The sequence below is a fragment of the Gossypium hirsutum genome, chromosome A11 (genome assembly GCF_007990345.1).
Source record: "Gossypium hirsutum isolate 1008001.06 chromosome A11, Gossypium_hirsutum_v2.1, whole genome shotgun sequence".
In the NCBI taxonomy this organism is placed as follows: domain Eukaryota; kingdom Viridiplantae; phylum Streptophyta; class Magnoliopsida; order Malvales; family Malvaceae; genus Gossypium; species Gossypium hirsutum.
The window spans coordinates 19500864-19572952 of record NC_053434.1 but is presented as its reverse complement, the minus strand read 5'-3'; the positions used below and the strand labels follow the sequence as shown (position 1 = coordinate 19572952).

At 37.0% G+C, this 72089-nt stretch overlaps 3 protein-coding genes and 1 non-coding gene across 5 annotated transcripts; all 4 read left to right on the top strand.

The window, feature by feature from the left end:
• Positions 1 to 20617: 20617 nt before the first annotated feature.
• On the top strand, positions 20618 to 20724 carry LOC121210603 (small nucleolar RNA R71). Its single transcript, XR_005905717.1, has one exon. It is a non-coding gene; the product is annotated as a small nucleolar RNA R71 (small nucleolar RNA).
• A 5132-nt stretch (positions 20725 to 25856) lies between these two features.
• LOC107924555 (protein disulfide-isomerase like 2-2) lies at positions 25857 to 30192 on the top strand. The gene is made up of 9 exons (XM_016855063.2): positions 25857 to 26250; positions 26799 to 26957; positions 27180 to 27293; positions 27953 to 28110; positions 28773 to 28872; positions 29135 to 29311; positions 29401 to 29546; positions 29629 to 29775; positions 29871 to 30192. The coding sequence occupies exons 1-9, from the start codon at positions 26122 to 26124 to the stop codon at positions 30043 to 30045; spliced, it is 1305 nt and encodes a 434-aa protein (XP_016710552.2). The 5' UTR covers positions 25857 to 26121; the 3' UTR covers positions 30046 to 30192.
• Positions 30193 to 43928: 13736 nt separating this feature from the next.
• On the top strand, positions 43929 to 44618 carry LOC107923376 (uncharacterized). The gene is made up of 2 exons (XM_016853572.1): positions 43929 to 44309; positions 44568 to 44618. Exons 1-2 carry the CDS (start codon positions 43929 to 43931, stop codon positions 44616 to 44618), a joined length of 432 nt encoding a protein of 143 aa, XP_016709061.1.
• Positions 44619 to 59393: 14775 nt separating this feature from the next.
• On the top strand, positions 59394 to 61925 carry LOC107923090 (pentatricopeptide repeat-containing protein At4g02750). Of its 2 annotated transcripts, XM_016853302.2 has the most exons (2): positions 59394 to 61182; positions 61339 to 61925. In XM_016853302.2, exons 1-2 carry the CDS (start codon positions 59535 to 59537, stop codon positions 61764 to 61766), a joined length of 2076 nt encoding a protein of 691 aa, XP_016708791.1. In that variant the 5' UTR covers positions 59394 to 59534; the 3' UTR covers positions 61767 to 61925. The 2 variants fall into 2 exon arrangements, with proteins under 2 accessions (XP_016708791.1, XP_040937239.1); XM_041081305.1 differs by having other exon boundaries at positions 59427 to 61925.
• The last annotated feature ends 10164 nt before the right edge of the window (positions 61926 to 72089 follow it).

Sequence of the window (72089 nt, the reverse complement as noted above, 5' to 3'; positions counted from 1 at the left end):
CGGCAGAAGTAGAGATAAAGGAAAGAAACAATGGGTGACTGGAGGGAATAGTGGGTTGCTTTGAAAGAACGAGAAGGAAGAAAAGATGGAAGAAGAGATGGTAGATTCGGCTACAAAAGAAAAAGAGAGAAAAAGACTAATCCTCCAGGGAGAAAACGGCACAAAAATACCTAAGTGCCGAAAATCCCTAACTAAACCTCTCTGCCGAAATTCCCCCCTCCAATCTCCTTTATTTGGCCAAATCTATCTTCATATCATATCCCTAAAATCTCTCCCCTTATCCCTCCTTAATCCAAACTCTCCTCTTACAAAATCCACTTGGATTCCAACACTTACCCTTCTTGCACATAAAAAGAAATACTCTTACTCGCTAACACAGGGAATCGATCCCCTGTCTTCCCTTATGCTCCACACGCCACCTTTTTAGAAGCTTAGTGGCGTCACCCTTTCCACTTTACAAAAACTCTTTTTATGATACATTTTACCCACAACTTTATATAAGGGCACCTAGCCAGAACCCCTAACTCGTAAGTCCAAAATTTAAAAATTCCCCCGGGTTTTAGCCATCTCATGGGCCTTCCATAAGCCCATTTACATACCCAAATTATGAATTCCATAATCACATACCAAATTTTAGAAACTTACTTAAAATATCAAGAATCGCGAAAAACCCGAAAATCAGGATGTTACAACTCTACCCTCCTTAAAGAAATTTCGGCCTCGAAATTTACCTGATCCAAACAGTTGAGGGTATTGTTGACGGATTGCCTCTTCGATCTCCCAAGTAGCTTCTTCCTTGCCATGGTTCCTCCAAAGTACCTTCACTAATTGAACTGACCTCCTTCTCAACACCTTGACATCGCAATCAAGTATTTGCACAAGTTCCTCTTCAAAGGTCAAATCCGACCGTACCTCAATTTCTGCAACTGGCACGATATGAGTTGGGTCAGAACGATATCGCCTTAGCATGGACACATGGAAAACGTCGTGAATATGATCCAGTTCTGGAGGTAACTCTAGCTGATAAGCCACCGGCCCTATCCGCTTAATGATTCGGTAAGGCCCAATAAACCGTGGGCTCTACTTACCCTTCTTCCCAAATCTCAATATCTTCTTCCAAGGCGAAACTTTCAAAAAGACCATGTCCCCAACCGCATATTCAATATCCTTACGCTTCAGATCGGCATAAGACTTTTGTCGATCCGCCGCCTCTTTTAACCGATTCCTGATCACTTTCATCTTGTCTTCAGTATCTGCTACCAACTCTGGCCCAAGTATTTGCCTTTCCCCCAATTCTGCCCAGCAAGTAGGCGAACGACACCTTCGCCCATATAATGCCTCATATGGAGCCATCTGAATACTTGCTTGGTAACTGTTGTTATACGCGAACTCCGCCAATGGAAAATGGTCCTCCCAGCTGCCTCTAAACTCAATAGCATAACCCCTCAACATATCCTCTAAAATCTGAATAACCCTCTCTCACTGCCCATCCGATTGAGGGTGAAAAGCCGTACTGAAATCCAATCGAATTCCCAATGCCTCATGCAACTTCTGCCAAAATCGAGATGTAAACCTTGGGTCTCGGTCCGAAATTATCGATGCTGGCATACCATGCAACCGTACTATCTTCGCCACATACAATTTGGCCAACTTCTGAAGTGAGTAATCGGTTTGGACAGGTATGAAATGAGCAGATTTCGTGAGTCTATCCACAATCACCCAAACCGAATCCTTCTTAGAAGGTGTCAACGGCAACCCACTTACAAAGTCTATAGTTACCCTTTCCCACTTCCAAAGTGGTATCTTTACCGGCTGTAACAATCCCGAAGGTAGTTGATGCTCGGCCTTCACTTGTTGACATGTCAAACATTTCCTTACAAATTCGGTCACTTCTTGCTTAAGCCCAGGCCACCAATATAGCTCTCGTAAGTCTCGATACAACTTACTCCCTCCTGGATGCATAGCACAAGGTCCATTATGTGCCTCTTTCAAAATCATCAATCTCAAATCGGAGTTCTTCGGCATACAAATTCTCCCTCGAAAACATAGAACTCCCTCACTATTTAACCCAAAGTCTCGATTCTCCCCCTTCTCAACTTGCTGAAATCGAGAAACCAACGACTTGTCTTCCAACTGTTGCTTCCTAATCTGTTCTACCCAAGTCGGTCTTACTTGCAACTCCGCCAATAAACTTTCGTCGTCATACAAACTTAGACGAGCAAACATCGCCTTTAATTCCGCCACAGCCCTTCGACTTAGCGCATCAGCCACGACATTCGCCTTACCTGGATGGTACTCAATCGAACAGTCATAGTCTTTTAACAACTCTATCCACCTTCGCTGCCTCAGATTTAGCTCCTTTTGAGTCAGTAAGTACTTAAGACTCTTATGATCCGTATAAATGATGCATTTCTCCCCATACAGGTAATGCCTCCATATCTTAAGTACAAAGATTGCCGCTGCCAATTCCAAGTCATGCGTAGGGTAGTTCACCTCGTGCGGCTTAAGCTGTCGTGAAACATAAGCGACCACTTTACCCTCTTTGCATCAACACGCAGCCCAAACCTACATGTGACGCATCGCTGTACACAGTGAAATCCTTACCAGACTCTGGCTGAATCAACACTGGAGATTCCGTCAAAACCTTCTTCAACCTCTCAAAAGCCTCTTGCTGCTTATTTGTCCAAACAAAAGGTGCTCCCTTCCTTATAAGTTTCGTTAACGGTGCTGCCAACACAGAAAATCCTTCCACGAATCTCCGATAATAACCTGCCAACCCCAGAAAACTTCGGATCTCTGTTACCGACCTCAGTGGCTTCCATTCCAAAATTGCTTCAATCTTTCGAGGGTCCACCTTGATCCCCTCGGCAGACACAACATGCCCCAAGAAGGTAACTTCTTTCAGCCAAAACTCACACTTACTAAACTTTGCATAAAGTTGCTTCTCCCTTAACACTTGCAGCACTACACGAAGATGCTCATCATGCTTTTCTTCCATTTCTGAATACACCAAGATATCGTCAATAAAAACGACTACGAACCGATCCAAGTATGGCTGGAATACCCGATTCATCAAATCCATGAATGCTGCCGGTGCATTAGTCAACCCAAAAGGCATTACCAGAAACTCGTAATGACCGTATCAAGTCCTGAACGCCGTCTTATAAATATCCACTTCTTTAACTCTTAATTGATGATATCCTGACCGAAGGTCGATTTTAAAAAATATCGAGGCTCTTTTTAATTGGTCGAACTGATCATCGATTCTTGGTAACGGATATTTATTCTTGATCGTCAGTTTATTCAACTGCCGATAGTCAATACACATTCGCATAGTCCCATCTTTCTTCTTTACGAACAGTACCGGTGCGCCCCACGGGGAAACACTTGGTCTTATAAACCCTCTATCCAACAGTTCCTGAATCTTAGCCTTCAATTCCACCAATTCCTTTGGTGCCATCCTATAAGGCGCAATGGACACAGGAGCTGTTCCAGGTAGTAAGTCGATTCCAAACTCGACTTCTCTGTTCGGGGGTAATCCAGGAAGTTCATCTGGGAATACATCCTGAAATTCCTTAATAGTCCTAACCGACTCTACCGTTATCTCTTCAAGTCCCGTTTGACTTACAAGGGCCAAGTACGCCTCACAACCTTTTCGAATCAACTTCTCGGCTCTTAAAGCCGAAAAAAACATTGGACAAATAATCCCTTCGTTCTCCTATGACCATTATCTCCTCATCTTCAGCAGTTCGTAGTACCATCCTCTTTGCAGCACAATCCAACGTCGCCTTGTGCTTAGCTAACCAGTCCATTCCCAAGATAAGATCAAAATCCCCAAATGCCAGCTCCATCAAGTCTCTTTCAAAAATTTTATCTTGTGTCACTGACGGTACTGCCTTAAAAAGTTTATCTACCTTAACCGAATGTCCCAATGGGCTTATCACCGATACCCCACTCAGAGTCTCCTCAGGAAGCACATCCAAAGCCCCAGATACATCACAAGTAACATATGAGTGAGTCGAACCCACATCAATCAAAGCAGTTTAAGGCATGCTATGAATGAAGAACGTACCAGTTATAACATCAGGAGCGTCACCCTCCTCACGACGTCGTGTAGCATAAACCAACGCCGGCTGTCGGGCTTCGGCATGTCCAGCACCTCTGCCAGGTGCCCCACATCCTCGTCCATTACCATTGCCACCTCTACCTTGCCCACGACCCCCTGTGGTGGTGGTCCTCCTCGCCGTGGTTGGACATCCCTTTGCTCTGCAGCTAGCTCCTGAGCTGTCCTCCGAGGACACTCTCTGAGCTTATGCTCCTTAGACCCACATCGAAAACATGCTCCAGTTCGTTTCCAGCACTCCCCCAAATGCACCTTACCACAGTCCCTGCAAGCTTGCGGTCTATAAGTATTTACTGGAACTGCTCAAACTGGTTCCTCCATCCTTGCTCTTTTAACATCTCGATTCGTGGCACTTGAGGGTCTAAAATCCCTCTTGAATCTGGGTCGATCCTTCTCACGATTCTGTCGCTCAGTCAGCTTCACCTCCTCGGCTATCTTAGCCTTCTCTACCAATGCAGCAAAACCACGCTCCCTCTATGGAGCTATCAATATCCTAAGCTCATCGCGGAGACCATCCTCAAATCAGACACTGCGCTTACATTCAGTTGCCACTATCCCACTAGCATATCGACTTAGCCTAAAAAATTCTGCCTCATACTCTGCTACAGTCTTATCACCCTGAGTCAGATTCAAGAATTCCTTCCGAGAGCATCCACATAGCTTGCTCCAACATACCTCCCTTTAAAAGCTGTTTTGAACAATTCCCAGGTTACTTGCTCAATTGGGGTACTCTCCCTTACGGTGATCCACCATCGGTATGCCTCGTCACGTAGCAGCGACACAGCTCCTTTTAGTTTTTGCTCCACTTAGCAGTCTAGATCGTCCATGATTCGTTCTGTTGCCTCTAGCTAATATTCTGCCACATTTGGGGCTACTCCAGATACACCCCTAAATACTTCTGCTCCGTTGGCCCGGAGTCGCTCCGATATAGACCCCCTTAACATGGCTTGGGACAAAGCGTCATCCCCCGCAGCCCGATCATAAGACCCAGTCTCCGTTGCTTGTGGCACAGATGCCTCCTCAGCTGGCCTATGCCCTGAGGATAAAGATTCAGCTTGCACCCTTCCGCGACCACGTCCGCGGCCTCGTCCACGAACTCCTCTTGTACTCATATCGACTTATCTGATTTACGAATTTTATGAAATTAGTATAATGTCCCATTGTTTATTAAGAAAATGTCTTATGGAAATATAGCAGTTCAAGAATTGTTTTCGTATCGTCGTAGTCTATCTACAGTCTCATTTCTACCGTTTCACAGTTTTCCCCTATCTACAGTATCAGAGTAGAGTCTCAGTACTATTTATAATATCATATCATTATCATATATCGTAAAGAAAATGTACTTACAGACTTGGTGCCGGAGATTCAGTGCGCCACTTCTTCCTTCAATCCATTTAAAACTTGAAAACCATGTTTTTGATCACTGAAAATAGAAATTTGAAACCTTTGATTTGAAAACACCCTTTATTTTGAACTCTTGATTTAAACGAAAAAACTTGGACCATTTTAACATGTATATTCTGTAAAACACCTTTGAAAAGAATTTTCAAAAATTATTTCCAAAAATACCCTTCTTAAGCCTAAGTTTTCGAAAAATTTTTGAACCCGATCCACAGCCGAGTTGTTGCAACCTAAGCTCTGATACCACTAAATGTAACACCCAAAACTCGGCCCAGACGTTCTGGCCGAATCTGAAGTAACACATTGGAATTGAAAACCCACGTTCCGTTTTAGTGTTTTAAAAACCATATATTTTGTTGAGTTAACAAAGTGTATGGAAGCTGGGCACCAGGTAAGTATCCGAGATAGAGGAGGTGAGCCATGAAGGCTGCTTAAGTACCAAGCTCTTTGATTGGATCCAATCCTAGACATGCCCACAACCATAGCCACACTTTGTTATATCGAGTTTTAAATTTGTTCAAGTGGACATCTTTGATAAATCGATTAATCGTGGCGTTGAGCTATTTTGAAAACAAGTATCGTTTTGAAAACACGTCCTAAGTCTAGCCCATTTGAATAATTATCAACCAGGTTTAAAGTTATTAAAATTAAAATAATCCCGAAAAGAAATAAAAGGAAAGTTAAAATGGCCTTACTACAACCCTAAAATAAATAATAATTAAAGGAAATTTAATGAAAACCAACGCTTATTTAAAAGTCCAAAGGCGATCACCGTGGCTACTCTGAATCCCCTCCGGCCCAAGTCCCCACATCAAGGCTCACCTGCAAGGTTAAGAAAAGGGGGTGAGTTTGGAAACTCAGTGTGCAACAAGCCCCTTTCAAAGCCCAAAACAATAACAGCCTGTTGGGCCTAAGCCCAAATCCAATCTCAACATGTACTGGGCCATAGCCCTTTTCACACTTATATTTCATAACACTGGGCCGAAGCCTTTACTGTAAAGGTTATGGCCCATAGCCCATTTCAATATCACATGTAATGTCAATGAGAGAATGCAAGCCCATTTGGGGAGACTACTCAACCCACCATCTGCTACTCTCCACCCGTACCAACCAACACACCATGTGAGGATTAACTCGACCTACCCCGCTATAACTCTCCACTGGCAGCATAGCTGCTTTATCATATAACTGGAGGCCTAACCTCTTTTAATAACTGGGGCAAAGCCCTTTTAATAACTTGGGCATAAGCCCTTTTAATAACTGGGGCATAAGCCCTTTATCATAACTGGGGCATAAGCCTTTTATCATAACTGGGGCATAAGCCCTTTTACACTTCCTCCATCCACATAAAAACCCTACCCAATGCATTTATGAATACATCATGTGCATATCATACATATCATGTGCATATCATACGTGTCATGTGCATATCATACATACCATGTTTATCAAAATCCCATGTATTAAAATTTACGTTTAAACCTTAGGGGTATAATGGTCATTTTTACTTAGGGGTAATACAGTCATTTTCATATTATAAGGGTAATATCATAATTTTACCAAAAATTAGGGATTTTTCCATGTTCATCATCAGTTACTAACTATTCATTTGTTTAAACAGCGCTTCTGGCCCACTTTTAGCGAAACCGAGTTATTGGACCTAAAACCCCTAATGGGCCCTACTTAGCCGATTTTGTCATCTAGGCCCATTTAGCCTATATCCATAACAGTATTAACAGTCTTGACATGCAATTTAACAGATTTCCATTTTCTACCAATTTTACCCAAATGGGCCCAAAAGCCTATTGGGCCCTATTGCAGCCCCTCAAGGCCCAACTTACCGTGAATGCCAAAAATCACGTTCTTACAGTTTCCAATGTTCCTGATCATCATCTCAACGAATATAACTAACTAATAAGCATTTTCTTTCTCACGATTCCTCGAAATGCAAGAATTTCGGCATTTCGGCTTTTCGGCATTTATCGCTTTAAGCTCATGAAAGAGGGTTCGTTACACACTTGTTTGGCGATATTCCTCGACGAGATCTCCTACACGATTTCTCTTATAATCCATCATTAATAATCAGCTTCTCATAATTGAACCAAACCAAAAATCATCTAATATTAATACTTACACATTCGGCCACCATCTATAGTGGCTTTAGGAATCTTACCTTGCCGCGATTGATGACTAGGTCTAGCCACTCCAGTGATCCAAGCTACTCCAAGTCGACGCTACACCATTCTGCCCCTTCACTAAATAAACCACAAAAATATTAAAAGAAGACCCCATAAGGCCTATACCCATATTCGGCCACCTCCCTAAACTAGAGGGGTTTCGACTATTGGCCAAAAGTTACTCTAGAAATCGTTTAGAGTTCGAGCACTTACCACAGTCTTTCTTCTCTTGAATCCGTATGCCTAAAAGGTAAAGGAATTGAATGCCAACAATTGAAAAGGAAAGAAAAGGTTGCTGGTCACAAAGAATCGGCACCGCCCTATCTTCACTGATTTCGGCTTTTTGCGGTATTTAGGCAGAAGTAGAGATAAAGGAAAGAAACAATGGGTGAATGGAAGGAATAGTGTGCTGGTTTGAAAGAAGGAGAAGGAAGAAAAGATGGAAGAAGAGATGGTAGATTCGGCTGCAAAAGAAAAAGAGAGAAAAAGACTAATCCTCCAGGGAGAAAACAGCACAAAAATACCTAAGTGCCGAAAATCCCTAACTAAACCTCTCTGCCGAAATTCCCCCCTCCAATCTCCCTTATTCGGCCAACTCTATCTTCATATCAAATCCCTAAAATCTCTCCCCTTATCCCTCCTTAATCCATGCATTTGACTTGATCCAAACTCTCCTCTTACAGAATCCACTTGGATTCCAACACTTACCCTTCTTGCACATAAAAATAAATACTCTTACTTGCCAACACAGGGAATCGATCCCCTGTCTTCCCTTATGCTCCACACGCCACCTTTTTAGGAGCTTAGTGGCGTCACCCTTTCCACTTTACTAAAGCTCTTTTTGTGATACATTTTACCCACAACTTTATATAAGGGCACCTAGCCAGAACCCCTAACTCCTAAGTCCAAAATTTAAAAATTCCCCCGGGTTTTGGCCATCTCATGGGCCTTCCATAAGCCCATTTACATACCCAAATTATGAATTCCATAATCACATACCAAATTTTAGAGACTTACTTAAAATATCAAGAATCACGAAAAACCCGAAAATCAGGATGTTACAACTCTACCCTCCTTAAAGAAATTTCGGCCTCAAAAATTACCTGATCAAAACAGTTGAGGGTATTGTTGACGCATTGCCTCTTCGATCTCCCAAGTAGCTTCTTCCTTGCCATGGTTCCTCCAAAGTACCTTCACTAATGGAACTGACCTCCTTCTAAACACCTTGACATCGCAATCAAGTATTTGCACAGGTTCCTCTTCAAAGGTCAAATCCGACCGTACCTCGATTTCTGCAACTGGCACGATATGAGTTGGGTCAGAACGATATCGCCTTAGCATGGACACATGGAAAACATCATGAATACGATCCAGTTCTGGAGGTAACTCTAGCTGATAAGCCACCGGCCCTATCCGCTTAATGATTCGGTAAGGCCCAATAAACCGTAAGCTCAACTTACCCTTCTTACCAAATCTCAATATCTTCTTCCAAGGCGAAACTTTCAAAAAGACCATGTCCCCTACCGCATATTCAATATCCTTACGCTTCAAATCGGCATAAGACTTTTGTCGATTCGCCGCCTCTTTTAATCGATTCCTGATCACTTTAATCTTGTCTTCAGTATCTGCTACCAACTCTGGCCCACGTATTTGCCTTTCCCCCAATTCTGCCCAACAAGTAGGCGAACGACACCTTCGCCCATATAGTGCCTCATATGGAGCCATCTGAATACTTACTTGGTAACTGTTGTTATACGCGAACTCCGTCAATGGCAAATGGTCCTCCCAGCTGCTTCTAAACTCAATAGCACAACCCCTCAACATATCCTCTAAAATCTGAATAACCCTCTCTGACTGCCCATCCGACTGAGGGTGAAAAGCCGTACTGAAATCCAATCGCGTTCCCAATGCCTCATGCAACTTCTGCCAAAATTGAGATGTAAACTTTGGGTCTCGGTCTGAAATTATCGATGCTGGCACACCATGCAACCGTACTATCCCCGCCACATACAATTTGGCCAACTTCTGAAGTGAGTAATCGGTTCGGACAGGTATGAAATGAGCAGATTTCGTGAGTCTATCCACAATCACCCAAACCGAATCCTTCTTAGAAGGTGTCAACGGCAACCCACTTACAAAGTCCATAGTTACCCTTTCCAACTTCCAAAGTGGTATCTTTACCGGCTGTAACAATCCCGAAGGTAGTTGATGCTTGGCCTTCACTTGTTGACATGTCAAACATCTCCCTACAAATTCGGTCACTTCTCGCTTAAGCCCTATATCTCTCGTAAGTCTCGATACAACTTACTCCCTCCTGGATGCATAGCACAAGGTCCATTATGTGCCTCTTTCAAAATCATCAATCTCAAATCGGAGTTCTTCGGCATACAAATTCTCCCTTGAAAACATAGAACTCCCTCACTATTTAACCTAAAGTCTGGATTCTCCCCCTTCTCAACTTGCTGAAACTGAGAAACCAACGACTCGTCTTCCAATTGTTTCTTCTTAATCTGTTCTACCCAAGTCGGTCTTACTTGCAACTCCGCTAATAAACTTCCGTCGTCATACAAACTTAGACGAGCAAACATCGCCTTTAATTCCGCCACAGCCCTTCGACTTAGCGCATCAGCCACGACATTCGCCTTACCTGGATGGTACTCAATCGAACAGTCATAGTCTTTTAACAACTCTATCCACCTTCGCTGCCTCAGATTTAGCTCCTTTTGAGTCAGTAAGTACTTAAGACTCTTGTGATCCGTATAAATGATGCATTTCTCCCCATACAGGTAATGCCTCCATATTTTAAGTACAATGATTGCCACTGCCAATTCCAAGTCATGCGTAGGGTAGTTCACCTCATGCGGCTTAAGCTGTCGTGAAGCATAAGCGACCACTTTACCCTCTTGCATCAACACGCAGCCCAAACCTACATGTGACACATCGCTGTACACAGTGAAATCCTTACCAGACTCTAGCTGAATCAACACTAGCGCTTCCGTCAAAACCTTTTTCAACCTCTCAAAAGCGTCTTGCTGCTTATTTGTCCAAACAAAAGGTGCTCCCTTCCTTATAAGTTTCGTTAACGGTGCTGCCAACACAGAAAATCCTTCCACGAATCTCCGATAATAACCTGCTAACCCCAGAAAACTTCGGATCTCTGTTACCGACCTCGGTGGCTTCCATTCCAAAATTGCTTCAATCTTTCGAGGGTCCACATTGATCCCCTCGGCAGACACAACATGCCCCAAGAAGGTAACTTCTTTCAGCCAAAACTCGCACTTACTAAACTTTGCATAAAGTTGCTTCTCCCTTAACACTTGCAGCACTACACGAAGATACTCATCATGCTTTTCTTCCATTTCCGAATACACCAAGATATCTTCAATAAAAATGACTACGAACCGTTCCAAGTATGGCTGGAATACCCGATTCATCAAATCCATGAATGCTGTCAGTGCATTAGTCAACCCAAAAGGCATTACTAGAAACTCGTAATGACCGTATTGAATCCTGAACGCCGTCTTATAAATATCCACTTCTTTAACTCTTAATTGATGATATCCTGACCGAAAGTCAATTTTAGAAAATATCGAGGCTCTTTTTAATTGGTCTAACAGATCATCGATTCTTGGTAACGGATATTTATTCTTGATCGTCAGTTTATTCAACTGCCGATAGTCAATACACATTCGCATAGTCCCATATTTCTTCTTTACGAACAGTACCGGTGTGCCCCACGGGGAAACACTTGGTCTTATAAACCCTCTATCCAACAGTTCCTGAATCTGAGCCTTCAATTCCACCAATTCCTTTGGTGCCATCCTATAAGGCGCAATGGACACAGGAGCTGTTCCAGGTAGTAAGTCGATTCCAAACTCGACTTCTCTGTTCGGGGGTAATCCAGGAAGTTCATCTGGGAATACATCCTGAAATTCCTTAATAGTCCTAACCGACTCTACCATTATCTCTTCAAGTCCCATTTGACTTATAAGGGCCAAGTACACCCCACAACCTTTCCGAATAAACTTCTCGGCTCTTAAAGCCGAAACAATATTGGACAAATAATCCCTTCATTCTCATATGACCATTATCTCCTCATCTTCAGCAGTTCGTAGTACCATCCTCTTTGCAGCACAATCCAATGTCGCCTTGTGCTTAGCTAACCAGTCTATTCCCAAGATAAGATCAAAATCCCCAAATGGCAGCTTCAACAAGTCTCCATCAAAAATTTTATCTTGTGTCACTAACGGTACTGGCCTAAAAAGTTTATCTACCTTAACCGAATGTCCCAATGGGCTTATCACCGATACCCCACTCAGAGTCTCCTCAAGAAGCACATCCAAAGCCCCAGATACATCATAAGCAACATATGAGTGAGTGGAACCCACATCAATCAAAGCAGTGTAAGGCATGCTATGAATGAAGAACGTACCAGTTATAACATCAGGAGCATCACCCTCCTCACGACGTCGTGCAGCATAAACCAACGCCGGCTGTCGAGCTTCGGCATGTCCAGCACCTCTGCCAGGTGCCCCACATCCTCGTCCATTACCATTGCCACCTCTACCTTGCCCACGACCCCCTGTGGTGGTGGTCCTCCTCGCCGTGGTTGGACATCCCTTTGCTCTGCAACTAGCTCCTGAGCTGTCCTCCGAGGACACTCTCTGAACTTATGCTCCTTAGATCCACATCGAAAACATTCTCCAGTTCGTTTCCAGCACTCCCTCATATGCACCTTACCACAGTCCCTACAAGCTTGCGGTCTATAAGTATTTACTGGAACTGCTCGAACTGGTTCCTCCATCGTTGCTCTTTTAACATTTCGATTCGTGGCACTTGAGGGTCTAAAATCCCTCTTGAATCTGGGTCGATCCTTCTCACGATTTTGTCGCTCAGTCAGCTTCACCTCCTCGGCTATCTTGGCCTTCTCTACCAATGCAGCAAAACCACGCTCCCTCTGTGGAGCTATCAATAACCTAAGCTCATCGCGGAGAGCATCTTGAAATCGGACACTGCGCTCATATTCAGTTGCCACTATCCCACTAGCATATCGACTTAGCCTAAAAAATTCTGCCTCATACTCTGCTACAGTCTTATCACCCTAAGTCAGATTCAAGAATTCCTTCCGACGAGCATCCACATAGCTTGCTCCAACATACCTCCCTTTAAAAGCTGTTTTGAACAATTCCCAGGTTACTTGCTCAATTGGGGTACTCTCCCTTACGGTGATCCACCATCGGTATGCCTCATCACGTAGCAGCGACACAGCTCCTTTCAGCTTTTGCTCCACTGAGCAGTCTAGATCGTCCATGATCCGTTCTGTTGCCTCTAGCTAATATTCTGCCACATTTGGGGCTACTCCAGATACACCCCTAAATACTTCTGCTCCATTGGCCCGGAGTTGCTACGATATAGACCCCCTTAACATGGCTTGGGACAAAGCGTCATCCCCCGCAGCCCGATCATAAGACCCAGTCTCCGTTGCTTGTGGCACAGATGCCTCCTCAGCTGGCCTATGCCCTGAGGATGAAGATTCAGCTTGCACCCTTTCGCTACCACATCCGCGGCCTCGTCCACGAACTCCGCTTGTACTCATATCGACTTATCTGATTTACGAATTTTATGAAATTAGTATAATGTTCCACTGTTTATTAAGAAAATGTCTTATGGAAATATAGCAGTTCAAGAATTGTTTTCGTATCGTCGTAGTCTATCTACAGTCTCATTTCTACCGTTTCACAGTTTTCCCCTATCTACAGTATCATAGTAGACTCTCAGTACTATTCATAATATCATATCATTATCATATATCGTAAAGAAAATATACTTACAAACGTGGTGCCGGAGATTCAGTGCGCCACTTCTTCCTCCAATCCATTTAAAACTTGAAAATCATGTTTTTGATCACCGAAAATAGAAATTTGAAACCTTTGATTTGAAAACACCCTTTATTTTGAAATCTTGATTTAAATGGAAAAACTTGGACCATTTTAACATGTATATTCTATAAAACACCTTTGAAAAGAATTTTCAAAAATCATTTCCAAAAATACCTTTCTTAAGCCTAAGTTTTCGAAAAAATTTTAAACCTGATCCACAGCCGAGTTGTTGCAACCTAAGCTCTGATACCACTAAATGTAACACCCAAAACTCGGCCGAGACGTTCTGGCCGAATCTGAAGTGCCACATTGGAGTTGAAAACCCACGTTCCGTTTTAGTGTTTTAAAAACCATATATTTTGTTGAGTTAACAAAGTGTATGGAAGCTGGGCACCAGGTAGGTATCCGAGATAGAGGAGGTGAGCCATGAAGGCTGCTTAAGTACCAAGCTCTTTGATTGGATCCAATCCTAGACATGCCCACAACCATAGCTACACTTTGTTATATCGAGTTTTAAATTTGTTCAAGTGGACATCTTTGATAAATCGATTAATCGTGGCGTTGAGCTATTTTGAAAATAAGTATCGTTTTGAAAACACGTCCTAAGTCTAGCCCATTTGAATAATTATCAACCAGGTTTAAAGTTATTAAAATTAAAATAATCCCGAAAAGAATTAAAAGGAAAGTTAAAATGGCCTTATTACAACCCCAAAATAAATAATAATTAAAGGAAATTTAATGAAAACCAACGCTTATTTAAATGTCCAAAGGCGATCACCATGGCTACTCTGAATCCCCTCCGGCCCAAGTCCCCACATCAAGGCTCACCTGCAAGGTTAAGGAAATGGGGTGAGTTTGGAAACTCAGTGTGCAACAAGCCCCTTTCAGAGCCCAAAACAATAACAGCCTGTTGGGCCTAAGCCCAAATCCAATCTCAACATGTACTGGGCCATAGCCCTTTTCACACTTCATATTTCATAACACTGGGCTAAAGCCTTTTCATATTTCATATTACTGGGCCGAAGCCTTTACTGTAAACGGTATGGCCCATAGGCCCATTTCAATATCACATGTAATGTCAATGAGAGAATGCAAGCCCATTTGGAGAGACTACTCAACCCACCATCTGCTACTCTCCACCCGTACCAACCAACACACCATGTGAGGATTAACTCGACCCACCCCGCCATAATTCTCTACTGGCGGCATAGCTGCTTTATCATATAACTGGAGGCCTAGCCTCTTTTAATAACTGGGGCAAAGCCCTTTTAATAACTGGGGCATAAGCCCTTTTAATAACTGGGGCATAAGCCCTTTATCATAACTGGGGCATAAGCCTTTTATCATAACTGGGGCATAAGTCCTTTTACACTTCCTCCATCCATATAAAAACCCAACACAATGCATTTATAAATACATCATGTGCATATCATACATATCATGTGCATATCATACGTGTCATGTGTATATCATACATACCATGTTTATCAAAATCCCATGTATTAAAATTTACGTTTAAACCCTAGGGGCATAATGGTCATTTTTACTTAGGGGTAAAACGGTCATTTTTATATTATAAGGGTAATATCATAATTTTACCAAAAATTAGGGATTTTTCCATGTTCATCATCAGTTACTAACTATTCATTTGTTTAAACAGTGCTTCTGGCCTACTTTTAGCGAAATCGAGTTATTGGACCTAAAACACCTAATGGGCCCTACTTAGCCGATTTTGTCATCTAGGCCCATTTAGCCTATATCCATAACAGTATTAACAGTCTTGACATGCAATTTAATAAATTTCCATTTTCTACCAATTTTACCCAAATGGGCCCAAAAGCCTATTGGGCCCTATTGCAGCCCCTCGAGGCCCAACTTACCGTGAATGCCAAAAATCACGTTCTTACCGTTTCCAATGTTCCTGATCATCATCTCAACGAATATAACTAACTAATGAGCATTCGCTTTCTCACGAGCCCTCGAAATGCCAGAATTTCGGCATTCCGGCTTTTCGGCATTTATCGCTTTAAGCTCATGAAAGAGGGTTCGTTACACACCTGTTTGGCGATATTCCTCGACAAGATCTCCTACTCGATTTCTCCTATAATCCATCATTAATAATCAGCTTCCCATAATTGAACCAAACCAAAAATCATCTAATATTAATACTTACACATTCAGCCACCATCTATAGTGGCCTTAGGAATCTTACCTTGCCGCGATTGATGACTAGGTCTAGCCACTCCGGTGATCCAAGCTACTCCAAGTCGACACTACACCTTTCTGCCCCTTCACTAAATAAACCACAAAAATATTAAAAGAAGACCCCATAAGGCCTATACCCATATTCGGCCACCTCCCTAAACTAGAGGGGTTTCGGCTTTTGGCCAAAAGTTACTCTAGGAATCGTTTAAAGTTCGAGCACTTACCACAGTCTTTCTTCTCTTGAATCGTACGCCTAAAAGGTAAAGGAATTGAATGCCAACAATTGAAAAGGAAAGAAAAGGTTGCTGGTCATAAAGAATCGGCACCCCCTATCTTCACTAATTTCGGCTTTTTGCAGTATTTCGGCAGAAGTAGAGATAAAGGAAAGAAACAATGGGTGAATGGAGGGAATAGTGGGCTGGTTTGAAAGAAGAAGAAGGAAGAAAATATGGAAGAAGAGATGGTAGATTCGGCTGCAAAAGAAAAAGAGAGAAAAAGACTAATCCTCCAGGGAGAAAATGGCACAAAAATACCTAAGTGCCGAAAATCCCTAACTAAACCTCTCTGCCGAAATTCCCCCCTCCAATCTCCCTTATTCGGCCAACTCTATCTTCATATCAAATCCTTAAAATCTCTCCCCTTATCCCTCCTTAATCCATGCATTTGACTTGATCCAAACTCTCCTCTTACAGAATCCACTTGGATTCCAACACTTACCCTTCCTGCACATAAAAATAAATACTCTTACTTGCCAACACAGGGAATCGATCCCCTGTCTTCCCTTATGCTCTACACGCCACCTTTTTAAGAGCTTAGTGGCGTCACCCTTGCCACTTTACTAAAGCTCTTTTTGTGATACATTTTACCCATAACTTTATATAAGGGTCCCTAGCCAGAACCCCTAACTCCTAAGTCCAAAATTTAAAAATTCCCCCGGATTTTGGCCATCTCATGGGCCTTCCATAAGCCCATTTACATACCCAAATTATGAATTCCATAATCACATACCAAATTTTAGAAACTTACTTAAAATATCAAGAATCGCGAAAAACCCAAAAATCAGGATGTTATAGGAGACACCTATATTTTCATGATAAAGTGCTCAACTTGAAATAATTGAAACTTTGATGTTCTTTCAGTTGAATTTTCAATGTATGATTACCTATGGATTATTTTGAGATATTATCGATAGGAATTATAGGTTGAGAAGGATTTATTTTGATTATGAGTTGAAAATTTTGCTTGAGGATAAGCAAATGCTTAAGTGTGGGGGTATTTGATAAACCGTAATTTATACATATTTTTACCCCATTCTTAACACATTTTATGGATTATTTTCCATTACAATTGGTGAATTCGATGCTCCTAATGCTTTAATTTCATGTTTTATACTTAGGAGAGCATAGGAGAGTAAAAGGAACGAGAAACGAGCCAAAAACAGATAAAAATGGGCCAAAGTACAAATTCAACACGGCCTGGACCTCCTCACATGGGCAGACCACACGGCCGTGTCAATTTGGTAGATTCGAAGCATGACTCACACGGGCGTGTCATACAGGCGTGTCCCTGCCGAGCCCAAGTTGAGTCCAATTCAGAAAAGGCCAATTTTGAGGGGTTCTAGGAATTCTAAAGCCTATAAATACACCCTAGAGGAGGAAAGTAAGAGGACACTCAGGGAGGAAGGAAGGAATTACTAAAAATAAGCCGATTGATCCATCTCAGAAGCCGGATTCATCATAAAGACTGAAGATCTCCTTTCAATTTCCCTTTAGGAGTTTTAGGTTTTCTTTATGTTTTGTACTTATTATTCTTCTGAGGTGTTTTGCCTTTTAGTTATGAACTAAATCCCCTAAATACCTAAGGGGAATGAAACCTAAGACGAATCTTGTTATTATTTTCTAAATTGTATGATAAATATTTAACTTGTTCTTAATTATGTGTTCTTAATTCTTGTTTTGATATCCTAGGATACTGATTCAAGATAAGCTCTTATTTAGAGGGGGAATAGACCTTGTCTAAGAGTACATTTGTCATGATTAAGCGGAGTTGATTGCAAGCCTAGAGATAGGGTGACAAGATTTTACCGGATTCGGGTGAAACCTAATAAGGGGATCCATAGATCGAGTTAATTAGAGAAAAGTCTCAATTATTCAATCTTGGGATTAGACGTTATTAGTCTTGAATAGGGATAATAACATAACTTAGGGATCTCTAGGAACAAGTTAAATGAATAAATCGTCCGATTCGGAGCCAGAATAACAAGTACAGTCTAGGTGGATTTTTCCTTAGATATTGTCTTAATTCAATCGTTTTCCAAAAGTAATCCCCCAATTCCATTCTATGTGAATTATTAGATTAGTTAATTAGTTATTTAAAACAAAACCACCTTATTTTTAGGCTAGATAATAAAAAGATAGTCATTACTAGTATTTTTAGTTCCTTTGGGTTCGACAATCCGGTCTTGCTAAAACTATACTACTGTTCGACAGGTACACTTGCCTACATCGCGATAATAGTTAGTTTCATGAACGAGTAATTATAAATATATAAAACTTACCTGTCACGAAAATCGCGATCACTTGCCCTGTAACTCTTTGACTTGTTTTAAAATTGAAAATTTTAGCCCCAAGTTTCACACGGCCTATAACACGCCCATGTGTCCAGGCCGTATCACATGCCCATGTAGACTGGCTTAGTCCATGTCTTTATCGATTTTTAGAAAAATTAAGTCCCAGGATCCACAAGGCCAAGGACACACCTGTGTAACTCACTGTCGATTTTTTTGAAAATTTAAAACTAAGTCAAAAGATCCACATGGCCAAGGACACTCTCGTGTGTCTAGGTCATGTGGGTTTTTAAATACTCAATTTTTTTTTTAATTTTAAAAAAATAGCACGAGATAAAATTAAGAAATTAGCAGTGTTAGCACTCGGGTCGCCTCCTTCGAAGTGCTTATTTAAAGTCTAAGCTCGACTTACCTCGTATTCGCAGGGTCATGGTGGTTTGCAAAGTCGAAACTCCTTTTTCTCGCTGTCAATTCTTTTATTCAAATAAGGTTTAAGTCGAGTAATGTTTACCTAAAAGCGCTGAAATGAGAATGAGTTGCCTCGACTGTACTGTATGAAAAGACATTGAGTGCTGTAAAAAGAGTCACTCCGTTTGCGTTAAGCTCTGAAGTGGTTATTCGAGAGTCTATTTCATCTAACAATACCTGGTTCCCAACATTAAATTGGTTCGTTCCATCTTTAAACTCGTCATAGAGTGGCTTTAGTTTTGCATCATGTGCTCTCGGCTTCTCTTTGACATGGTTCCGCCATTCATCTAGTTCATCGATTTATAGCCTTCGTTCTTCATAAGTTGATTTGTTTTTGTCATGTAAGCTAGACCGTGGCTCAATCACATTTTTCTGAGGCATTTTCTACACATAATGTGGAGCCACAATGTTACTTATATTAACAGAACTCGTATAATCATCTCGATCACTAGATATCTTGGCAGAATCACGAGCTTAGAGGTTAATCGTGTCATCACCTACACGAAGTATCAATTCACCTGTACCAACATCAATTCATCCATGTCTGGAACAACAAAATCAACTGGGAATATGAATTTATCAATTTTAAAAGTACGTCTTCAACAATACCCCTATGAAATCTAATGGTTCTATCTGCCAATTGAATGTTCATCCTAGTTTGTTTGGGTTTCCCAAGACCTAGTTGTTTAAGCATTTTATAGGGCATGACATTAATACTAGCCCCTAAATCAGCCAAAGCATTATTAACATTTAAACTACCAATTAAACAAGGAATAGTAAAACTCCTTGGATCTTTCAACCAATTAGGTAATTTACTCGGTAAGATATCTGAGCAAACTGCATTTAGCTTCACGTGTGATGAATCATCTAACTTCCGCTTGTTTGCTAAAAACTCCTTTAAAAATTTTACAGAATTTGGCATCTACGAAAGAGCTTCAATAAATGGTAAGTTAATATGAATTTTTTTAAAAAAATTTAAGAAATTTACCAAATTGTTCATTTGTATGGTCATTCTTTATCGCATTTGGGTATGGCACACGAGGTTTATACTCCGTACTTACCGGTTTTTGATCATTGTGACTCACCTCAACCTTACCTTGACTTACCACACTTTCTTGCCTTAATTCTGGTTCAGGTTTAACTAACCCTTCTTCATCTCGAACCGTAATTGCATGAAGCTACTCCCTTAGGTTAGTTTCAGTGTTGCTCGGAAAGCTACCCTGTGGTCTTTCTGAAATCAGCATAGCAAGCTGACCTATTTGATTCTTGAGCCCTTGAATTAAAGCTTGTTGATTTTTAAGCGTTATTTCGGTGTTTTGAAAATCAGTTTCTGACGCCAAAATAAATTTCGTCAACATCTCCTCAAGGTTTGGCTTCTTCTCTTGTGAGTAAGTTTGTTGTTGGAAGCCTGGAGGGGGTTGTAGTTTCTGATTTCCTTGACCACCCTAAGAGAAATTAAGATGGTTTCTCTAACCTGCATTATAAGTGTTACTATAGGATTATTCTGAGGTCTAGAATTATTACTCATATAGTTGATTTGTTTGTTCTCTGTGCTAGGATTGTAGGATAGGCATTCTGGATTGTTCATCCTTCTATTTGTATCGCACTGTATCACTGAGTGTACCTGCGTAGAACCATATAAACCATCAATCTTTTTATTCAAAAGTTCTACTAGATTCGATAACATGGTGACTGCATCAACGTTAAAAACACCGACTGCTTTCATCGGTTTTATCCTCATGACTTGCCACTGACAATTATTCAGTGACATTTCCTCTATAAACTCATAAGCCGCTTCAGGTGTTGGTGAGGGCACCTTCTCAATAAATTCTTATACCTCTTCCATACATCATATAGAGTCTCTAAATCCATTTGTAAGAAGGAAGAGATATCACTCTTCAGCTTGGCTGTCTTAGCTGGTGGAAAATACTTTAATAAAAACTTTTCGGTAATTTACTCCCATGTAGTGATAGAACCTCGTGGTAGGGAGTTCAACCACTGTTTAGCCTTATTCCTTAATGAGAATGGAAACAACCGAAGGCGAATGGCGTTGTTAGAAACGCTATTTATCTTGAAAGTATCATAGAATTCCAAAAAGTTGGCCAAATGAGTATTTGGATCCTCATCTTGCAAGCCATCGAACTGAACAAATTGTTGAATGATGGTCGTAAAACTAACTAAAAATTAGACTTAAGGTAAGCGCACCTATCGAGCAGTAGTATAGTTATGGTGAGACCGGAAATATCGTATCCACAAGGACTAAAAGTACTAGTAATTACTATCTTTATTATCTAGCCTAAAAATTAAAAGACTGTTTTATTTAAAACTAATTATCTAATTAACTAAGATTACGATAGAGATTGAAGTTAGATAATACTTTTTGGAAAACCGAAGGAGAAGACAACACCCAAGGAAGAATCCACCTAGACTTCACTTATTACCTTTGAGTTAGACAATTTATTCACTTGAATTAATCTGTAGAAATCCCTGATTTATGTTAATATCTCTCTCGAGACTAAAAAAAACTGACTCTATGTTGATTAATAGAAATCTCTTTCTAATTAAAACCTCTATTGTCGCATTAACTTGATCTATGGATTTCCTTATTAGGTTTGACTCTAATCCGGCAGATTTATGTTGTCCTATCTCTAGGATTGCATGCAACTTCGCTTAATTATGAATGATCTACTCTTAAACAGGGACTTTTGCTCCACTGAATAAGCATATCAAAAACCTGAACTAATATCCTGGAATATTAAAGTAAAAGTTAAATTCACAATTAAGAATAAGAACAAGTATTTATCATATAACTCAAATAATAATAAGATCTGTATTAGGTTTTATCTCCCTTAGGTATTTAAGGAGTTTAGTTTATAATAATAATGGAAAACATCTCAAAGTTTGGAAAACAACAAAACTTAAAGAAACCCAAAGACTTCTAGGAAATTGGATGGAGATTTTCAGTCTTGATGTAGATCCTGCCTCCGAGGTGATTCCGATGGCTGCCCTTGAGTATTTTCTGCCTTCAACTCTCCGTCTCCTCTCTAATCCTCTTCTAGAGTGTTTATATAGACTTTTGAATGCCCAAAATAGCCTAAAATTAGCCTTTTCCAAGTAGAACTAGACTTGGGCTCGACAGGGACACAGCCATGTGCCACGTCTGTGTGCAAGTGCTCAGGCTGTGTGCATTTCTGACTTGGATTAATGTTGACACGGCCATGACACACGGGCGTTTCCCATGTGTCACACACGGGCATGTGGATCACCCGTGTAGAAGTACCCAAGCCGTGTGAAACACTAATTTAGGTCCAATTTGTCTGTTTTTGGCCCGTTTCTTGCTTTTTTCGCCATCCTAAGCTCTTCTAAGTATAAAACATGAAATTAAAGGATTGGGAGAATCAAATTCAATGAAACCAAGGAAAAATCGTCTACAAATATGCCTATATATATTATAGTTTACCATTGAATCATCTGAATGGTGTTCGGTTTCAGTTCAAAGTTATTCATAGCAATAGCAGGTCTCACAATACTCAATTCAGTCCCAGTTAAATTAGGCTTGACATAATCGTACATAGTACGAGGAGCAAGATTCAGATTTGCAAGATTCGCGGCAACCACAGGGGGTAGCTGATAATTATGATTATCAACCATCTTCTCAGTATTAACAATAACATCCTCTTACTCTTCTACCGTACTTTGTTGGCTCTGTCTTACTTCTATACAGTTTCTATGAGCTGTGCTTTTGATCTCACTATCAAATGCTAAAGGTCCTAACGGGTTTCTTCTAGTCATAAACTAAAATAACCTACCAGAAATAAACAAAAAAAATTAGAAAACAAAAATTAAACTAAAAACAAAAATAAAATGCAATAAAATAAAAATGGCTAAAGTAATAAAAATCAAGTGTTCCTAATATCTTAGTCCCCGACAACGGCGCCAAAAACTTAATGATGATTCACTTAACTAACTAAAATCATGACAAAGGCAAGCGCACCTATCGAATAGTAGTATAGCTTTGGCGAGTCGGGAATATCGTATCTATGAAAACTAAAAGTACTAGTAATTACTATCTTTTTATTATCTAGCCTATAAATTGAAAGGGTTGTTTTTAGTCTAAAATTTATCTAAACTAATTATTAAGACGCAACAAAGAATTAAGTAAGAAAATATTCGAATGAACCAATGAGAGAGACAATACTCAGGAAAGAATCCACCTAGACTTCACTTATTATTCTGAATCTGAATTAAACGATTTATTCACTTGCCTTGATCTGTAGAAATCCCTAAATTATATTAATATCTCTTTCGAGAGTAAAAATAACTGACTCTAGGTAGATTAATTGAAATATATTTTTAATTAAAACACCAATTATCGCATTAACTTGATCTATGGATTTCCCTATTAGATTTGACTCTAATCTGGTAGATTTATGTTGTCCTAAGATTGCATGCAACTCCACTCAATTATGCCAAATCTACTCTTAAACAGGGACTTTTGCTCCACTAAAATAAGTACATCAATCATGAATTAATATCCTGAAAACATTAAAACATGGAATACGTACACATAATTGAGATCAAGAAATCAAGTATTTATCATATAATTCAAAAATTAAATAACAAGATCCATCATAAGTTTCATCTTCCCTAGGTATCTAGGGAATTTAGTTCATACTTTGGGAGGAAAACATCTCAAAATCAGGAAAACAACAAAACTTAAAGAAACCCAAAAACTTCTAGATAAGTTGACTAGAGATCTTCAATCTTGAAGGAGATCTTGCTTCTGAGTTGATTTCGACGGCGTTCTTCGAGTAATTTCTTCGTTCTTCTCTGCGTGCTCCCTTTAGGTCTTCTTCTAGTATGCATTTATAGACTTTAGAATGCTCATAAACCCTAAAAATTGGTTTTTTTCGCGTGTTTGGGAAACAGGGAGCGATATCGACATGGGCTGGCACATGGGCATGTGGTCAGCTCGTGTGAAAGTGCCCAGGCCGTGTGGTTACTGAAAACAACTCTCTTTTTTTTTCCAATTTTGGCCCATTTTTCGCTCTTTTCACTTCCCTATGTTCACCTAATAAATCATCCAAAAACGCATCAAGAATGGGATTAAAACATGTTACTTTTATGGCTTATCACTTATTTTCTACCAAATTGTTTTATAATTAACTTTACAATTAACTTATACAACAGTCCCTATGGAGACAATAACTCTTTACTTACTACTTATTACTTGTACAACCGTATACACTTGCATGCAATCATACGACACATTACTCCTTATTGAAGATATCAATAACAAAAAAGCAAGAAATTTTTACACAATTTTCACTTGCACTCTAAACAATCTGGAAATCAAAGAAATGATTTTATCTTCAACAATCCCTCAACCCAATACGAGAGGTAAAAAGGCTTAATGACCTCTGCAATTCAATCTTGCATTCATTTGACAATAATACAAACCATTTTAATGCTTTAACTACAATACTTTCCATATTGTGACTCCCCCCTCGCACACTGATATGGGACATGGCAATACTTGTTGGAGACATAGTTTTCATGTATGCAAAAACAATAATGATAACAAAAAGATCTCTCCAATCTCCCTCAAATTTTAATTTGAGCAAACTAGTCCCTTTAAAAAATTTAGAGCAATTTAACCCTTGCCAATTTTGAAAGTGAATAATTAAGGACAATTAATCATGACATTAAATGTTTTTAAACAATTGTGCATAATTGTGATTGGTATAATAATAATTTTAGCTCTTGATGTTTACAAATTTTGTTAATTTGATCTTGATTCTAAAAAAAATCAACAAATTTAGCCTTAGCATTTCCACCTTTACAAAAATATTATAGGTTAAATTTATTAAATTATGACAAAATAAATAGATGTGTAAATTATGAGAGCTAAATTTGTTATTATAACAATTAAATTTATGTAAAATTAATGAAAAATATTAACGATGTAATTAAAAATCCTTAGTTGCTCATTTTTAAAATTGATAAGAACTAAATTATTTCAATTTTTTTATTGAAACTAATTTGATCAATATCAAAATTAAAAAGGATTGAAGAAATCTTTTTACCTGCCAAAACTCTCATACTTTTACTTTCTTTGATCCTGTTAAAATGGACCTAAGTATCACATCTTGTAAGTTAACCAACATCCAAAAGTAAGTTGACATTATTCTGGCAATTTGTAGGTGGGATGGAAACTCGTTTCGACACTACAAGAGTTACAATCCCTTCTCAACATGATTAAGCTAGTCCAAGATTACCGCGATCATTGACATCTCAAAAAGGAGGCAAAAATAAATAAATAAATAAATCTACACCTCTTGTTTCAATATCTCCTTCCCTCGGCCATAATCTGCTTGTCTTATCACATCTTGTAAGTTAACCAACATCCAAAAGTAAGTTGACATTATTCTGGCAATTTGTAGGAGGGATGGAAACTCGTTTCGACACTACAAGAGTTACAATCCCTTCTCAACATCATTAAGCTAGTCCAAGATTACCGCGATCATTGACATATCAAAAAGGAGGCAAAAATAAATAAATAAATAAATCTACACCTCTTGTTTCAATATCTCCTTCCCTTGGCCATAATCTGCTTGTCTTTCTTCTTGCGATTTTTACCAAAAAATTATTGTGATGTGAGGAAATCATCAAATATATACTTTGATTAAGTTAGAGGAGTTTTCTATCACTAGCAAAAATAAAAACAGTATTTTCATAATAAAATTGATGGGTTCAATAAAAGATTAAGGACTGATTGAAATGCTAGTTCGAAATAAGGGGTTAGACTAATTCATTAGCGAATTAATACAAATTTAATTTAAAATCAATAAAAATTATTTTTTCTATATCTTAATTTTTTTCTTTTTTTATAATTTTTAATAATTTATTTAATTAAACTTAATAAATCAATCCAATCAAAAAAATTTAACTACCTATACTGCAATCTCGGAGTAAAATGGAATCCATAAGAAAGAAGAATAATAAAAATGAAAGTTGATAAGTGTACACGTTTCACCAATGGGCGTTGAAAGCATTGTAATTCCATTTTCCACATCCTCCAACAAATAAGAACTTTCTTCTGGCTATTTACAACGTGGCGAGCTGACGTGCTGAAAGCTCATTGGCTAGCACACGTAGCTTCCTCTGAGACGAGGGGTTTTAGTAGTCTTCTCTAGACTGTCTCGCCATTCCAGAGGTTTCTTCTCCATCAGAGAGATTTAATCAATCTGAGCGATAGAGGAAAATCACGAATTCCTGATAAAGTGACGGAAAATATATACAATGCATAGATCGCGATCTCCATTGCTAATAGCTTTATCATTTCTCTTCACATCCTTCACCATCTCTAACGCTCTTTACGGGCCGTCGTCGCCAGTGGTTCAGCTCACTCCATCTAATTTCAAGTCCAAGGTAAACTTTTCATCATTTTCCGTTGATTAGAAAAAAAATATGTCGAAGAACAGAATCGAAAAGAATAAGGAGGATCTAAATTTCTGTTAAGTTATATGAAATGCATCTTTCTGTTGGATCACAATTGAAGAAATTAAATACGATTAGAAATGAGTTAGTTCTTTGGAATTTTGTCACTTAACTATATTTTATTATAAAAGGCCTTTATTTTGTTTTGATTTTGAAGTGTTAAGTTTACTAGTTAATTTAGAAATAGGTCATTTATCAAGCTTAGATGAACGGTTTAATGTATTTTAAGTGCATTAAACATTCAGGTTTTCTACACCTTAAAATTTTGTTTGAGTTTAAGCAATGATTTCAGTTTACATTATTCAATACTCTTGATTAAATTCCATATCGGGGATACAAATGGACCATAGCATTTTCATTGCATGATGACACATCTCTTCATTGATCTGACTTTCGCTTATTATTTTAGTAATTCAAGAAGGGTAAGAGACAAGCATATCGAGAAGAATAGCTTATTGAGTCTTTTTTAATTGTGGCAGGTTTTAAATTCTAACGGAGTTGTTTTGGTTGAGTTCTTCGCGCCTTGGTGTGGCCATTGCCAAACTTTAACACCTACATGGGAGAAAGCCTCCAATGTCTTGAAAGGTGTCGCTACAGTGGCAGCCCTCGATGCTGATGCTCATAAGTCTCTTTCCCAGGTTTGGAGAATTCAAATCTATCAGCCACACCTTTTCAAAAATCTGAGATGTAATTTAGGTTCTATTTTGTTGGTGTGCTGATTGTTGTTCAACTAGCAGGAATAGTTTCCATCCCATTATGTACAGGATTGTCATTTACGCACAATGCCTTGCAGCTGACTGGAAATTCTTTTGTTCACTGTTAATTTTATGTGCTTATAAAGCATTGTGATTGCTACACAGGAATACGGGATTAGAGGATTTCCTACAATAAAAGTGTTCGTCCCTGGAAAGCCACCTGTAGATTATATGGGAGCTAGAGATGTCAAACCTATTGCCGAATTTGCTCTCCAGCAGGTTTGTTACAGTATGTTGATTGATTGAAGTATCAAGATTTTATTAGATCATGATGTTGTTATCAAGTACTGAATCTGTTTCCATGTTAAGATGATTCATTTCTTACTTTTTAGGCCATTGTATATCGAGTAAGATAGGAGTGATCTTGTAGTGTTAATTAATATGCATTAGTTCATAGATTCACCTTAAGACAAGACTTACTGACATCTGATAATATGTTGTGAATAGGGAAGATTATTTTCATGTCATGTGCTATGCAACTGCTACAAATGCCATTTTTTTTGGGACGTGTATTTGCAATGGACATGTAATGATATTGTAGATTCTAACATTAGGAAAATTGAACAAATCCTTTCTCACTTCTCTGGCACATTCCAATTCCTACAGAATCTGATCCCAAGCAATATGAGACCATACTACATTGCTAAAGTTGTCTTTATGTAACTGAAGTAGCTGCCAAACATGGACATGGACCTGATAACTGTCAAAAATTGTCTCTCATGGCCTTATTTCTCTATCAGTTAGGATTTCTCATTATTTATGAATTTGATAAGTCATTATTAAAATTTGAAATTGAAATTAAAGTGTATCAATTTTATACTAAAACATTCTTTCTAAGACTTGAGCTGAATTATTGCAAACTTTTGTGAATTGTACAGGTAAAGGCACTTTTGAAAGACCGTCTCGCTGGGAAAGCATCTGGAGGATCAAGTGAGAAATCTGAGTCTAGTGCATCTGTAGAATTGAATTCCCACAACTTTGATGAATTGGTGCTCAAAAGTAAAGAACTTTGGATTGTGGAGTTTTTCGCTCCTTGGTAAGCTTGCTTAATTTTAGTAACACTCATCAAGAAATGGTGCTTCACCAGTATCACTGTAGATTCATGTACATGAAACTGTTAAATGCTGTTTATGTTTCTTATGATGACATGTTTTAATTTTGTGTTTCTTATGAGAATTGAACTGATAATGGATGATTTCTAGGTATAAAGGCATTTAGGAACTTTTAACGAATAAGAATAAATCAAATCTTCAAAGCTTCATGATATTATTGGGCAGCTATATTGTTACTGAAGAAGTTAAAGAATATGTTCAAAATAGCCTTATATTTTAAGTTAATTCAAGAATATGATATAGTGACCTTTTTGGAAGATATTAATTGTGTGTGTGTGTGTAACTTTTTAAATGTTCTTTAGAACATAGGATACTGAACTTACTAAAAGACCAGTGCTCCAACTGATGAAAGCAATCGGTATGCTTTTGTCCTACATGAAATCTGTATGTATCTCTAAAGAAGTAAAATTTGATATAGAAAACATGCTTCTGCAGAGTATATCATATATGAGACTAAATCGATCTCAATGCAGTCATCTATGTTACATAAAATTTTGCACATAACCTAATGCTTGCTAACATAGTAAGTTTCTAGTTCTTATCTTCTGATTTTGATGATTAATACCTTGTAAGTACTTCTGTAAAGGTGTGGACACTGTAAAAGACTTGCTCCTGAGTGGAAGAGGGCTGCTAATAACTTGAAGGGGAAGGTGAAGCTTGGTCATGTTGACTGCGATTCTGAGAAGGTAATTTGCTTGTGTTGTCAAACTTGATATTGCGAGGCATCTGCCTTCTGAGAATATTTCCATACCTAGAAATCACTCTATGAAATCTTATTAGAACGGAATAAGATGCTTTTCTATTTTGGACATCACTTTTCCACTCCTAACAAATATTTTTCAAATTAGAGAAGCGAGTTTTCCTTCTTTTTCATATATATTTATATTGGAACTTTTAGCTGTATTTGTTTTATATTGTTGGTTTAATAATGGGATGTGTGGTTTGCAGTCTCTCATGAGCAGGTTCAACGTTCAAGGGTTCCCTACCATCTTAGTATTTGGTGCTGACAAAGACAGCCCAGTTCCTTACGAGGGTGCTAGAACCGCCTCTGCTATTGAATCATTTGCTCTAGAGCAACTAGAAACTAATGTCGGACCGGCTGAAGTGACAGAGCTGACTGGCCCAGTAAGTCTCACACTCGTGCTTCAAGAATAGTTGCAGTCTTTTCTAAACTATATTGTTGTTTACTGAAAAGTATAATCTATTCAAAATAGGATGTGATGGCGGAGAAATGTAGTTCAGCTGCCATATGCTTCGTTGCTTTCTTGCCTGACATTCTAGACTCGAAGGCTGAAGGAAGGAACAAGTACTTGGACATGTTATTGTCAGTTGCAGAGAAATTTAAAAGGAGTCCTTACAGGCAAGTACATGCAAGCTAATTTTCTCTTGAGATCTCAATTTGTATGTGTGTGTTGTTCTAACGACAATTTTATCTCCTATAGCTATGTTTGGGCTGCTGCCGGTAAGCAACCAGTTCTCGAAAACCGTGTAAGTGTTGGCGGATATGGTTATCCAGCTCTTGTAGCCTTGAACGTCAAGAAAGGAGCATATGCTCCACTCATAAGTGCATTTGAGCTCGAGCATATCATGTAAGTATTTCTTTTCCGACTTCTGCACTGACTGCCGCTCTTTTACGAATGAACAAAAGGAAACTTAGAACATGCAAAAATTTTGTCCATGGCAGTGAGTTTGTGAAGGAAGCAGGGCGCGGAGGCAAGGGAAATTTACCATTGGAGGGCACACCCGAGATTGCAAAGACAGAAGCATGGGACGGTAAAGATGGAGAAATCATGGAAGAGGATGAGATCTCACTTGAAGAACTCATGGGAGATTTTACAGCAAGTAAAGATGAGTTGTAATAAAATTGGAATTACTTTAGGGTAAAAAGAAGGGTTTTGATGTTCGGTCGTGTCGTTTATTTTGGTTTTTACTGATTGAAACAATTATCCCTAGTGAAACAGATTATTAGAGATGATCCAAATATTTAAGGAGTCTTATTTCATCTACCAACAATGTTTAATAACTTGTTTTGTTAGATATACTATTAAAAATGGTTTTGAAAAATAATACATTATCAAAATAATTTCATTGATAATAATCCAAAAGAATAAAAGGTACATGCTTAAACCATCTTTACTGATTGATAAAAATTTAAATTTTTTAAAATCAAATCCCTCCACAAAAGATTTAATATTATTTTCCGTGGATATATGGTTAAATTTCAGTTTTGATATTTAATTTTTATATTTTAATTTTTTAAGGTAATTTAGTTTATATATTTTATAATTTTATTAATTAATTTAAATAATTATCATCATTAATTTTTATTAAAATATTCTATAATTATATATAATTTATATGTCTAATTTTAGAAATAGAGACATTATTGCTTCCCACAGTTAATGCTTACATCAATGTTAGTTTTTTTTAAAAAATTATATTTTATTATGACTAATTTGAATTAGTGTTTTTTTTAATTTTAATCAGTATTTTCAATATTATTTTTATTATTACTTGATTAGTAAATATATATTTAATTTTAAAATGTCACATCAAAGAATTTAATAAAAAAATTTTAATAGTTGTAATAATTGTACCTCAATTTTTAAATTAAAAAAAAGTAAAAAAACTAAATTCTTAAAAATACAAGTAGATGAGCTAAGTTTCAAATGTACAAATTGTAATCAACTCAACTTGAAAGACAAATTGTATTCTATGTATATTTTGCCGTTTACATTTGGGGTTTCTATTATCCATCCCAACAATGCTATTCACATAGTTCGAATTTTTGTCTGCCCTTTGGAATGCAATACATCATACCACTACATCATTTATCTTTTTGAATTAATCATGGCTTCCATTTCGATATTGCTAATATTGACCGAAACACTCTGTTTTAATAGTAAATTAAAACAATAAAATGTAGGTTCCATTATTATGTAAATTTTGGTCATACTAGCCATATCAATGTGTACTGATTGATTTCACTTATATTGATTGAAATATAGAGTATTGGCCAATACTATAAAAAAATAAAAATATTTTAAATTAAAATTAAAATTTTCATTATTATTTTTGAATTTGATGAATTAAGGATTATCACTTGCGAGATGAATTCATCATATTTTTTGTTTGTTTTGAATTTGTTTAATGATGAATTGTATGTGTAAAACTTGTTAATATTTTATATTATTGATTAATATTTTATATTTAAAATTTATTTAATTTTATTATTTAATATTTATAAATATTTTTATATACATTTATTAAATATTTTTTTAAAAATAATGAGAAATCAAAAAATAGTACACCGATACATATTAATACTTTATTATCGTCATCATCATCAGCTGACATGATTTATATGAAAGCATTTGAAAGTTACAACTTCAAAAAAAGATTGAAATATTTTTTTGGTATTCTCGTTACCACACCCAACCACTTCTTAAAAAAGATTGAAATATTTAAGACTATTCCACATTTTTAACTTTAGGTAGAGTACCGAATTACGAATCAAATCGTTGCTTGGAGTTCGTTAGATAAATTTATATAAATAAAAAAAACTTAACAATTCAATGATTTAAATGAAAATTTTTGAATCGTTCATTGATATAAATGAAAACTTTAAAATATTTTGATAACCATCTTGTAATTTTTTGAAGTTGAATGACCAAACCATAAACTTACTGATAGTGTAGTTTGCCATTTGTTTTAAGTGTTAAAAAAATGTGAGAAATTGAGGGGTTTTTTTTATTAAAATGGCCTTAAAATTTAAATAAATTACAAAAATGACTCATTTTCTTGATTATGTAAGTAAATGACCTAAAATGAATAGTAAAAGTTGGTGAAGCTAAAGAGATTGGCGCCACCAACATGCCACGTCAGCCATGGAATTTAAAAAATCAATTTTTTGATGGAGCCATAGTGAATGGCGCCACTTGTATAAATAATAGGGAAATACTAGTATTTCTCAATAATTGAAAGGCCAAAAAATAAATAATGATAATGGAGCTATAGAGAATGGCGCCACCACTTTATGTAGGGTTATTATTATTTTTTAGTTTTTTTAAATTTTAAAAAAATGTTACTTTATTTGTTAAAGGTATATAAAATGGTGTCACCACTTTATGTAAGGGTTTTTTTTTTAGTTTTTTTTAATTTAAAAAATGTTATTTTATTTAGTGGAGCCATATAGAATGGTGCCACCAGTGTAATCAATATTTAGTGGAGCCATATAGAATGGCGCCACCAGTGTAATCAATCACTTTTTTAAATTTTTTAATTTAAAATTAAAAATAATATTTTATTTAGGGGAGCCATTCTCTTTAGCATGATCAAATAGTTATATATAACCCCAATGGTAGATCAGTCTTAGTTAAAGAATTCTTTTAACTATATAATGTTAGAGGATGAACGGGAGAGAGATGAAGAGTGTTTTTTATGCTTTTATGTTTAATGGTTATTTTTGGTTGCCAATTATTTATTCGGTAATGGGTTCAAATTGGTTATGTAAATCTTTCAGTTGGCTGTGGTAGGATGATAACAGATTCAAATTGGTTATGTAGCCAACAAGTGGATTATTTGGGATTCTTTGGGTCAACGGGATGTTTGAAGGTTTTATGGAATCCCAAATCGAACCGCACAGGTGAGATCATCAATATCAGTAACGTCCGAGGTGCAAGATAATAGCACCAAGAAACTTGCTCATATTGTGGTTAAACATTGTTGTAGGGCCCAATTTAAGCACGGGGCCCAATAAACAACAGTCCCAAAATACAAAGTCTATTTACAGCCAATTAAAACCCAAATACCAACCCTCAAACTGAATTCAATCAAAGCCCAAATGAACCTAAAACTTAGACTGAAAATTGTATCGGCCTAAATGGCCCAAAGATCAAATGATTCTCAGGAACCCTAGGGTTCCATTGCGCCGCAGCCAAGTTAGCCTCCAGGCGTCGCACATCGGGCGCCCCTCCACGTCGTGCGCTACTCCACCACGCCACGTCCGCACCACGCCTCCGTGATCTTCGCTCTACACCTACAAGCACGCAGCAAATAGTTGTATTTAGGCTATATAAAGTCATTCTCAACAATGTAAATGAGAGGTTTTTTTTTATTTTACGAATATAGACACGAAATTAAAAGGCTAAGAATCGAAAGAGATTTTGAAAAGGTTGTTCATTTTGCTTTCATTTATTTATTTCTTTTTCCTTTACTTTTTTTTAAAAAAAAAGAAATAAACGAAAAGAGGGTAAAAATCTTACCTTTATTTGCTTTCGCGCCGTCGTGGGGAAGATCGAGGCCGGCATCTCCGATGAAAGATGTCATTTTTGGGGTCGGGGTTTAAAAGGGCCAAAAATGGCCAATTTTTTTTTCTCTGGCCATCGTGGATGGCGGCACCATTTCCGGTGACCGATGGTCGTCACGGTGGTCCGGCGCCGGAGCTTTGGACTGGAGGGGAATGGCTTGAGAGGTTTTGTGGGGAAAGGTTTTTTTTTTTAGATTGAAGAAGGGAAATGAGGTTTTTGACCAAAAATTGGCTTTTATAGTGTCCCCATACTGCGTCGTTTTGGTGCCAATGCATATAGGCCAAAACGGCGCCGTTTTGAGCCTTGCCAGTCCGATCGACCCGACCAGCTAGGAGATCCGCGTGTTTTTTAAGTAGTCTAATTGCTAGTTTGGTCCCTCCGCTTTTTTATGATTTTACAATTAAAATTATTTTTTATTTCTAAATTTACCCCACGGATCTATTGCAATTACAAATTGGTCCCCCTGGCAACGGCGCGTTTAAGGGAAAGGGATATTTGGTTTTGGGTCCCTCTCTATTCTGCGCATGTTTTAATTCGGTCCTTCACCTATCTTTTATTTCCGATTTGGCCCCAAAACTTCTATTTTCAATTCAATTTAATCCTTTTTCGATTATTTTGATTATTTTATTGTTAAATTAATTAATTTGAGTTTTATATTTATCATTATTATGTTTATTAATATTTCTAATATTATTATTTCTATTATTACTATTACTATTATTTTAAGTAGTATTGTTATTATTATTGTTAGTATTAGTATTATTACCACTATTATTATTATTATCATACTATTAAATTAGTTAGCTAAATAATTAGTATTTATTCCTTTGTTTATTTACTTATTATTTTTATATATAAATTCATTTTATTTTATTTTATTTTCAAAATTCTATTTTATTTGTTTATTTCAAGTTTTTACATAATATTTATTTCCAACTCTTATACATATTATTTATTTTAAATGTATTTATTGTTTATTTTGAACTTTTCTTCATGTGATTTGTTTTGCTTTTTTATATATGTATATACAGTACTTATTTTGGATTTTTTCATATATTATTATTTTCTTTTTTTAAATCATTTTGTATATTATTGATTTTCAGATTCTTTTCTCACATTATTATTTTGAACTCATTCATTATCATTTTCAAATTGTCTTACACTCTATTTCGATTTGCTTTATATTTTTAATTTGTTATATATGTCTTTTAATTCATTTGCCTTTGATTATCATGTTAGTTTGTAAATAATGTATATTAGGTGACCATCACAAATTGTTTTATTAGTGCATTCGATCTTGTTTACATCGCAATCGCATTCGCATATCAGAGTTTCAAAGTGAAAAATACACCTCTTTAAAGCAAAGCACTTGATGTTATTTTTCAAAAAATTTTGAAAATAAGGCAATATTTCGTGTTTAGAAATTCGAGAAATCGTGCCCTAACGTGCTGGGCTTTGATTTACCATTTGACCAAACAACTGAATATCCTTTTGAAATTTCCATGCATGAATTCTGGAAATCATGAGATGATCTTGGTTTCGAGGGTTTGAATTGTTTTATCCTAACGTACTGGATGTGATATTTTATTCATTCAGAACAAGAGAATATTAACATCCAATTCGAGTATATTCAAACATTTTTAAATGGGATCGTATTCTAAATTTTTTTTCAAATTTTCGACATTAAAACATTAATTAATCAATTAGGTACCAATTTTTGGGCATTGTGAGGGTGCTAACCCTTCCTCGTGCGTAACCGACTCCCGAACCCTTTTTTTCAAATTTCGTAAACTCAAAATTTTTGTTTTAATAAATTAAAATGTTTTATTAAAATGATCAATCTCAAGGTGATCCGATCACACCTCGAAAAAGATCGGTGGCGACTTTATATTTCATTTTAAATTCGATCTCCGTTCTTCAAACTTAAAATGGTTTCGACAGCTTGGCGACTCCCCTGAGGACTCATAAGAGAGTCAAGTCGTAAAGTTGATTTTTTTTGTCCTTTTATCGGAAATCAAAAATTTGATTTGAAAAATCTTTTTTTTTTTCGCATTCGTTTTGTGTCATGTCATAAGTTTGTTGTGATTTGAGTCTCGTAAGATATTCCTGCATCATATTGCATAACCGTTGTGGTTACCCTTTTAAGTGGGAGTGAGAAGCTATTTCCTTTGTGAAGTTTTCACCTCCGTGTAGGATAGTGGATCGCTTTCGGGATACATCTATACCTATGTCTTCGTGAGGTTTTCACCTCCGTGCAGCCATAGAGAAATGTATCCCCCTGAACTAAACTCGATCCATATGAGCCTATAATGGGTGAGGATCGAGGAATCTACTGGTTCAGGTACCCTTTCTTTAGAACCGAACCACATATAGTGAGCCATAAAGGCCGGCCCTAGATAAAGCCACGTCGAACCATTAGTGGTCATCCGAATAGATGCTCTATTACTCTTTGCTTACTATGAATTCTAGTTTTTATACTGACTTATTTTGTTTACTTTGATTGCATGACATTTTCATCATAAAAAAGAGGTGTCAATTCACGTTCAGTTACTAACTAGAGAGCTTACAATGGAGAACGATTTTCTTGATAAAGTAGAGGATGATACGGCCGTCCGTGTATGGTCAGAGAAAACGCAATTAGAAAAGGGTGATAGCTTGGCAGAGGGGTACGCATCAGAATTATGGGACTTCACCCGTATCAGCGTGACACAAAATGATCTCCGGGAATTGAAGGAGATATAGGTCAATTGGGACGATGAGGTTAAGTAGCTATTTTACAGTAATTACGGTGACATGCCCTATCTACTCAATGTCAAGGTGGATAAGTACCTGCTTCGAGCTTTGGATCAATTTTGGAATCCTGCCTACAGTTGCTTTACCTTTGGGAATGTGGATTTGGGGCCTACGGTTTTGGAGTATACAGCCTTGCTTCGTTTTCCAAATTTTCAAGTTGACAAGGTCTATTACATAGCCACTAATGTCCCGACTTTCGTGAAGAAATTAAAAAATATCACGGAAATGAGTGACCAGTGGGTTGCGGCTCGTATCAAGAAAAAAGGAGAAAGTAAATGTATTCCCTGTAAAAGTTTGCGAGATCTGATTTCGGCGCACCCAGATGTGAAGAAAAGGGTTAATATGTTTGCTTTGAGCATTTATGGGTTGATTGTTTTCCCAATAGCACTGGGGTATGTAGATGAGGCGATCTCGGATCTCTTCGACCGACTTGACAAAGAGGTCACACATGTTCCTCCGATCTTGGCCGAGACGTTTAGATCTTTGAATGCATGCAGAAGAGCCGACGAAGGAAGATTTATAGGGTGTGCGTAGTTATTGTTAGCTTGGTTCCATAGCCATTTCTAGAAAGTGGATAAAGTTTTTTATCAGGTTTTCTTCGAGAATTACTCCCCGTTAAAAGAGATAGCAGCCATGCCCAAGAGGGATGACATATCAAAGGAAAATTGGATCGCACTCCTTCGAAATCTCCAGGAGGAGGACGTTGAGTGGAAAGCTCCTTGGTTGGTTCCCGATGAGATTCTTTTTCGATGCGGGAGTTTTGACTGGGTTCTTCTGTTGGGAATTTGGGGAGCCATTGGGTATGCTTCTTTGCTCGTGTTAAGGTAGTATAGATCAAGACAATTCATACTGGCAACCCAGGGGCTAGCCTGGTGCGAATTTTTATATAAGGGGAATAACTACAAGAAAAAGGTCTAAGAAATGTCTAACACTTGGAAACAGACCCGCCGGATGAAAAGGTTTGCTGTAAGTCCAATGATGACCCCTAAATATAATAGGTGGTGGAATAAAAGGGTCATTGACAATATCCCCGGGCCAGGTCAAGAAGGAGCGCAGCCGATGGAAGAATATCTGCAAGTGGTCCCATCTGAGCTAGAGATCATAAAACAGGATTTTGAGAACTGAAATGTAGAGCTAGGAAAGAAAATAGAACAACTGGGAGAAGAAAAAATGCATTTGAGGCTAGATATCTATGTTTAGAAATTAGAGTCTGAGAAGTTGAGAAAAGGGAAAAGGAAGATCGAAGAAGACTTGGACAATTTCAAAACTGATTACAAGAAGCTGCATATGTCGATAAGAACTATCGGATTGGGAAAGACGTCAGAGCAGTGGCGATAAGAACTACAGGAAGAAAAGGCTAGAGCTGATCAGTGGGAGAAGAGGTTCCATGATGCTCGAGCTTGAGAAAACGCTTTAAAAAATAGCTTGGTTGAGAGCCAAAATGAGAAAGGGATATTAGTAGCTTGGGTAGCGGAACTAAAAAAGGCACTACATCAGCGTTGTGGCATAACTCTGACATTTAATTAAGGGCTAGCCTAAACAGGATCAAGGATTTGGAAGAAAAATTTGAAGAACTTGAAACTGCGCTATAGAACTGCGAACTTCGAATTGAATTCTGTAAGTCGAATAATGAGCAGTGGAAGGAGCAACTTCGTCCATCGCAAGACCAGGTCAGGGATAGGGATTACGTCATGGGCAAAACTGTGGCTCAGATACGAGAAGTGGTTGATCATTTACAGACCTTAGCGGTTCAGGCTGATGTACTAAGTGTGAAATATGAGTTAGAGTCAGACCGGGGTCGTGAGCTAGCTTGGCTTCTTAAGAGGGTTAAAACTTTGAGCATCAAGGCAAAACCGTATAAATGATCTATCTTATGTAAAGGATATTATTTTCTAATAAAGTTATTCTAAATGAAATTGGATCAGAATCGATGCCTTTTTAGTTTTACATTCATCTCATGTATTTGCATTTTATCGCATCATGTGCATTAAATTTCACAAAAGAACCCTAATTAATTAGAAATCGTATTATAGTTACCTTGAAACATTGCTACTACACACGGAGAAAAACCAAAGCCAAGGATCAAAGGTTGGAACTGGAACAAATGTATAAGGAAATACAGGATCAACTACAAATACAGATGCAAGAGAAACTGGCCAAAATTCAGCAGGATATGAAGGATCCGATGTAAGAATCACAAAAGAACATGGTGAATCAGTTAACCTAGTTGCTGCTTGGAGGGCCAGAAAAAAGAAAGAGCCTTATGGTCAATTCTGGGGACGGCAGTGAGGACTTTGCTTACCCTCCAAGTTTCACTCCAACGAATACCCAAGCACCACCACAAAGGGTATCTGTCAATATCAGACCCCAATGTCAGACTGGTACTTCGACCCTGATAAATTTTCAATTGGCTCGAGTTCTAACCCTGAAGACAATCAGGCAAATCCTGTAGTCCCTAACCTTGATAATGTAGCGGAAGCGGGAGGGCAAGAGCGGAATTCCCAAAGTAACTGGAAGATTGATACAAATGGCTGGAGGAGAAATTCACGGTATTGGAAAACGCTGATTATCATTGTGGAGTGGATGCTAAGGAGTTGAGCCTGGTCCTAGATTTGGTGCTCCCTCCGAAGTTTAAAATACCGAAGTTTGAAAAATATAATGGGACTAGCTGCCCTTAGGCCTACATTACAATGTTCTGTTGAAGGATGACGGGATATTTTAACAATGATCAGTTGTTAATTCACTGTTTCCAGGACAGTTTGACTGGGGCTGAGGCCAAATGTCACAATCAGCTGAATCGCACCCAAGTTAAATCATGAAAGGACTTAGCACAGGCCTTCATGAAGCAATATGGCCATGTGATGGACATAGCACCTGACAGGATCACGTTACAGAATATGGAAAAAAATTCGAGTGAAAGTTTCAGGCAATATGCTCAGAGGTGGAGAGAAGTCGCTACACAAGTCCAACCGCTACTGTTGGAAAAAAAAACAACCATGCTTTTCATTAATACCTTGAAGGCACATTTTATTAATCACATGATGGGAAGCACAACTAAGAGTTTCGTGGACATAGTGATGTCTGGTGAAATGATAGAGAATAAGATAAGGTGCGGAAAGATAGAGGCTGGGGAAAACACCAGGAGGTCAGCCCCGAAGAAGAAAGAAAATAAGGTCAGCAATGTGAGCATGGGTTATGAAAAACTAATCACGGTAAATCAACCAAGAACGGTAGCCACAAGCCAGCAAGCCTGGCCAAGATAAGAGCTCAATACAAAGCAAAGCACGGAGAAGCCCCAGTTCACTTCCATTTCAATAACGTATCAGGAACGGTACAAAAGTCTATTTGATGCACACGTTGTACCTCCTTTCTACTGAAAACCAATGCAACCCCCATACCCCAAGTGGTAGGACACAAGTGCTCAATGTGAATACTATGCGGGAATCACGGGACACTCGATAGAGAACTGTACCTCTTTCAAAAGGTTAGTCAAAAGGCTCATCAAAATGGGTGTTGTCAAATTTGATGATGCACCTGATGTAAGAAATCTGTTACCTAATCATACTGGTAATGAGGTAAACGCGATAGTCAAGAATATGAGGAGGAGAAACAAGTTGAATGCTGCAGAAGTGAAAACCCCGTTGAAAGAGGTCTAGAAGAAAATGGGGGAAAAAGGGTTAATCACGTAGGATTTGAGGAGCAAATTTCGAGATGCAAGAAACTATTGTGAATTCCACAATGAGGGAGATCACGAGATTGGAAGATGCGATGTATTCAGAGTCCTGGTACAGGGTCTAATGGATAACAAAGAGTAGGAGTTCTTTGAATTTACTGAAGGAGAATATGTATACACATCGGAGGGAGAGGCGATAGAGAAGGTCCCTAAGGTTAATCACTCGGCGGTGATCATCTCACGACCAAGAATCAATGAAGCCGGAGCCAAAATGGCACCAAAAGTTGTAATTCAGAAACCCATGGCTTTTCCTTATAAGGATAGCAAAAGGGTGCCCTGGAATTATAACTACAATGTGACAGTCCCAGGAGAGGAAAGTCTGAACATCACGACAAACGCAAAAGCCGAACCTATAAAAAGGAAATCCTTGATGATTGAACAAGGGGGAAAAAGGTCAGAACCACTGGTTAAGGAACCAATAATGGAGAATGAAGCCAAGGAGTTTTTGAAATTCCTAAAACATAGCGAGTATAGTGTTGTGGAACAATTGCATAAGTAGTCGACACGCATATCTGTACTGGCTTTGCTCTTAAACTCAGAGGTACACTGTAATACACTAATGAAGGTATTGAACGAAACTTACGTCGCTGACGACATCTTGGTAAGCAAGCTAGATCGTCTTGTCATTAACATAAGCGCCGATAACTTCATCTTCTTCAGTAACGATGAGATACCGCCAGGGGGCATGGGATCCACCAAGGCTCTACACATTACCATCCGCTACAAAGGGTATACATTACCAGGGGTACTAATTGACAATGGATCGGTACTGAACGTTTTGCCCCTGTCCATATTGAACAAGTTACCTATAGACAGCTCTCATATGAAGACATGCCAGAACATAGTGAGGGCGTTCGATGGCACCGAAAGGAAAGTAATGGGGAGGATTGAGGTACCTCTTCTGATCAGACCAAACACATACGATGTAGACTTCTTAGTGATGGACATCAGGCCTTCTTATAATTGTTTATTAGGGAGGCCTTGGATTCACTCAGCAAGGGCAGTACCATCATCATTGCACCAAAAGCTAAAGTTAGTGACGGAGGGCCGACTGATAATGCTAAATGCGGAGGAAGGCATTATTGCATCCATTACTAGTGATGCGCCATATATAGAAAATGATAGTGAGGCAATAGAGTGTTCCTTTCGGTCATTAGAAATTGTAAATGCAACTTTCATCATCGAAGGAGGCAAGGCCTCAATGCCAAAAATATCTGAAGCTACGAGGATGAGCTTGCAGCTAACAGTTGGAAAAGGGGCATTGTCTGAGAGGAGACTTGGGAAATATCTCCATGGATGGGTTGAAGTGCCAGTCTTGGCTGATAAACAGGATCACTTTGGCTTAGGGTATAGGCTGGACGGAAAGTAAAGCAGAAAGGAGGTGGAAAAGAAGCAAAAGAGACGAAGAGCACGATTGAGTGGGGCAGAAGTCAAGTGGGAATCAATGACTTTTCCCCATATATCCAATACATTCGTGTCAGGAGGAATTATCTATCCTGAACTAAAGATGACAAGAGAAGCAACGGCCAAATATTTCAATGGAAATCTGAACATCAACGTCATATCTGAGGAGAAAGTGATGGAAGTAGAACTACCAAGCATTTGCCCTTATGAGCCTAGAAGTGTTCTGAAGAACTGAACTGTAAAAGAAATTCCTACAGTTTTTAGAGCTAATGCAGAGTAATGTTCAAAACACACTTGTTGTTTTAAAGCCTAGAAACAATAAAAATCTTTTGTGAAATAGGCTCATGTTCAACACGTCTTTATTTCAATAAAAATACACTTTTATGTCTTATTCTAAGCAAATATTCTTTAATCCTGAGTAAATATTCTTTTCTTGCATTTCATTCATAATCATGCCATACAAATAAGCTATTCTTAGATTCATTTGTTTTTTGTATATCCCTTCGTGACTACAATAGGTCTCTAGATATCAATGACACGAGTGGCACTGTTACGGACCCAAAATTTCCTTTTGAGAGAGACATGTGTCTAGAGGGATCTCAGGATTTTGAAGATGATGGAGACTGTAACTTATCTCTGAATTTGTTAAGGATGGTAGAGCAGGAAGAGAAACAGATCCTACCTCACAAGGAGATGCTAGAGAATGTGACATTGGAAGAAGGAAAAGAGGTGAACATTAGAACTTGCATAACCGAAGAAACAAGATTGGACCTCATTGAATTATTGTAAGAGTTCAAGGATGTCTTCGCGTGGTCGTGTCAAGATATGCTTGGGTTGAGCATGGATATTGTGGTACACCGTGTCCCCATAAAAGAGGAATGCAATCCAGTTCAAGAGAAGCTCCGAAGGATGAGACCCGATGTTGTAGTAAAAATAAGAGAAGAGGTCAAGAAGCAATTTGATGCTGGGTTCTTACAAGTAGTTAGTTATTTAGAATGGGTAGCCAACGTTGTCCCCGTCCCTAAGAAATATGGAAAAATGCAGATGTGTGTAGATTACAGAGACTTAAACAAGGCCAGCCCAAAAGACAACTTCCCACTGCCTCACATCGACACTTTGGTAGATAACACGGCAGGTTACTCATTGTTCTCCTTCATAGATGGTTTTTTTGGATACAACCAAATAAAGATACATCCTGAAGATATGGAAAAGACCACATCCATAACCCTGTAGGGAACGTTTTACTATAAGGTGATGCTATTCGGGTTAAAAAATGCTGGAGCAACGTATCAAAGAGCAATGGTAACCTTGTTTCACAACATGATACGTAAGGAAATTGAGGTTTAAGTCGACGATATGATCATAAAATCCCGAACAGAAAAGGAGTATGTACAGGTTTTGAGGAATTGTTCTTGAGGCTAAAAAAGTTTCAGCTAGAGCTCAATCCAACAAAATGTACTTTCGGAGTTAGGTTAGGGAAATTACTGGGTTTCATAGTCAGTGAAAGGGAATTGCGGTTGACCTAGACAAAGTCAAAGCTATATAAGAATTGCCTCCGCTGCATACTCAGAAGGAAGTTTGAGGTTTCCTAGGAAGACTAAATTACATCGCTCGTTTCATTTCACAGCTAATCGAGAAATGTGGGCCCATATTTCGTCTTCTCAAGAAACACAACCCAGGTGCGTGGGATGATGAGTGTCAGAAAACCTTTGACAAGGTTAAGCAATATTTGTCCAATCCCCGAGTAATAACGCCACCTAGTCTTGGTAGGCCACTGATACTGTATTTGACGGTATTTGACAAATCAATGGGATGTATGCTCGGCCAACACGATGAGACAGGAAAGAAAGAAAAGGCGATATATTACCTTAGTAAGAAATTCACTGAGTATAAAGTGAGATACTCGCCAATTGATAAATTATGTTGCGCCTTGGTTTGGACAACTCAAAGATTGAAGTGGTACATGTTGTATCATACGACTTGGTTAATCTCGAAACTAGGCTCTCTAAAGTACATGATGGAGTCAACTGCCATGATGGAGTCAACTACTTTAAGTGGAAGAATGGCTCGATGGCAAATTTTACTTTCCGAATTTGACATTGTCTATGTGAACTAGAAGGTTGTAAAAGGGAGTGCAATAGCAGATTTTCTATCCAGTAAAACTGTAGAAGATTATGAGCCTTTGAACTTTAATTTTCCTAACGAAGATCTAATGCATGTGGCAACTGCTGAAAAAGGCACTCCAGAAAATTATCCTTGGAAATTGAACTTTGATGGAGCATCGAATGCAGTTGGCAACGGAGTTGGGGCAGTCTTGATATCCCCAAATGGAGATCATTATCCATTTACTTGCAAATTAGACTTTGATTGCACAAACAATATGGCAGAGTACGAAGCATGTATCATGGGAATCTGTGCAGCTATCAAACAAAAAGTCAAAGTGCTAGAGGTATATGGGGATTCTGCACTAGTGATCTATCAGCTTAAGGGTGAATAGGAAACAATGGACCCCAAGCTAATTAGTTACCAGAAGTTGGTCTTGGAGTTAATTGATGTGTTTGATGATATCACTTTCTGTTACCTCCCACGAGATGAAAACCAGATGGCCGACGCCTTGGCTACATTAGCTTCTATGATCAGATTAAATAAACGAGAGGATATGAAACCGATCCAGATAAGTATTTACGAGGCTCCAGCGTATTGCTATAATATCATCGAAGAAGAGGAGAAAGATGATTATCCTTGGTATCATAATATTCTTCGATATGTGAAGAACCGTGAATACCCTGATCAGGCAACTGAAAATGATAAGAGAACATTGAGGAGGCTGGCCAGTAACTATGTCTTAGACGGAGAGATCTTGTATAAAAGGAGGAAGGATCAGGTGCTGCTAAGATGTGTTGGCGTTGTTAAAGCTAAGAAAATCCTGTAAGAAGTCCATGAAGGTGTCTGTGGCACGCATGCCAATGGGTTCAGAATGACCAGGCAAATCATGAGATTCAAGTATTACTAGTCCACGATGGAAGAAGATTGCATCAGTTACGCCAAGAAATGTCATAAGTGCCAAATTTATAGAGGCAAGATCCATGTGCTTTATTCACCTCTTCATGTTATGATTTCCCCATGGTCTTTTTCAATGTAGGGCATAGACGTTATTGGGCCAATTTCACCGAAGGCTTCTAACGGACATTGATTCATCTTTGTGGTCATCGATTATTTCACCAAGTGGGTAGAGGCTGCTTCATATGCCAACGTCACAAAGTTGGCGGTCAGCAAGTTCTTGAAATTTATCATATATCGATATGGCATGCCAGAAAGGATCATATCTAACAACGCGTTAAATTTAAATAACAGCGTGATAGTGGAGGTTTGCAGTCAGTTCAAAATTAAGCACCACAACTCGTCACCACATTGCCCGAAAATGAATGGTGCAGTTGAGGTAGCTAATAAAAATATCAAGAAGATCGTGGGGAAAATGACTGAGACCTACAATAATTGGCATGAAAAGTTACCATTTGCTCTCCATGCTTATCAAACATCTGTCAAAACTTCAACCGGGGCAACACCTTATTCTTTGGTTTATGGGATGGAGGCAGTCTTTCCCATTGAAGTTGAAATTCCTTCTCTCCGGGTTTATGGGATGGATCCAATCCCGGTATGATTAGCTGAACTTGATTGAAGAAAAGAGGCTGAAGGCTATCCGTCATGATCAAATGTACCAGAAGCGAATGATGCAAGCTTACAACAAAAAGGTTCGCCCTAGAGTATTCCATGAGGGGACCTTGGTATTGAAAAAGATTCTCCTTATGCAAAAAAAATTTAGAGGGAAATGGATGCCAAACTGGGAAGGACCTTATGTGGTAAAGAAGACTTTTTCTAGAGGAGCATTGATATTAACTGAGATGGACGGTAAGAGTCTACCTAACCCAGTAAATTTGGATTCAGTCAAGAAGTGCTTCACCTAAAAAGAGAGAGGCCAAGGCAAAAGCTCGCAAAGGGTGCTTACAAAAAAAAAGAGTGGTCGAGGTGAAAACCCACAAAGGGCACCTTGAGACCAAAGGGGTTTTGAATTGAAAACCCAAAAGGGGCAATTCAAATTTTGATCGAGGTTGAGGCATGTGGTAGTCTTACTATGCTTGAATTAACGAAGAAGAAGTATGCTATGTCTTAGGGCATCGAAAAAGTACTCTAGATCTCCTAGGTACATGATAAGCTCAAAATGGTTCTCGAAGAGTTCGTACGGAGAAGCTCAGGCTGCGATATCAGGGGTACTCATTTTTTCCTTTACTTATTTTTTTTGTACTCCTGCAATATTTACTTTCTTTGACTAATCCATTCTTTTCGAATTTTGTTCCTAATAAATTTCAGTTTTATCCATCTTTATAATCTCTTTTAAGCGTTTCATATTGAAATAATGACTAATCACTTCCATAAAAGAAGTTTTGTATATTACTCTAGTGGTTTCTAAGTAGTGCAAGAACCTGAAGCAGGACTATTGTTTAGAACTTACCAAGCTTAAGGGTTGGAAATATTTGAGTCCAAATTGAGATTTTCTCTTCAGATTTTCAGTCAAAGATATCGGTTAAACAAGAAGACATGATATCACGTCAATGCCGAAAGCGGGCAATGTTAACCGAAGCATAAAAGGGGATCATTCTCAAGAAAAGAAAAATGATATTCCTCATTCATGTAAATATCAGGTGTACACATCTGGTCATGACACCCGGGGAATGGTGTAATGGACCAAATTGATGAAAAAGATTCAAAACCTATACTCCTGAGTTGTAAGGGAGGGTTTGAAGATGGTACAAACCTTAGGTCCTAAAGGTATAGTGAAATGGACCCTGAAGTTACAATGGGGCAAACCAGTTGAGCATAATGGATTGTCTCAGTGGGTTTTCTATCGGAAAATACCAGCCGAGCAAGAAGGCAACATAATACGTCAGTGATAAAACTCTGATGAACAACGAGCGATGACACCTTAAGCATTTAAAAGGGAATCATTCTCATGACATTTTTGTATTCGTATCATTCATAGCACATTTGGTTAGGAGCATCTGATTCATTCTGATCATAGCATCCTAATCATTTGGCATAAACATAGGCATATGAAGCAGAGTCTATAGGACATGTCCCCTAGAGGACGGTGTAGCAACATCAGTTAATTCACAGATCTTATCTCCCTGAGCAATAGTGGAGCAGATTGAAGACGGTGAATCTTATCTTCCCGAGGTAGTAGGGAAGTAGATTTAAGCCAGTAGCCTTATTTCCCTGAGCAGTAGTGGAGAAGGCTGAAGATTGTAGATCTTATCTACCTAAGCAGTAGTGGAGTAGATCGAAGATGGCGAATCTTATCTTCCCGAGGAAATAGGGAAGCAGATTGTAGATTGTAGATCTTATCTCCCTGAAGTAGCAGTGGAGCAAATCGAAGGCGGTGAATCTTATCTCCATATAGCGGCAGTGGAGCAGATTTAAGTCACCAGTCTTGTTTCCCTAAAGTTGCAATAGAACAAACTGAAGATAACAGATCTTATCTCCATATAGCCCCTCCACATCGTGCGCTACTCCACCACTCCAAGTCCGAACCACACCTCCGTGATCTTCGCTCCACACCTACAAGCACGCAGCAAATAGTTGTATTTAGGCTATATAAAGCCATTCTCAACAGTGTAAAAGGGGAGTTTTTTTTTTGTTTTACGAATATAGACACGAAATTAAAAGGCTAAGAATCGAAAGAGATTTCAAAAAGATTGTTCACTTTGCTTTCTTTCTTTATTTCTTTTTCCTTTACTTTTTTTTTAAAAAAGAAATAAACGAAAAGAGGGTAAAAATCTTACCTTTCTTTGCTTTCGCGCCGTCATGGGGAAGATTAAGGCCGGCATCTCCGATGAAAGATGGCATTTTCGGGGTTTAAAAAAAACAAAAATGACCAATTTTTTTTATCTCCGACCACCGTGACGGAGCTTTGGACTGGAGGGGAATGGCTTGAAAGGTTTTGTGGGGAAAAGTTTTTTTTTATTTTTAGATTGAAGAAGGGAAATGAGGTTTTTGACCAAAAATTAGCTTTTATAGTGTCCCCATACAGCGCCGTTTTGGTGCTAATGCATATAGGCCAAAAAAAGGCATTGTTTTGAACCTTGCCAGTCCGACCGACCCGACCCACTAGGAGATCCGTGTATTTTTTAAGTGATGGTCTAATTGCCAGTTTGGTCCCTCCTCTTTCTTATTATTTTACAATTAAAATTATTTTTTATTTCTAAATTTACCCCACGGATCTACTGCAATTACAAATTGGTCCCCGTGGCAACGGTGCGTTTAGGGGAAAGGGATATTTGGTTTTGGGTCCCTCCCTGTTTTGCATACGTTTTAATTCAGTCCTTCCCCTATCTTTTATTTCTAATTTGGCCCCAAAACTTCTATTTTCAATTCAATTTAATCCCTTTTCGATTATTTTAACTATTTTATTGTTAAATTAATTAATTTGAGTTTTATATTTATCATTATTATGTTTATTAATATTTCTAATATTATTATTTCTATTATTATTATTACTATTATTTTAATTAGTATTGTTATTATTATTATTAGTATTATTACCACTATTATTATTATTCTTATCATACTATTAAATTAGCTGAATATTTAATATTTATTCGTTTGTTTATTTACTTATTATTTTTATATAAAAATTCATTTTATTTTTTTTTCAAATTTCTATTTTATTTGTTTATTTCAAGTTTTTACATAATATTTATTTCCAACTCTTATACATATTATTTATTTTAAATGTATTTATTGTTTGTTTTGAACTTTTTTTCATGTGATTTATTTTGCTTTTTTATACATGAATATACAGTACTTATTTTAGATTTTTTCATTTATTATTATTATTTTCTTTTTTTTAAAAAAATCATTTTGTATATTATTGATTTTCAAATTCTTTTCTCACATTATTATTTTGAACTCATTCATTATCATTTTCAAATTGTCTTACACTCTATTTCGATTTGCTTTATATTTTTAATTTGTTATATATGTCTTTTAATTCATTTGCCTTTGATTATCATGTTAGATTGTAAATAATGTATATTAGGTGACCATCACAAATTTTTTTATTAGTGCATTTGATCTTGTTTACATGGCAATTGCATTTGCATATCAGGGTTTCAAAGTGAAAAATACACCTCTTGAAAGCAAAGCACTTGATGTTATTTTTCAAAAATTTTCGAAAATAAGGCAATATTTCATGTTTGGAAATTCGAGAAATCGTAATCTAACTTGCTGGGTTTCAATTTACCGTTTGACCAAATAACTGAATATCCTTTTGAAATTTCCATGCATGAATTCTGGAAATCATGAGATGATCTTGGTTTCGAGGGTTTGAATTGTTGTATCTTAACGTACTGGATGTGATATTTTATTTATTCGAAACAAGAGAACCTTAACATCCAATTCGAGTATATTCAAACATTTTTAAATGGGATCGTATTCTAATATCTTTTCAAATTTTCGACATTAAGATATTAATTAATCAATTAGGTACCAATTTTTGGGCGTTACGAGGGTGCTAACCCATTCCTAGTCGTAACCGACTCCCGAACCCTTTTTTTCGAATTTTGTAAACCCAAAATCATTGTTTTAATAAATCAAAAATGTTTTATTAAAATGATCAATCTCAAGGTGATCCGATCACACCTCAGAAAAGATCGATGGTGACTATATATTTTATTTTAAAGTCGATCCCCGTTCTTCAAACTTAAAATGGTTTCGACAATTGTAATTTTCAATTTATAAGACACAATGTTGTTGATCTTGAACAAAATCGTTTAATTATGTTTTATTTATAAGACACAAAGTTGTCGGTCTTCAACAAAATCGTTTAATTTTTTTTAGAATAGAGAAAGTTGCTCGTGTTGTAAAATTACATATTGCAAGTTAAATGAAATTATTTTGGAATGTTGCAAACCAAAAATTATATTTTGTAAAATAAAATTTTTGAATTATGTAAATTGATAATTATTTGAAATGTTAGCAATATAAAATAATTTTCATATAAATCATTTATGTAATGTGAATTAATCGTTTGATAGGGGCATTTTTAATAAAAATCAAGAAATAGAGGGCCAAAAAATAAAGAAAGTTTGGGAAAAATGAGAAAGAAAGAAAAAAAAACGAAAGTGGGAGAGAGAATTGACTGAAAAAAGATAAGGATGAGAAAGGGTTGATTTGTATAATAAATAAACTGGGGCATTTTTAATAGAAATAAAAAAACCAAAGGGCCCAAAATTAAATATATTGACTGCTCACATTTTGACAGCCGCGTTAGCAGCGTGATTGATTAAGGTCACTTTTTAGGCCTTTTAATATTTAAAAAAAAGAAAAAAAAAATTAGGAAGAGGCCGGCTGGTTTTCTTTTAAAAGGGAGGGTGGGGCTGTTTTTGGTCCTTCTCAAATTTTTGAGTGAAATAAAAAAAGAAAAGAGAAGAGAAGAGGAAAAAAAAAGAGTTGTCTTTGTTTCGAAGTTAATAAATACGATTAAGGTATGTAAATATATTTTGATATGCATGTATTATATTAAAGTAGTTATTGTAGTGTAATAATTAATTAAATTTATTTTGTGTACTTTTTTAATTATACAGATATCAAAATGCCTTCTCAAGTAAACGCGAATTACACTTTATCGAGTGTTAACGAAATAGTAAAATTTGTTAAATCACAATTTATTTATTCAACACCTTATATATGATATTTATTTATATGAAATAAAAAATTCTAAAATTAATTTATTCAATTTGTGTAAATTTTGCTAAAAAAATTAAAATTTATTCCAAAATTAATTTATGGTAGTGACTTTTAAATTTTTATATTATAATATCATATATTGGAGAGAGTAGAAATATTTGGAGCTAGAAGCATGGCAAAATTGGGGGAAGGACCTAACACATGGATTGAACGTCAAGAGCAATCGACAAAAAACTCTTCTCCCTGTTTCAAGTTGTCCATTCGAGCCTCTATAAGGCAAAGTTTGCAAGTCCACGAGAGTTCCTAGCACGTACTTTGTCATCGCTGAAATCTACCCTTGAAGTTCATTGTATGAGTTATCCCAGTTGTTGTACAACTGCTCTATGGTCATTTGTTTCGCCCATCATGCTTTCATGTACGATACTCTGTACTGGAATCGGGCTTGCATGTCTGCAATAAATTTCGACACAGGAATGGTTAGACTATCTTTCACTAGTGCCATGATACAGTTGCAGATACTTTTGACATCCAGATTTAGGTGGTCTAGAGTCATACATGCAACAGTGAATGTATGGCACCCTTCTAATTTTCATATTTGCTACTTTTGAGTCCTTTGTATAAATATAGTTCGAACTCACCAGCCACACCTTTCTTTAGCTCTCAAACATTCCCCAACATATAATGTCGATGTAGACTTTGTGACCTTGTAATCAATTGGCACCTTTATGTTGTACTGTTTGATGGCAAACACACAATCCGCATTGTTCTCGAACTATTGCCAACAAACAACTCTTTCAACTGTGAATTTGATGTCAATCTATGAGCAGAGACTATATCGGCGTACTCAAGAACTTAGGTGCATGCACTGCATCTAAATCTACACTTAACATGTCGCCTATAGGGTCATTCCATAAAATAATTCCACGACTTGGGTTACTAGAAAAAGGGGCGTGAACATCTACAACCTCCTTCAGGCTTTCATCGTCAAATCCTCCGGAACCTTATCAAGATTGGGGTCACTATAATTTTCAACGTCGTGATCAGAATCTTCACCATTATTGGACCCTTCTTCGATGTTTGCATCGATGCTTATCACCTTCAGATTTATTTGTAGACGAGGACCCGGGACATGATTATTATACGAACTTCCACCATAATTTAGATTTTCGGGCATCTACGATGTCTAATGGGCATCAAAACCACCAAATATAAATTCCTACGACAAAATAACAGTAATTAGCAGTATAGAATAGTAGAGTCAAATCTACAAGGATTGGCTATTTAATTTCACCTTTTTTCGTGACCAGATGTCGCGATCACAGTCATGCCCACGACATATGTGTAGAAATGCTGAATATAAAAATAAAAATGGAGGGGTTTAAATTGGTTAAGATAAATAAAGAAGAAAATACGAAAAATAAAATAAAACATATTCAAAAGTGCAAAAAATAAATAAATTTAAGAAAATAAAATAAATGGATAAATAAAATATTTTTTTAAGCTGAGCATTAGCCTCAGTGTACTCTAATCTTGAATCAATCCTTGAAATAAAATTTTCCTTCCAAGCAATAGTTGGTTATAACAACTAAGAACGTCCCTATCGCCAACTTTTCCTTATGTAGTCAATCCCAGTACGACCTGCAAACTGACTATTGCCAGAGTTCTAACTGCGATACATGTGTTTGTAATTTAAGATTTCGACAGCCTTGCGATCTGAAAAGCCCAACTTGAATCAACAGTCTCAATCGCATGGGTCTTTTAAATCCGATCTCTATCTCTCTTGACGGAATCCAACTGGCTTTTCCCACCTAGATAAGCCAATTTGTTCGTGGGAATTCGAACACAATACGGCCGATTCATTTTCCCAACTGTACGTCAAACAACTCCAACCCAACGTGCACTTTTTGAATCGAAGCTGAATCAACTTTAAAGGACGAATTTGTATTATCCCATATACCTGAGAGATAGAAAATACTGCGTTGAGAGGTTTTTTAGCTGGCTCGTATCTCACAATTATTTTATTGGAGCAATTTTCGGGCTAAAGCTAAAAATGGTTTAGTTAATCATGGAAAAAATCATACTTTGAAAATAGATTTGTAGAATAGTGGGTAATGGAAAGGGGAAGGGCCTTAGAAGGCAATTAAACCAAAAGGTTGAAAGTAAAAGAAAAAAATTGAAATGGCAAAATATAACACTGAGGCAGGTAATGAAAAAAATAAAGAATTTATTAAATGTCAAAGGCCAAGTGTTGTGTTCAATTGGTTGTAGCCACTAGGTATTTATACACACTTTTAGTGCTAAAATTTAGCTAGTTTTTTCCTAAATATTATCACTAAATAATTCAAAATTTTAAAATCAAATTTAAACTAGAATTTAAACTAATTATAGAATTGTAACAATATAAAAAATCCTTCAATCTTTATCCAGCCACTTTTAAAGAAAAAAAAACTTCAACCCTTCAATTTTTATCCAGTCATCTTTGAATCTCCAATCTTTCAATCAAGCCCTCCTCTTTGTTTTTTGTTCCAATTTAGCTCCGTTTTGTAATAGTTTGAATTCGGCACACCAACTTCATTCCTAATAAGAAAAATGCAAATTTAATAGTATTTTATTAGATAATTAGCAAAAATAAATATATTAAAAATACAAATTTATCTTACTATCAAATTTCCCCTACTTAGCCGATGTTTGTCCTCATGCAATATATCTACTAAAAATAATTCATCAATCATTTTCAAAACCAAAACCCCCTTTCCTTGTCAAGCATAATGCAAACAATTAGGTGAATAAAAAATAAACAACTGCTAAACTCAATCAATAAGCATTTTATAAAAACTCGAACGGTATGTCAAATTCAATTATTTCACTAGATTTAGGCTTAATCAAACATGTGAAACGATCATACCCAATTTATACTTTCATTTTTATATATTATTTATTTATTTATTTATTTTCAAACGTAGTCAAGTCTTTTGACGCAAAGTGAGATGACAACTCAAGCACCTCACCCCAGTTACTCAACCTGACACGTTCTCTTTATTTAATTTTTATTTTAAACGAATTCGAGACATAATCAAAACTTTTGATGCGAAACGAGATGACAACCCAAGCACCTTATCTCGGTTACACAATTTCACATGTCCCTAATCATTTTATTTCTCTTTTCTTAAGGCAGTTCGGTTAGCAGAGTGTTACAAGCTTCGGCTCATCACCAAACCTTTTGACGTAAAATGAGATGACAACCCAAGTACCTCATCCCGATTACTCAACTTGGTCACATTTTCGAATCTTCACTCTTAACCAAGCTATTAGCAAACTTATTTATTTATTTAAACGGGTACTTTCATTAGGCAAGTTTAATAAAACCAACAATTTTCATGAAATATTGACTAAGGCATCACATTTTCAATTCTACAAAATATTCATTGATCAAGCAAGCAATAGTTACACATGATTCATCCACTTATTAAAGTAAACAAAACATAAGAATTAGAAGTTTATTTCCGAAATGAATTAAAAAATTATTCTTAGCAAAACACATGCAAAAAGAAAGTATGGCATGATCTAAAATTTCCCCTACTTAGCCCACATTGCCCTCAATATGTAATTTTAAAACAATAATGAATAGAAGGGTCAAGTGTACTCTCCATATATATTCAATGGGTCAGTGGACGGTGGGAGGGATCACTTTGCAGCCTGTTGAGGATGCTTGAGATGTTGGCTTCTATTGTTTTGAGGCGAGCTTCAATGCGATGCAGTCATTCATCTAAAGTAGAAGGTGGTTGCTCCTCCTATTCTCTAGTAGTCGGATCGTGTCTTTGTCGAAAGACTATTGCTTCGAGCGATTCATGTACCTGAAATATTACTCGAGAAAATGCACTAAACAATATGTTATTTAATTCTCAAATTAAACTAGAATTCAAAATAAAATTAAATAAATAAAGATAAATATGAGTTGTCTCCCATAAAGCGCTTTTGTTTAACGTCGTTAGCTCGACGACCTGAGTATTATTCGTTTGGTTCCCCGAGAATTAATTCTTCCATTACGTGTACTTGAAAGTTCTCATAGAAAGATTTCAAATTTTGTTCTTTGACCTTGAAGTATTTTCCAGATTCCTTCATCATCGGTGGATTGAAACATATTCGAGCTTCTCCGTTTGGGTTTTCCTTTTCCTCTATCTGAATCTTTAAATGTTCCAGTAACGGTTCAAGTTCCAATTCCGAGGCCTGCGAAATGGAAGGAAAAAGTTTAGTTTGAATGAGACAATTCAAATTCTTTATCTTGACTTTTAGGAAATTGTGGTGCCTCCATAAAAATGACAGTTTCACGAATTGGTTCTTTGAATGTCATTAATTCCTCTAGTTTATCCATTGTATTGAGGTTTAAATTCTTACAAAACACAATTTGTAACCCATCCTCCTCATCATACTCAAAATGAAATTTCTTAGTGGTTCAATAACATCAACATTAGAAATATTTGACATTGTACTAGGTTGGCCCACTGCCTCATAAACGTTAAATTTTTCCACCTCACTATCGAATTTCATAGTGAGGGTTCTATTTCGAACATCAATCTTTGTACGTGCAATACTTAGGAATGGTCTCCCGAGTAAAATATCAAAAGCATTTTTTAAGTAGTCGTTCTCCATACCGATGATGTAATAGTCTGTAGGAAAAATTATATCATTTACCTTTATGAGGACATCTTCCAGCACCCCTTTTGGATGTACGCATGACCTATCTGCCAATTGAATAATCACCCATGTTTCTTTCAAAGGACCCATGTTTAACAATTTAAAAATAGATAAAGGCATTACATTAATAGATGTTCCCAAATCACACATGACTTTCTTTATGTTAATATTACCTATTTTGCAAGATATAGAAAACATACATTAGTCCTTACACTTATGCGGGATTTTTCCTTTATAGCACTGTAGAAACATTTTTTTCCACATTCACCATTCATTTCCTTGGAGCTTCTTTTTTCCGGTACATAGTTCTTTCGAAAATTTTGCATAACGTGGAACCTGTTTAATTGTATCAAGTAAAGGAATATTTATTTCTACTTTCGAAATGTCTCAAGGATTTATTTTTCCTCTCATTCCTTTTTAACTTGGGCGAGCCTTCCAGAGTATAGGTGAGGTATAACAAATGGTTTATGAGGTATCGGCTCGTGCCAGGCACTAGTTCTGACTCTATTCCATCTTTTATGGTCACAGCACTTGCATTTTGACGTGGGTTTGGCTCGATTTGATATGACAATTTTCCTTGGTTCTCCAAACGACTAATTGTAACTGCTAGCTTGCTTATTTGCTGATCTAGTTCTTGGAAATGTGCTTCAGTCTTTTGTTGGAACTTTTCAGTGCTAACCCTCTCTACTATGGCTTCGAGAGCTAACTTTGGAGATTGATACTGTTGAGGCGGAGGTGGTCTTAGTTGATATGGTTGATTGTATTGAGGGTTCGACACATAGCTCAGGTTTGGGTGATCCCTCCACCCTACATTGTACGTGCTTGAATATGGATCATAACGCCTTTGAGGTGGTCTTGGAAAGTTCCCAACAGTGTTTAGTTGTGTAGTTGTGTCCTCAAGTAAAATCGAGCACGAGTCAGTAGGATGATCAAGTTTAGCACAAATCCCACACAACCGAGTTACGTTTGTCCGTGCTGCAAGCATATTTTTAACTACATTAGTAAGTTAATCAATCTTATTTAATATAGAATGAGTACTTAGCCTATGAACCCTTCTTATAGGTTCCATAGGTGGCGATACTGTTGAGAATTTGCAACCATAGTCGAAATTAATTCCCTAGCTCTTTGGGGAGTCATGTTCACAAGAGCCCCTCCACTGGCAGCATCAATCATCTTAATTTTCATTAGGAGTAACCCCTCGTAGAAATATTGTAAGAGCGACTGTTCAGACAAGCCATGTTGTGGGAAACTTGTGCACAACTTTTTGTATCGCTCCTAATATTCGTAGAGTAATTCTGCTTCTTTTTGTTGTATTTCGACTGTACTCCTCCTTAATTCGGCTACTCGAGCTGCTGTGAAAAACCTGTCAAGAAACAATCGAAACATATCAGTCCAAGGATTAACAGATCTCGAAGGTAAATAAAACATCCATTCTCTAGCAGATTCGGCTAATGAAAAAGGAAAAGCTCATAGTTTTATTTGATCCTCAGTCACTCTTTCTGGTTTCATGCTTAGACAAACCATGTGGAACTCTTTCAGGTGAGTATGAGGGTTTTCATTTTTCAAACAGCGAAAAGTAGGCAATAAACGTATCAATCCAGACTTTAACTCGAATAGTGTTTCACCCGCTAGATAAGTTATGCATAGTAGTTGTTGTTCATCTGGTACAACTGCAAGTTGGCGTATAGTTCGATCTACCATTTCGTCTGAATCTTCGGATAAGTAAATATCTTCGGTGTAAGATCCTTCTTCAAAGTCGGGTTGTGGTTGTTTACCGCGCCGAATAGCTTCTCTTCGAAGTGTTCGAGCCAACTTTTCTATTTCCAGTTCAAATGTTAAGAGTCCCCAATTCTGACCTGGTCATAAAGTAAACAAACAAAAATTAGAAATTTTCACCAATCCCCGGCAATGACGCTAAAATTTGATAGGCGTCGAAACCACCAAATATAAATTCCTATGATAAAATAATAGTAATTAGCTGTACAGAGCAGTAGGGTCAAATCCACAGGGACCGGCTATCTAATTTTGCCTTTTTTCGTGACTAGAATCAATGTTGCGATCGTAGTCGTGCCCAAGACCTATGTATAGAAATGTTGAAGATAAAAATAAAAATGGGCAATTTAAATTGGTTAAGATAAATAAAGAAGAAAATGCGAAAAATAAAATAAAACAAATTCAAAAATGAAAAAAATAAATAAATTTAAGAAAATAAAATAAATGGATAAATAAAATATTTTTTAAGCTTAGCCTTAGCCTTGGTGTACTCCAATCTTGAATTGATCTTTAAAATAGATTTTCCCTTCAAGCAATAAGCTAGCTATAAAGACCAAGAACGTTCTGATCACCAACTTTTCCTTATGTAGTCAATCCCGGTACTACTTGCAAACTGACTCTTGCCAAATTTCTAACTACGATACACGTGTTTGCAATTGAAGATTTCGATAGCCTTGCGATCTGAAAAACCCAACTAGAATCAACGGTCTCAACCGCATGGGTCGTTTAAATCCGATCTCTATCTCCCTTGACGGAATCCAATTGGCTTTTCCCACCTAGACACACCAATTTGTTCGCGGGAATTCGAACACAACACGGCTGATTCGTCTTCCCAACTGTACGCCAAACAACTCAACCCAACATGCACTTTTTGAATCGAAGCTGAAACAACTTTAAAAGACGAATTTGTACTATCTCATATAACGGAGAGATAGAAAATACTGCGTTGAGAGATTTTTTTAGCTGGCTAGTATCTCACGATTATTTTATTAGAGCAATTTCTGGGCTAAAGCTAAAAAGGGTTTAGCTAATCTTGGAAAAAATCATACTTTGAAAATAAATTTGTAGAATTGTGGATGATGGAAAGGGGAAAGGCCTTGGAAGGCAATTAAACCATTGAATTTAAAAGAAAAAAATTGAAATGGCAAAATATAGCACTATCGGAGGTAATGAAAAAAATAAAGAATTTATTAAATGCCAAAGGCCAAGTGTGTGTTCAATGTTTGTAGCCACTAGGTATTTATACACACTTTTAGTGCTAAAATTTAGCTAGATTTTTCCTAAATATTATCACTAAATAATCCTAAATATTATCACTAAATAATTTAAAATTTAAAGATCAAATTTAAACTAGAATTTAAACTAATTACAGAATTGTAACAATATCAAAAATCCTTCAATCTTTCAATCAAGCACTCCTCTTTACTTTTTGTTCCAATTTAGCTCCTTTTTTTGTAAGAGTTTGAATTCGACACATCAACTTCATTCCTAATAAGAAAAATTCAAATTTAATAGCATTTTATTTGATAATTAGAAAAAAATAAATATTTTAAAAATACGAATTTATCTTGCTATCAATGTCCCTCCGCAATCTAACATTAAGATCAAAGTCAAACCCACAATGTTGGCTTATTGGATGACATTCTCAATGGGCTCTAAGCCGGCTAACTCAAAAAATAATTCAACTAGTTGGAGGTTCTCATTCTCGGCCAACCACCATATTTCTATCATAGTGTCCAAGTCATTATCATCTAATAGTTGTATCTCATAAAATTTCAATGGATCTGTAGAGATTGGAAACTTGTAAAATAGTCTGGACATCATCCTTCCACAACAGATAGCTATTTTCACATAGATCTTTCTTTTCATTTCTTCCAGCTTCATAGTTTTATTGATTCGTAATCCAACTTTCTGTTGACCTTAAATTACATAACCAACCTCACCTTCTACAATTTTACCATAAAAAAGAACGTAAAACACCGAGTTATTCATCTTCACCATAATTTCTGAGCTCTCCTACTAAACACAATAATTTTTTTTCTTTTCTTCTTTTCTAGTTCAATTGTTACAAGAATGTTAACAAGATTTATATATATAGCACCACTAATGTGGTCATGCCAAAAAGAATGGCTCCACCAAAATAAAATAATAATTTCACTAAAAAGACTAAAAAAAATCTTGACACTGGTAACACCATTCTATATAGCTTCATCAAATATAATAACATTTTTTAAAATTATAAAAAATTCTGATACTAATAACGCCGTTCTATATGACTTCACCAAATAAAATAATATTTTTAAATTAAAAAAAACTAAATAAATAAATAACCTTGACACAATAAAGTGGTGGCACCATTCTCTATAACTTCATCACCATTATTTATTTTTTGGCCCCCTAATTATTTAGAAATACCAATATTTCCCTGGTATTTATATAAGTAATGTCGTTCTTTATGACTCTACCAAAAAAATTAATTTTTTAATCTTAATTGTTGACGTGCCATGTTAGTAGCGTTATTCTCTTTAGCAATGTCAACTTTTACTATTCATTTAAGGTCATTTACATAAGTGAATCATTTTCGTAATTTATTAAAATTTTAAGATCATTTTAATGAAAATGTCAGAATTTGGTATAATTTTTTTTATTCCAAAAGTAAGATAAAAAAAAATTACATGTGTTTGCCCAGTCCAAATGGGTCTAAAAATTTCACCAAATAATTAAAGGTTTGTTTTGTTTTGGAAAAAGAAATCCAGTTAAAATTATTGTATTATTGATAATTTTTTATGTCAATACTTTTGTTTTGAAGAAATATTAAAATCCAATATGAACAAATTGAAGGTACTACGAAAGCCTCTCTAATGAGGCTAACCCAGAAGTGAATTTTAGCAATGGAAAGATGAAACAAAACTTGAAAGTAATCGGTGAACACACCAATCATATCTTCAAGCAAAACACCCAGATTACCCAGTTGGGAAAATCTGGTCAAATCCATGAAGCCGTCAAACTTTTCTCCGAAATGACCCGTAAGAACACTGTAACATACAACTCCATGATTTCTGCCTTCAATAAAAACGGCAAAATCAACGATGCACGTCACCTGTTCGACAACATGCCCCGTAGAAACCTAGTTTCTTGGAACACAATGATTGCAGGGTATTTACACTCCGATAGAATTGATGAAGCTTATCGACTGTTCGTTAAAATGCCTAAAAGAGACAGATTCTCTTGGACTCTGATGATATCTTATTTTACACGTAAAGGGGAGCTTGAAAAGGCTAGAGAACTGTTTGACTTATTTCCTCACAAGCGTGATGTGGCTTTTTGGAACGTTATGATTCGAGGGTATGGTGAGAAAGGAAGGATTGTTGAAGCTAGGAGATTGTTCGACGAAATGCCACTTAGGGTTGTTGTTTCGTGGAATTTGATGTTATCCTGTTATACCCGGAATGGCGAAATGCGTTTGGGGAGGGAGTTTTTTGAAGGAATGGCGCTAAGGGATGTTGTTTCATGGAATTTGATGGTCGATGGGTTTATTGAGGTTGGTGATTTGGATTCTGCTTGGGAGTATTTTGAGAAGACTCCCCATCCGAATGTTGTTTCTTGGGTTACAATGTTATGTGGGCTTGCACGAAGTGGTAAGATATTGGAGGCAAGGAGATTATTTGATCAGATGCAGAATAAGAATGTTGTTTCTTGGAATGCTATGATTAGTGCTTATGTGAAGGATTACCAAATTGAGGAGGCTGCCAGGTTGTTCAGTGACATGCCAAACAGGGATTCGTTTTCATGGACCACAATGATTGATGGTTATGTTCATGTTGGCCAGCTTGATAAGGCAAGGGAATTACTGAATCAAATGCCTTACAAGGATATTGCAGCGCAAACTGCAATGCTTTCTGGATACATTAAGAATAAAAGAATGGATGAAGCTTGTCAGGTTTTTAATGAGATAGCTGCTAGAGATGTTGTTTGTTGGAACACAATGATTGCAGGGTATTCACAGATGGGAAGAATGGATAAGGCTCTCAATCTATTCAAGGAGATGAAAGATAAAGATTTAGTCACTTGGAACACCATGATCATTGGTTATGCTCAAATCAGAGAAATGGAAGAAGCGGTTAAGATATTCAATGGAATGAAGATAAAGAATGTAGTCTCTTGGAATTCATTGATAACAGGTTTCTTGCAGAATGGCTTATCAATGGATGCATTGACTAGTTTCAAACTGATGGCTCATGAAGGACTAACACCTGATCATTCAACTTTTGCATGTAGTCTAAGTGCATGTGCCAATCTCGCAGCTTCGCAAGTTGGAAAGCAGATGCACAATAAGGTTTTGAAGAGTGGTCATTTAAATGATCTGTTTGTAGGGAATGCGTTGATCACCATGTATGCTAAATGTGGATGCATCTTGTGTGCTCAACTCATATTCGATGATCTTGATGAAGTTGATGTTATTTCTTGGAATTCTCTGATTACTGGGTATGCGTTAAATGGCTATGGAAAACAAGCCGTTCAACTCTTCCAACAAATGGTGTCAAAAGGTGTGCAACCCGATCATGTCACCTTCATTGGGGTTTTATCTGGTTGTAGTCACATTGGCCTTGTTGACCAGGGCTTAAAATTGTTTAAACACATGACGGAAATTTACTCTATGGAACCTTTGGTTGAACATTATGCTTGCATTGTTGATATGTTAGGCCGTGCTGGGATGTTATCTGAAGCCTTTGAAGTGGTGAGGGGATTGAAGATCAGGGCAAATGCCGGAATATGGGGTGCATTGTTGGTTGCTTGCAAGGCTCGTGGGAATTTGAAGCTTGGTAAGATTGCTGCAGAGCAGCTTTCAGAATTTGAACCTCGTAAAACATCAAACTTTGTGTTGTTGGCAAACATGCAAGCTGATGCTGGTAGTTGGGATGAGGTCGAAAACACAAGGCTATCAATGAAATACACTGAAGCGGAGAAGCAACCAGGGTGCAGCTGGATTGAAGTTAGACATCAGTTACATTGCTTCCAGTCCAATATGCCAATGCAGCCGGAGACTGCAGAGGTTTACAGCAACTTAAAAACTTTAACCTCACAGATAAGTAACCTAGATTGCGTTTCTAACTTAATCGTCTCTGCTTGATAATTTATGAAGAATGGCTTCTCAATTTATTATTATTATAGGTAAATTCTTTTTCCTTCTGTTAGTGTTCTATGTATAAGCTAATACAAACATTTTGGTATTCTTCAATATCTGTTCATGGTATGGTAATGGCTAATTATTGTCATTGATTAGATTTTACTTTATTATGCATAACATTGCATTCCCATGAGAGAATGCAAGTTCAAATCTTAGAGATGGCATTATTGAGAGGGACAATCACAAATCCCGAATATGAATTATAAAATGATCTTGAAAAATATTAAAAAAAATGTATATAAGTAAAGTATGGGTCGAACTAGCTCAAAAGTTTATTAACTTTTCAAAATAATAATAAAGAAATAAAAATGTTTATAACTATAATTTTAATAATAATAATAAAATTTAAATGTTTCTTTATTATTTAAAATGTATTTTCAAGTGAAGAAGGTTACCGAACCAATGAATGAATAAATTTACGTAGTAAAGTATTTATGTAAAATTCTACAAAAATGTTAATATTTCAATTCAAACAAGTTTTCTTGAACATTTCCTAGATATTTATTGCAAAAGGGATTCTAACAATGCAGAAGATATCAAAGCAAAAAATCAAATTATTTTTGTCTCCCAAGATTCTCAAAACAACATTTGGAGATGCAAAATAAAACCTTTTTGGCAGACGAGGTGAGACAGGCAAAGTTGTAGACAAGCACTCTAAAATGCACAAGATATTGATTGAAAACTTGTTATATTTTACCAAGCTTTCTGGGACATTGTGAGCCTTTAACTACTGAAGCCACAATGACATTTCTAGAGTTGGAACACTTGTTAAAGAACATTTCTAGAGTTGGAACACTTGTTAAAGAAGCTCAACAAGAAAAATATTGCCCTCATACCAAAAGGAGCTATGCAAACTAAGGCAGTCGATCAATTAGCTTTAGCTTTTGTAATGTGATTTATAAGACTATTTTAAAAGTTGTGGTCTGAAAGGAGTTTTAAATGATATCATATCATTTATAGCATTGAAAGAATAGCAGTGATGAATGAAGCATTTCTGGCAAAACAAGCATGAAGATTAATTGATAAAAGGGGCAATTACTGCATCAGTGTTTAAGGCAAAATGCCATAAAAACAATTATTTTCAATATGTTGTGAAAAAGCCCACAAATTCATGGATCTGGAAAGGTATGCTAAGTGGGACTGATATGTCTGCTGGAAAAAGACACAAATTTGGAGACGAACAAAAGTGAAGTTGGCTCAAATTTGGGGATGAGTCTACAAGTTGATCCTTTTCTCTGTTGGGATGCAAGGATAAAATTATTTGGAAATTTGACACTAATGGTATACTTCTCATTTAAGTTTGATTACCGTTTTTTATTTTTTTTTTGGAATCTTAACTAAAATAAAAATAATTCAATGATCCGTTGAGATGAACTTTTGAAAGCTAAAACTCTCATTTTAAACTAATTATATTTTTGTGGAAAGTGTGCCACAAAAGTATCCAAGGAGGAATTGACAAGGAGATCTATCAATGTGACAACAATGTGCCCTTTTAGTGGGAAGGAGTTTGAGTTCATGAAATGTCTTTTTGGGAAATGTGAATTTGCAAGATACATATGATTTGAGGAATCTTTATCTATAAAAATTCAATCATTTAATCTGGAGCCAATCTTTAACTTAATCTTTTAATGGTGGCAAAGAAAGAATCTAAAGATTACAAAGGTAAAAAGTTTCTATTCTCTCTTTACTTTGTAGAGAATTTGGAAAACAAAAATGAGGAACATATTAGTCCCAATCCACATAAAACACTTGGATTGAGAAGCCTTTATAGCTCCCTTAAGGAAATAAGGGACAAGAAAGATAGGCGTTTTACCCAAAAAGGCCCTTTAAATAATATAATTACGGAAATGAGCCATTTATTGTATTATTTACTGAATTAGGCTGTTTCCTACGAAAACGTGTCCACGTAAACACGATTTAGTGCCCACGTCAGCAAAACGCTCCCCTGGGGAGCGCTTTGTCCAGGTCAACAAAAAGCGTGTCCTTGAGGGCACGCTTTGCTGACGTGGACAAAGCGCTCCCCCAGGGGAGCGTTTTGCCCGTGTAACGGTCAAATTTTTTACCGTTGGCTTCCAAAGGTCCAAAAAAAAAACTATAAAAACCCCCCCAAAATCATTTTTCACACAAATCTCTCATAATTTCTATCTCAAAATTCCTTTCCCTTTATTATTTTTCACACAATTCTCTCATAATTCTCAACATTCTTTCAATATTCCCTTCAAAAATCTATCAAATTTCATTGAAATTTTCTCCAAATTCTATCAAATTTTTATCAAAATTCTTTGTTTAATTTTTTTTTGAATTTAATTTTTTTAAATTAAAAAAATCCGATCATGTTAGCAATGGCCAGAGATTTAATCCGTCTCGATAATAAGCACATCTCTGTTGATCAAATGACAATGGTAAGTGATAATTTTAAATTTTCAATACTATTCGATATTTTTTTAATTTATGCAAATTTAATTAAATTTGCAATACTATTTGATATTTTATTCATTTATGCAATTATAATTACAATTTCAATACTGCTTGGTTTTTTTTCGTTTATGATATTTGCATTAATTAATTTATGCAATTTTAATTAATTTTTGTTTTATAAATTTTTATAATAGTCTGTAGATCGGGTGTTGCAATGCTACATCCGTAATATGTTTGGTCCTCCATCACCGTTGATCGAGAATTACTTGTGGGAAGCGGAATTTTGGCACGTGGCCACAATAGGCCGGGGGTGCAAGTTAGACCCGAAACTAATCAGTGCATTGATAGAGAGGTGGAGACCCGAGACACACACTTTTCATCTTCCATGCAGAGAGTGTACTATCACTCTGGAAGACGTGCATTTGCAATTGGGATTGCTGGTGGATGGGTACGCAGTCACCAGGTCCGTATCATCTACTGATTGGGGAGCCGTATGCTACGAGCTTTTGGGTGCTATAGCGGATAATATTAACAGAGGTCGGATCGAGATGGGATGGTTACGAGACACATTTTCGGAGCCGGATAATGATTCGATTGAACTCGAAAGAATACGATATGCTCGAGCATATATTCTTGAGATGATTGAAAGTTATTTGATGCCGGACTTGTCACGAAACCTCGTACATCTGAGATGGTTGCTGAAACTCGTAGATTTAGAGCAGCCAGCGGATTGAGTTGGGGGTCTGCCGTGTTGGCAACATTGTACAAGGAAATGTGTAGGGCGACGCGACCGAAGAAAGCCAAAATAGGAGGTTGCCTATCACTACTGCAATCATGGGCACGATTTCGCTTTCCATTTTTACGTCCTCGAGTGTACCACCCATATACATTTCCACTCATAACGAGGTAAGTTTTATATTAGATTTTACAATTATTACGTAGATTTAGAATATAATTGTATGCTAAAAATTTATTTAATTAGGTGGAACCATTCGGCAAGTTATGTCAGAATATCTACCTCTCTCGAAGATATACGGCTTCTATTAGACCAACGATCGGAAGCAGAAGTAAGTATTAAATAAAATATATATACATAATAAAATAGTCGTTTCGTATTTAGTATTTAGTATTATGTATTATGTATATAAGTAATATTTTTATCATGTTCATATAGTTTCAATGGACATCATAGGAGGATCTAGCAATTCGGGCAGTAATTCCAGATGAATTCCTTCAAAATCCAAACGTTTGGCATGTGAAGGTCCTATTGGTGAACTATGCTACCGTGGAGATGCACTAGTTAGATAGAGTATTACGGTAATTTGGATTCCGACAACCAATTCCTGTGGAACCCGAGGTGTTTGATGATAAGCACAAAATCGACTTACGACAACTGCATACGGATTGGCCGAGATTCTGGTCACGCTATATTGAAATGTAGGAAAATCGATATGATTATATACCTATTCGGGAACCGATCATCGTTTCAGAGTTAGCGTGCGTACCGGAATACATGCCATGGTTTAGGATCCATGGCAAGCCATATTTATTGTCGGAAGAGGAGAGGCAACGACAGATTCGTGCCCAAAGGAAACGACGGGGCCCTTTAAATCCAAAAAGAAGGGACAACAATACAGGCCCATCAACAGTGCCCACACAATCATCAGGCCCAACAGTTCAACCGACGACACCCACATCACAACCTTTTCAGATTATGTCAGGTGCGTATCCTAGCCCTTATATGTATCCTAACCCTTATATGTTTTCTTTTCCTAGTCCTATGGCAGGTTGGAATCTATGGTCTGGTTCATTTTCGTTCCTGATTACTCCGAGTCAACCTCCGATCTATAGGCTGCTGTCGCATGAGGGATCGCACTAGGCGCCATCGGGGAGCTCTTCTTTCTACCAATCCCCATCACCTTACGGGATTCAAACACCTCCGTCATAGGTGATGCAAACACCGCTGCAATTATTATTCTATTAATGTAGGTCACCCTCCCAACACCCACAACCAGATCCCCTGCCGGAGAAACCACAACCCCCGCCAGAAGCTGATCGAAGGAGGAATCCAGCACGGACCCGTCGACGACTCCCATGTGGCACTGATTCCGACCGCCACGGATATTGATTTTTTTAATATATTTGTACAAATTTTTTTATATTGTTTCATTTAATAAAAATAAAAGTTCTTTTGAATAAGACAATTGTAATACAACATAGTTTCATTTAATAAAATATAAATAATACAACATATTTTTTTACGACAACTATCAACTATTTCGATTTGGACATGATCTACTTGTATGGCCTGGGTTTCTACACCATCCGCACAACTTCTGATGATTGGTTATTTCTTGGATATCCATATTAGTAGGTATTCTAGTCGAGAAAGGTCGACATTTTAATTTGCGACGTAATTCTCTATCCGGTAACAGCTTAAACGGAGCAAGCGATACAGGCGGTCAGTTACGTTCATCTGGGATAGATGGGAATACGTATCTCTACATGTTGTACATGGTTTCTAGTTTATACACTTCGTCGATGTAGCTCATGGGATCTAGACAGAGATTCTGACAAGCTGCAATTACATGAGCGCATGGATAACGAAATGCGTCAAACCTCCCACAGTCGCAAATCCTATTTCTCAAGTGTACACGATATTGCCCACCAATAATACCTTCGTGCGACATGTCAAACTTCGTCACACGAAACCATAGGTTGTCTCGATCGTGACAGACTGTGTGCATGGTGTTCACCCGTGCCTTACCTTTCTTAATTTCTTGCAATACCTTTGCGCACCATACACAGCCTCCTTACATTTGGCCTTTATAACTCACTGCTCACTTCGAAAATAGTGCCGCTAAACGAAAATATATCTCTCGAACAACCGATGTTATCGGCAAATGACGTGTTCCTTTTAGAATATAATTTATGCATTCAGCTAGGTTTGAGGTCATATGACCACATCAGAGGCCGCCGTCGTATGCTTGTGCCTACTGTTCGAAAGGTATGTTATAGAGGTAGTTTGCGCCTTCTTCGTTAATTGAATACAAAACCGTCAACATCTCATAAAAACAGTCCTTACTTATCTCATATCCTACCAATATAAGTTGATAACGAAAATTACATACCACTTTTCCATTTAAAATAAATTCAATATTACAAACAAAATTACATGAATAGATATTAAATACCCATGTTGGTCACTTGTTATTTTTCACTTGTAAATCGAAATTACCCGTAATAGTTGGACGCAACATGCCTTAGGCAATACCGATGGTGTGTGCGATGCCATAGGCTTCCTTGTCGCTCAATTGCAGGTAGTATTTTGGTGCCCTGATCCGATATGACGCAGATATTAGGTTGGGGGCAGACATGCCTCCTTAAACTATAAAGAAAGAACTCCCAGTCATCAGCTGACTCCCCCGGTGTTATTGCAAACGCAAATGAAAGGATTCTTCCACTGTCATCCTGTGTCACAGCTAGCAATAGCCGATGGGTATATCTACCGTACATAAAGGTACCGTCAATTTGTACCAATGGCTTGCAATATAAAAATGTGTCTTGGCATTGCTTAAATGTCCAGAACAGACACTTAAACACTTGGTATCCACGGAGCAATCAGTCGTTGTAGTATGCAGGTTCCGTTTCAAGGTCTGTTACGCAACCTGAGACATATCTCTCCAGCACCTGACACCACTGTCACACTTTATTATATGAAGCATCCCACCTACTATGAATCTTTTCCAACGCCTTCTGCTGAGCTACCCAAGCCTTGCAGTAAGAGGGCGTGTACCTCAACTGGCTACGAGTAAGACCAGCACTGAATTTCTGGGATTGACCTTCACCGTCGGTAGTATTAAGGTAGCTAACATATCTGAATTCATCTTGGGATGATCTTCTGAAACACCTGTCAACGAAGTACGTTAAAAAATGCAACAGTACGTAATAATAGTACCATTAAAAAACTCTAAACGATTAGTGATATTGTACCGGCAGCACATGTATGTGGACCTTTGTACTTTTTTATCTCTCACAAGCCTGTCTTTTTCCTCAACGAGGCCATGATTTTCCATGAACATGTACCATCTTGCACTGCACACTTGGCCTCAAACTTATTGGATGTAGATTTAACCACGTTGTAGTTAACCCAGTTCATGATGCTATGTTGTTTTAATGCACCAAGAAAACTATCTTTATTGGAAAACTCCTTACCAACTTCCAATTCACCTGAATCCAATGAGGAACTTGTACGGTCACGCCTTCTGTGTGGTAGATCTGGAAACTCCAACGCATCATCTTGAGATAGATCGACATTTTGCATGTGGGCTAGAGGCGAGTACGCCCTGAATCGCGAATCTTCTTTTTCATCATTTGAACCCCCTTCAACATCTTCAGGTATGGTTTGAACAAGCTCTAGTTCAGAAAATAATACAACTTCTGCACCATCGAGGCCGGCTTCTCGAGGTGGATCCACATCGGACTCACTATCTAACCCATCATCATGTGCAACATAAAAGATCCCCTCACCAGTGGACGTCATAGGGAGTACATCATCCCTCATTATGGACATTTCATAACGTCTCCAATCAGTTGTAGATTGCCAACCACTAGAAGTTGATGTCATTCCTCAGTATGTATTTCTAGCATCAAACATTGACCCACTGAAGTGCATGTCCCATCCACTAATAGAGTGTCGTACAGGGGTTAGGTATTCCATACTGCTACTAAACACGGGTACTTTCGTGTTTTTCCACCCACTAACGGGGTGTCGGGCAGTGGTCGTGTATTTTTCTCGACCAACAGTCAATGTTGAAGCTGCAAATGCATCATTTGGCGATAAAATTGTACATATAACTCAAGATAGGGTGATCCACTAGCGAGATGAGTCTGCACCATTGCCTCCAAGCTACGAGCGCCTTTATTGTCGAATGAGTCATATGTCACAGGATCATCTGAAGCACAAAATCGATACTTAATAGACAAAACTTGCATTGGTGTCGTTCCAAAGATTTTGCGCCTAATTCTTTTACGAAGTTCTATCAAATCTATGTTCTAGTTAAAAATCAGTATTGTTGTGTTCTTTGATAAAAAAACAACACCGTTATCGGTGTTACAGACCTCACCATCATAGTAAATAACAGCACTAATATGTTCACTCATCTTCAATTTCTTTTCTTCTTAGCCTCTTTAATTTTTTTGTTGTAAATTATGTAACCTGAGAATAAAATTTGGCTCATTTATAGCCTAATTTTTTTTTCGAACTACTGTAGCAAAAGAGCGTCCACGTCGAAGCTTTTTCCAAAAATTTTACTAACAGTGCATCCTGCTTGAAGCGTTTTCGAAATTATTTGTTCAGAAACGTCTACTCAGAATTATTTTTCTACGAACCACTGTAGCAAAAGTGCGTCCACGTGGGAGCTTTTTCCAGAAATTTTGTTGACAGTGTATCCTGCTTGAAGCGTTTCCGACACTATTTGTTCAGAAATGTCTACTCAGAATTATTTTTCTACGAACTACTGTAGTAAAAGAGCGTCCACGTAGGAGCTTTTTCCAAAAATTTTGCTGACAGTGCATCCTGCTTGAAGCGTTTTTTCTAATACCCTAAACACAAATTTATTTTAAAAAACTAAACCCTAATCCCTAATTTAATGAATTAACCCTAATACCCTAAACTCTAATTTAATATTTAAAATTAATAGTTAATTTAATGAATTAACCTTAAAACCTTAAATCCTAATTCAATTAATTTTTTCTCGAAACCCTAAACTTAGCATAGCGCCAGTATGTATATATGCTGCAATCATATTATATTTGAGATTTTTTTTCGTGTATGTATATTGGAAATCAATAATTAAAAAAATCATAAATGAGCTTGTTACAAAGTAAAAGAAACTTAGTCGGTGATCAAAAATAAAATGATCTAAGCCATTGATAAGGGAAAAAAACTAAACGCTGAAGTGTTCGAATTACCAAGTTGTTGTTTACACGTTAAGAGTTATTTAAAGGTTTTATACTAAAATATTATAAGAAATAAAATATTAAAATAGTATGTTTAAACCATTATGTATCAATTAACCTTATATTTAATCAATTAACCCTAAACCCTAAATCAATCTATAATTTAATCAATTAACCCTAATACCTTAAACTCTAATTTAATATTTAGTATTTAAAATTAATAGTTAATTTATACCCCAATTCAATTAATTTTTCCCTAAAACCCTTAAACCTTAAAACCCAAAAAAACTTTTAACTTAAAAAACCCTAACCCTAAACCCTAAAAATCCTAACCTTAAATCAATTAAATAATAAAACCCTAACCCTAAAAAAAGGGCAAAACACTTCCCTGGGGGAGCGCTTTGTCCATGTCAGCAAAGCACACCCTCAAGGACGTGTTTTCTGCTGATTTGGACAAAGCGTTCCCCCAGGTAAGCATTTTGTTAACACGTACTCCGAAATTGCGCTTACTTGGACGCGCTTTCGTGGGGAACGGCCTAATCTGGTAAATAATGCAATAAACGACCCATTTCCATAATTATATTATTTAAAGGGCCTTTTTCGGTAAAACGCCCCAAGAAAGATTGATATTTGAAAGTAGAGAACAAATAATAAATGTAGATATTTAATTTTGGCTACTAAGATAAAATGATATTATATTTCAGGAAATTGTGCTATCAAGCGTATTTACTTCTGAACAACAATTCTTGTTTAAAATAGTTGTTGTTTAGAACAAATGTTTTTCGAAAATAGTTATGTTCAGGATAGAGTTGTAGTTAGAACAATTGTCATCTAGTGTAGTTGTTATTTGAGAACAACTCCTGTTGAGAACAGCTAAAGTTCAAAACAATTCTTGTTTAGAATAATGACATTTTATGAATAGCTATGTTTAGAACAACCATTGTTTGGAACAACTTGTATTTAAAACAATTGTGTTTTTTTGAAAGAGTCATTATTCAGAACAAGCTTTGTAAATAAAAGTATCACCACTGAACAACTCTTATTCAGAACAACCTTTACATTGAAAACAACTCTATCGAGGACAACTTGTATTTAGAACAATTGTGTTTTTTTGAAAGAGTCATTATTCAGAACAAGCTTTGTCAATAAAAGTATCACCATTGAACAACTCTTATTTAGAACAACCTATACATTGAAAACAACTCTGTTGAGGAAAACTCACATTTGGAACAAGTCAAAATCATTATTCAAGAACAACTCTCATATGAGAACTATCATCTTGCATTTCAAAAGATGTTCTATGAAATATATTTCACATGGTACCACTTCACCAAAGTACAAGAAATGAAAGTAACCCCAAAATGTGGTACAGTTCTTGGGTTATCTTCACTTTTAGGATGTTCTGGAGATCTTGGCTTGGTGAATTAATATATGAAGGCAGTTAAGAGTTTTCCTTCTAACATTTTCCTATAACGTTGAATGATTTTCCATCCTTTAAAACATATAGTGATTTCTTCTTCACTATTCACCATCACTAACAAAACCTTCTATTATATCTTCTTAACCGTTAATGCAATTTTAACTGAAAAATATCTATTATTACTATCATTAATTATCAACTTTATGACTCCTATTCTTGAAACACTATAAATAGGGGTCTTTCACAATTAGTAAAAAAAACTTTTGGCACTTTGGAATTCGGACTCTCAAAGCTCACTCTAAAATTCTCTCAACTTTTTTTTTTTTTGCTTAAACTTATCGTCAGTCATATTTCCCTTTCTTCACATTACCAATCACCACCTGCCATCAGGGGCAAAACCAGAACAATTTTGTAGGGGGCCGGATAAAATTTTAATTTTTTATAGTCTATATCTTTATAATTTTTAA

What these genes read in the sequence shown, in the direction of transcription:
- LOC107924555 (XM_016855063.2), top strand. Translation starts at nt 26,122, where the DNA reads ATGCATAGATCGCGATCTCCATTGCTAATAGCTTTATCATTTCTCTTC. An exon ending in CTCATAAGTCTCTTTCCCAG is followed by an intron (nt 26,958 to 27,179) that starts GTTTGGAGAATT and finishes ATTGCTACACAG; the next exon opens with GAATACGGGATTAGAGGATT. An exon ending in TTTAAAAGGAGTCCTTACAG is followed by an intron (nt 29,547 to 29,628) that starts GCAAGTACATGC and finishes TATCTCCTATAG; the next exon opens with CTATGTTTGGGCTGCTGCCG.
- LOC107923376 (XM_016853572.1), top strand. Translation starts at nt 43,929, where the DNA reads ATGGACCCCAAGCTAATTAGTTACCAGAAGTTGGTCTTGGAGTTAATT. An exon ending in ATAAAAGGAGGAAGGATCAG is followed by an intron (nt 44,310 to 44,567) that starts GTGCTGCTAAGA and finishes TTTTCAATGTAG; the next exon opens with GGCATAGACGTTATTGGGCC.
- LOC107923090 (XM_041081305.1), top strand. Translation starts at nt 59,535, where the DNA reads ATGAAACAAAACTTGAAAGTAATCGGTGAACACACCAATCATATCTTC.